A 71,696-nucleotide genomic window follows, 5' to 3' on the forward strand; every position below is an offset into this window, starting at 1 on the left:
GACACATATATACATTATATCATATGCATCCACACACACCTATATATAATTCTTTTGAGACAGAATCTCCCTCTGTAGCCCAGACCGGAGTGCAGTGGTGCGATCATAGCTCATTGCAGCCTTGAACTGGGCTCAAGTGACCCTCCAGCCTCAGTCTCCTGAAGAGGTAGGACTATAGGTGCATACCACCACACTCAAGTAAAATTTTTTTTGAGACAGGGTCTGTATCTGTCATCCAGCTGGAGTGCAGTGGCACGATCACAGCTCACTGCAGCCTTGACCTTCCCAGGCTCGGGTGATCCTCCCAGCTCAGGCCCTGAGTTAGCTAGGACTACAGACATGCACCACCATGACTGGCTACTTTTTTGTAGCGATGGGGTTTTGCTATGCTGCCCAGGCTGATCAGAAACTCCTGGGCTCGAGTGATCTGCCAGCATTAGCCTCCCAAAGTGTTGGGATTACAGGTGTGAGCCTCAACAATTTTTTTAAATTTTTCATACAGGCAGAGTCCTGCCATGTTTCCCAGGCTGGTCTCAAACTCCTGGCCTCAAGTGAATCTCCCGCCTTGGCCTCCCAAAGTGTAAGGATTATAGGCAATAACTACCACGCTCAGCCCCATGTTCACATATATTTTGACAGTACTCATCAGTTTTATTTAATTTCAGAAAAGAAGACCACATTCTAGAGATGCTCTTCATATTCTTCCCATACATATTCTCTGCCAGAAGGCAGTGCCTTCTTTCTTCCTCAATCCTATTCCCAGTCATAAGTGATTATACAGGAGTAGGAAACATTTGCCCAAGCTAGGCCAATCAGATTCTTTCTAACTTCATGTGCACTGTGGTAAAGAGGAACTAACCATTTGGAGGCAGCCATAGTAGTGCATGTGAAAACAGAGGAAGCCAGTTTACCGAGAGGAGACTGGAGCAGACATGCAGATAAATGCAGAGGCAAGAACTCAGGAGGCCCTGAGAGAGCAATGCGGGGAGCTGCTCCATGATGACTTTCTAGTTCCAGAGCATATCAACTGTATTTCTTTGTCCCTGTGTGGGTCCACTATAAACAACCTTTTATAAAGCTGGCTTGCAAGCATTTCTGCTCTGTTAGAGTCTAAGAGCCAGACTCTAGCTAGAACAGACCCAAAGTGTGAAACTGCTCCTTCAACTTTTTTTTTTAAACTACTATTAATATTGACATGTTAAGTGGACAATTACAAACCCTGAATTAGAAGCTGTTTGGCCATGGAACAGGTCTTCTAAAGTGCTTCTGAATTAGTGTCTGCACTAATTCAGTGTGTCTGCACACTGCATCTACCCTGGGGTTAGATTGCCACTCATTTATTCATTTGAAAAAGTATTCAATAATAATACTTGATAGTAATTACTATGTTCCAGGTACCATACTATGTACTGAACATACAATGGGAGCAATATAGTCTCTGCTTATTTGCAGCTTGCTTTCTATTGGGTTAACCCTAAACACATTTAATTTAAACACATTAATCAAATGATTGAAACACATACATAATTGATATCTCCTAGGAAATATTATACATGCATTCACATATGAACTAACTCATTTAATGATTACATTATCCTATGGGGCAGATACTATTATCTTATCTTTTTTAACATATTAGAAAATTGGAGGAGAGAGAAGTTAAGTAACCTGCCCAAGGTTACACAGTTGTTAAGTGGCAGAGCTGGGATTCGAACCTAGTCTGCTCGGTGCCATCACCCATACTTAACCATCACATCATACTCTCTCTCAGTACGAATGAATAACACTCTGAGGTCAAGGATGAATCTGAACCAATTCCTCTGTTCTCATGTAGGCCCATTTCCCCAGATGAGGGCCAGGAAGCTGAGCATATCTACCCAGTTACTAAGAGTGACTGAAGGGAGCCCCATCAGCTACCTCTGGCGCTAGGACAATGCATGGAACTTGGGCCCAAGCTACTGGAAAGGAGCTCTAGTCAGTGCCCATCCTACCCTGAGCCCTGCATAGCCATCTCAACTCCCCAGACCTGCCAGATTTCTGAGGTCTTCAGAGAGATTCCTGACGAGGGATGCCAGGTCTCATGGCTAGCTGTTTGGCAAATGCCTCCAAACAGAGGGTTGCCCTGCCCAGGGCCTGCATCTCCTGACTGTACTCTGGGTTCTTTCTATTCCAGAGCATCCATCCATAGGCAGCTGCTCTGATTCAGAAGTTTTCTCACATCCACGCCTGCCTCTTCGCCCCATTTCCTGACTGCATCATTGCTCACTGGGATGGTGCTAACAGCCTCTTCATGGGTCTGCTGGGGCCAAGTATCTCCTTTGAATTCTTCTTTTTCACAACTGCTACAATGAACTTTCTAAAACATATGCCTATGTCCTGCTCTTGCTTTAAAAATAATGGGTCCCCTTAAGATATTACCATTAGGGGAAACTGGGTGTGATACTGGAACTGTCAAGACTCCTTTGCAGTTTTTTATAAACCTAAACTTATCCCGAAATAAAAAGTTTGTTTAAAGAAGTAATGACTCACCATATCACTTACCCTGATACTCAGGATGCTGTGTCAAGCCCCCGCCCCCTGCTGCCTTCTCATCATTCCCTGAGGGTGTCGTCCTGTAGGAAACCTCAATACCCATACATTGTTTGGAGTGCTTTTCATACCCTTAACCTGGTAGCCTGATGAGCCCCTAAACAGTTGTATTTATTTATCAGACATGAATAGAATTTTTTTTTTTTTTTGAGACGGAGTCTCGCTCTGTGGCCCAGGCTGGAGTGCAGTGGCCGCATCTCAGCTCACTGCAAGCTCCGCCTCCTGGGTTTACACCATTCTCCTGCCTCAGCCTCCCGAGTAGCTGGGACTACAGGCACCCACCACCTCGCCCGGCTAGTTTTTTGTATTTTTAGTAGAGACAGGGTTTCACCGTATTAGCCAGGATGGTCTCGATCTCCTGACCTCGTGATCTGCCCGTCTCAGCCTCCCAAAGTGCTGGGATTACAGGCTTGAGCCACCGATGAATAGAATTTTTAACTCTGTATGAAGCACTTAACAAATAACTCATGTGATCTTTACAACCATCCCATAAGGGAGCTACTATTGCTAACTCATTATGCAGATGGGAGAATTAAGGCATGCACAAAGAAGTTCAGTAACCACACATGCCCCAAACCACACAAAGGTTGTATTCAAACCCAGGTAGTGTAGATCCAGACTCCACACTCTTAACAAGGACATTGTGCTTGCTGCCTTTTCAGCTCTCAGAATTCAGCTTAAGTATCACCTCCCCTGGAAGCCTTCTTTGATTCATTTCCAGCAAAGTTACTGTCTTCTCCACTCTCAGATACCATATCCCTTTGTATATACATTCATTTATTTATTCAGATGCTCATTTAGTCAATATTCATCAAAGCATATATACTGAGCTCTCACTATGTCGTATCATTTTTCTAGGCACTGGGAATCTACCCGTCTGCAATACTCTGTGTAATCCTGTATTGGAATGATGTGTTGATCTCTCTCCCACTCTGGACTATTTCTTCAAGCTATTAATCTTTGTAGCTCCTTTAGAAGCTTGCACAGTACCTACCATGTGGTTTGTCCTCAGTAAATGCTTCGCAGGAATAAATGAATAGTTATCAAGAATTGTGATGACAGTAATGATAATGTCAACCATTCAGATGAGTCTACTGTGTGACTGGGACAGTGTGGGCTGTGAGCCAGGGGCCAGGTACATCATCAGAGTTGAGCCCTACGCCAGGAGGCTCCTGCGGAGATGACAAGTGCCTTCTGCATGTAGCCCAAGCCATCTTTGTCACTGTGATTATATCTGCCATTAGTGTTGGTGTTATGCTGCAGTGTGGCAGGTGCCAGCAGCAGACTGGCTTGTCACACTTCCTCATGGCAAGAGAGGCATCAGGGGGGCAAATGCTCCTAGAAGATGAGCAGCAAGGAGGACCAGACTCAGGCTGAGCTTTCTGCTGTGAGTCTCAGCAATCCGAACATCAGCTCTGGGTGGCTGGGGCCGGGGCACATTTGCATCTTACTCCTGTCTCTGAAGTTCAAAGCCCTGGATATATTAAGCATGGAATATGGAGAACTGGGATGCTATGGAGCAGGAGTCACCAAATTAAAGGACCATGAGCAAGAGGACTCATCAACTTTCATTGGATGAGAGCCTGAGTGCATGATGGGGTAGTTTGGGGTGGGCTCCATGGAAGTTGGGTTGGAGGTGAGAACGGAGGGGAACAGGTAAGGCGGGGCTTAACATGGTCCTGACTGCCTTCATAGTCCCATACCCTGGGAGGAGGCATCCTAGGCTTTCTCATTCTGTATAATCTCTTTGGATATCAGAAGTCAGAAGACACAAATGATACTTCAGATGTTTGTGCAGAATCCTCTTACGTTCTCTATGACTTTTCCTGAAGGATTCCAGAAGTACTGTATTCAATTATTATAGGTTTCCTATGTGACTGGAATTCTCTAAAAGTCAGGTCTATTTCCCTGCCTCTGGGCAAGTGGTTGAAACAATTATAGATGGCAAATAACAGTTGTTTGCCAGTGAGGTGCTTGATGTAGTAAGTTTCAGACCGTACAACCAGTCTCCGATCATGGACCACTTCAGTTTTACTGGGTCTGCATCAGCTCCTGTGAGGCCTACAAGTGTTGTGTTTTTGGTCATCAGCAGATGTGACTGCCCTGATCCCTGGGGATAATGCAAGGATTAGGAAGGTGCCATTTGTCTGAAAGCCCCTGGGATACCGGAGCCTGCTGCTGAAGACATCAGGCAGCCCTGATGCTTGCGTTTTAGGCCAACCACACGCTCCAGGGATGAGGGGAGGCAAAGATGAGATATTCTAGGGAGAGATCTTACTTTCACGTGGAGAAGCTAAAGCCTAGCGTGCAGTGCAAGACCTAGCCGCAAAGTTTATCCAATCTCTAAGCCTCTGATTTTCAGTTAAACTTCTTTCTTAAAATTGGCTCCATTCCAAAGCTTCCAAACTTCTTTTTCCTGGGTCAGTACTGGGGAAGCAGGAGAGAGAGAATTTGAAATTAAAGACGGTTATTTATTTATTTATTTTATTATTATTATTTTTTGAGATGGAGTCTCACTCTGTTGCCCAGGCTGGAATGCAATGGCTCAATCTTGGCTCACTGCAAGCTCCACTTCCCGGGTTCACACCATTCTCCTTCCTCAGCCTCCCGAGTAGCTGGGACTACAGGCGCCGGCCCCAATGCCTGGCTAATTTTTAAACTATTTTTAGTAGAGACAGGGTTTCACCGTGTTAACCGAGATGGTCTCGATTTTCTGACCTTGTGATCTGCCCACCTCAGCCTCCCAAAGTGCTGGGATTACAGGCGTGAGTCACCGCGCCCCGCCTATTTATTTTTTTTTGAAACGGAGTCTCCCTCTGTTGCCCAGGCTGGAGTGCAGTGGCGTGATCTCAGCTCACTGCAACTTTTGCCTCTCCAGGTTTAAGCAATTCTCTGCCTCAGCCTCCGGAGTAGCTGGGATTACAGGTGCATGACACCAAGCCCCGCTAATTTTTTCTATTTTTAGTAGAGACGGGGTTTCACCATCTTGATCTTGACCAGGCTGGTCCTGAACTCCTGACTTTGTGATCCACCCACCTCAGCCTCCCAAAGTGCTGGGATTACAGGTGCGAGCCACCGCACCCGGCCTAAAGGAGGTTATTATCTCTTCTGGTTCTATTTCTCTAAGACTCTGCTTCTGTCACCTTGAGGTACTCTGGACTACAAAGGATATTGCCTTTCAGGGTACTTATTCCAAATCTGCACAATTTACTCATTTGTACTTTACTCTTTCTCCAGCTGCGCCCAAAACACCCTCACCCATCCGTCTCCTTTGCCCTGCCTCTCCAGTTGAGGCTTTGATGGGCTGCCTTCCCCTTTCCAGATGTTGGTTTGCTACTCTTCCTTCCATCTGGTCTGACCTCCCTCTGGCCCAACTTCTTCTGTGATGGACTTCCTTCTAATACAGACCTGGGACCTCCTACACTGATAGGTGGCTCCCATAGACAGTTCTTACCTGCCTTTGCTTGGCCCTTTGAATTGGATGGCTCTGAGGCTTGATCATCTTTGAAGGTGGTGAATAATAATAACATTTATTGAATGCCGACTGTATACCTATAGGAACTAGGCTTAGCACTTTAGTTTATCTCATTTCATCCTTACAACCACTCTGTAAGGTGAAGCTACCATGCTACCATGATCATCTCCCATTTTATATCAAATGAAACTGAGACTCAAAAGTGTTGACTGGCCAGGTTTGGTGGCTCACACTTGTAATCCCTGCACTTTGGGAGCCTGAGGCAGGAGGATGGCTTGAGCCCAGGAGTTCCAGACCAGCCTGAGCAACATAGTGAGACCTTGTCTCTACAAAGAATACAAAAATTAGCCAGGTATAGTGGCACACACTTGCAGTTCCAGCTACTTGGGAGGCTGAGGTGGGAGGATCCCTTGGGCCCTGGAGGTGGGACCTGTAGTGAGCCCTGATTGCACCACTGCACTCCAGCCTAGGCGACAGAGTAAGACCTTGTTTCAAAAAAAAAAAAAAAAAGTTGACCATCTTGGTGAAGGTTTCCCAGCTAGCAAGTGGTAGAGTCAGGACTCAAATTCAGGCTTCTTTTATTTCCAAATACAAGCTTGTAACTACCATGTTGCATTATTTATCCAAGTTGGAGGAACTGAGTTTTCTGGAACTTGACAAATATCACTGGTGAGCATGGACCATTCCATGGACCATCAAGATATATGTGTCTGGAAGAAAGACTCCTGAGCCGATGCAGAAGGTTCTAAATAGAAATGTGATGAGGAAAGATGAATGTCCAGACTAAAGTAAAAGTAGATCCCATGAAGGACACAGAAGTGATAAAGGTGCTTTGTAGGAAAGGAGGAGGCTGGTCATTCATGCAGAAAAATGCCTGTAAAGAGGATTTTAAAATGCTACATATGACTTTAGGTGTCTAATCATCCATAGAATATGGATAATACAAAAATGAACTTATCATATTACCCAATCCGGGTGTACAAACAACCTCAGAGGTACCACGAAGACTTTGTAGAACGGGGCACCTCCCTTTAGCATGCGAGGCAGTGTTTTATGCAAAATGGGCCTAATAAGGCCAAAACCTTGGGAGACGGGGGCTTTTCCAGAGGGGCAGCTAGTGTATGTCAGATGCAAAAGAGGAGGCAAGGGCAGCACTGAGAAGTGAAGCCAAGCACAACTAATGAATATTAGTGGTTCAACATCAAGAGCAGCTTCTGAATCAAAGGTAGGACCAAAGAGTAAAGCTAAAGTCACCAAGGGTCCAGTCAGAAGATGTCAAGTGACCTGGCTATCACTGGCTGAAGAAATGAGGCAGGAGAAATGGAAGCTTGAGGAGGAAGGGGATGGTCATTTAATGAACCATAATTCTGGCAAGTGATGTCCTGCTAGCATGAGACTGCTTCCTGTCAAGCCGTGGACTGCTTTAAAAGTGCTGACTTACACCTAGCAATGGAAAGATATACCTTGTTCCAAATAAATGTATTTACTGGAAGGGATGGTGTATAAACCATATGACAAGAAAATATACCTTAGTAGTGGGTGTGAACTTTACACAACACTCATGTGTAAGAAGTGGCACATTTTTCTACATTGTATAAATATAATTTAAGCCCTCACCTGTGCTGATTAACAGGACATTAAATTTCAGAAATATTTCTGAGGGCTGTCCTTCTCCCTAGGATTGATTATACAACAATTCTGAACAAAGAACACTGGCTTGGATTGGGTTCCCTAGAAGCAGAGTTTGAGACAGGGATTCTTGTTCAAGTGATTTACTAGGGGAGTAATTTCTGGAGAAGGGTGTGGGAGATGCAGGGTGGGACACAGAGTAAAAGGTTTGCAAGAATGTGATCTCAGCTGATTCTACAAGAAATATCTGGAATGCAAGTTGGACCATAAAATTAGTTCCCCAATGAGGCAACAGAGCCCGTCTTTTCTGTCCCTGTGTCAATTAGTTATTGGTCAAGGTGGGGTACAGCCTCCCAGGTGAGGGGAATGACAATTTTCCAGAAGAAAGGGCAGTAGTGAGTGGTTGTCAATCAACACAGCTGAAGGGTGGTGCACTGATAGATCCACTACAGTCCACACCCTGCACCTAACAGCTTCACTTGCTTCTCACATTAAATTCACTTTGTCTAGGCATAGCTTCTCCTGCATCCTGGTTGCTCACAATTTCTGAGAAAACTTACAAGAGGAGGGTTTATGGAATGAAATATAGCCCAGGCTGTTGCACTTGGTCCTGAGCTGTAACTGATAGTCATCATCTCCCTATTCTGCCATTTAGACTTTCCTGATGACTTGGCTCACACTCTCATTCTCATGTTGTCCCGGTCACCAGACCCTTGTCAGGCTATGGTTGCTAAAATTGCCCATTTGTAGTTCAACTGGGCATGAGAATACCAAGAGATGTTCCAGCGGATCACCTGAGTGCCAGACAGATTCCCTTCTGCCCTCATTAGGCAACAGCAGTCCTATCTCCTCATGATGATTAGGGTTAATTACTCCTGCCAAATTGCTCATGCACTTTTTTTTTTTAGTATTTAATAAGTTGATTTATTTAATGTAATTTCAAACAATTATGAATAATGCAATGTACAGTAGAATCACATCCTGATTTTATTTAGTAATACTCACCAAGTTTAACTCCATATGAAGTGTAAAGCTTGATATCATTTATGATGTCTATCAACTGTACCAAAAGTAAAACGTTTAAAAACAACCATCTGAATGTCAAGATTTTTCTCCATAAAGGACTTGCCACCTTAAGGGACCCACGTCTGCCTGAAACATGAGCCACATCAATGCCGGTAAAGGCCTGTATAACCTAGTCTGCATCCTGGAAACCTCTTCTGTCTGGGGCCCCCCACACTAGCTGGTCTCCTGGGAGAGGGAGCAGGCAGGTTCTGGGAGTCAAGCACACGTTTGAGCAAGCAGCACAATAATCCATCTTAAGAATCCTCATTCTGGGATGACTCCACAATTCCTAAACAGCAGTCTGCAAACTCCACAAACAAGGGCTCTTGCATGTAGACTCTCATGAGCTTTGCTTTGTCTTCCCCCTGATCGAGGTTGACCATCAACTGCCTGAGGTGTGGATTGAGCAATACGCTTCTTAATGTTGCAGATTCCCCTAAATTCTTTAAATTCTGCAAAGAAACTCTGTCTTCTTCCTCATCACTATTGAGAAAATCAGCTATAGAGTCATCATCATCTTTGTTTTCCACAGGCTTTATGGTTTTGGTAGGAAGAGCTGATCTTATTTTTTTCTCAACAGGACGAGCTTCAGGATTGCACTGTTCTTTGTGCTTCCGGAAGCAGGCTACAGAGCAGTAGGGCACGCGGCAGGCCGGACAGCGGTATTTGGGCTTCTCCAAGCAGATCACGCAGACGACAGTGCTACATCTGAGCGACGCCATGGTCACGGGGAAGGAGACTGCTTCCCGCGCCACGCGCGCGTCTGCTCATGCACTTTTACCTGTGCTCTCTGGATTTGCTTAAGCTTCATCCAAGATATATCACATCCATTTTATGATTGATTACAGCTGGGCCCACTTGTCATTTATAACTTGGTGGGTTTGTCAGAATCCAACTCAATATGGAAAGAAGCAGCTACATGGCCTTTTAATGTGCTACGGTCAGACACTCAGTTTCTACGGGATGATATGCCTTTGAAGTTTGAGGTACAATTCTTCCATTGTAAACTAATAGAACTTTCGTCCGGCATTTTCCTCTACCAAAGATACTTCTAGTAACATGTGATCAGCTAAGTCAAATGACCCAAGTGGCAAGGCTATTTATATTGCAGTCTGCTGCTGCTGCACAGCTCTTTCTTGCTCTGGGCACACTCAAAGCTGGCAGTCTTCCACATGTCAATAGATGAGACTACCACTCAATATCCAAAACAAAAAACACAAAGCCTAATTTATTGCTCACATAAGTATATGCTGGTCAGGCACAGTTTCCTCTAAGAAGAGCAGATTGCTAATCTTAGAGTTTGGGGAAAGCATGGAATTTCAAGGACTAGTTGATTTTCAGAGGCATGAGTGGGTTGATATAATCTTTAGAAGTGTGGTTACTCAGGTGAGACAGTTCATTGGTTGATATTCAGAAGTATGTTCACTGGAATGAGTTATATCCTGACTGGTTTTTAGAAACAAGGAGTTGTCACCAAGTGGTTTGCTTGCAAAAAAAAGTATGGTCACTGATGTTTGTTGTTGATTGATTAAAAGGTTTTAAAACCAGTTCTGGTAATTACTTGTTATTAAGGGCATGGAATTCTCATTTATTGATTAGATGGGTTTAAAACAGATTCTGACTTGATACCACGGCCTCAGAAAACAGTCAGTCTTTTCATAAGAGTATAGGAATGTTTAACTTCTCGATTTTCCCTTTTGGTCTTCACTCAGCCAAGGCTTTCGGAGAGACCAACAAAAATTATCTAGATATTTACCATTATTGTTGATTTTCTTTGAAGATGAAGGTTCATTTGGAAAGGGCTAACTTTTAGTTCAAGTGTCAATCAACATGGTTTTTTCCTGTTTTTGTCTTTGAGTCATATACTGAATCATCTGTCAGGGCAGCGGCTGTGTAGACACAGATGACTCTAGACAACAGATACCAAACAACTGTGAGAAAATGACTGGAAGTATAAGAAGAATCTGAAAGGCACTCTGGACACATGGCACAAGATTTTTCAGGCCTAAGAAAACATGTTTAAACAACTCCTTGAGTCTACCTTAGATAGCTAGGTTGTGTTTTCTTTTAGCTTATATGTAAATTGTTCCCTTTAACCTGGGCTGTTAATCTAAGTACAATATGAAATCAGGGACTAGATTTTGTGCATCTGTGATGTAATCTCTGAACCTTTTCATGAATTTGTTTTTCTACTCTGTAAGAGGTTCTTGCTTAATGAATTTAGATATAGCAGCCTGTTAGCTGAGGATACGCTAAAGCATTTCCTTTCACTTCTACTATCTCCTTTGCAGTAGGTCTCTACCTTTACCAATGGTTCTTTCTTTTTTTTTTTTGAGACGGAGTCTCCCTCTGTGGCCCAGGCTGGAGTGCAGTGGCCGGATCTCAGCTCACTGCAAGCTCCGCCTCCCGGGTTTACGCCATTCTCCTGCCTCAGCCTCCCGAGTAGCTGGGACTACAGGCGCCCGCCACCTCGCCCGGCTAATTTTTTGTATTTTTTAGTAGAGACGGGGTTTCACCGTGTTAGCCAGGATGGTCTTGATCTCCCGACCTCGTGATCCGCCCGTCTCGGCCTTCCAAAGTGCTGGGATTACAGGCTTGAGCCACCGCGCCCGGCCCAATGGTTATTTCTTTGGGTAGCATCAAGACATTAAACATACCAGCTCCCAGTTCGTATATTTACTCTCTTATTTTTAGCAATTTGACACGCCTAGAGAAGGTCACATTTCAGTAAGTTGAGTTAATTTGACTTTCGGTCTAGGAATTGAATTCCACAAGAGCATGGACTACTGTACTGTAAGAGAATTAATATAGCCTAGAGGAAATATTATAAATGTATACTGTTTATTCCATGTGAATGCAAACTACTTCCGATTCTCCTTCTTGAATGACTCAGAAATAATGCATTATCAGATCAATAGCTGCAAACCATGTACCCAAGATTGTATTATTCTGCTCTAGTAATACCAAATCCAACACAGCAGATGTAATGGGGGGGCTGTTGTTATTATTATTATTATTATTTGAGATGGAGTATCACTGTCGCCCAGGCTGGAGTGCAGTGGCGCAATCTCAGCTGACCGCAACCCCTGCCTCCCGGGTTCAAGCGATTCTCCTGCCTCAGCCTCCCAAGTAGCTGGGATTTACTGGCATGCACTACCAGACTCAGCCAATTTTTGTATTTTAAATAGAGACGAGGTTTCATCGTGTTGGCCTGGCTGGTCTCAAACTCCTGATCTCAGGTGATCTGCCCGCCTTGGCCTCCCAAAGTGCTGGGATTACAGGCATGAGCCACCATGCCCAGCATGGGGCGGTATTATTTGTAATAATTCATCTAGTCTTTACATGCGGCAGATTGGTCAGTTAAATGGAGTTACAATGGGACAACCACCACTGAATCCTGCACATATTTGAGGGTGGCATCAATTTCTGTTAATGCCCTACTACAGTATTATTTTCTCTTTTTTTGTTGTTGTTTTTTAGTATTATTTTCAAAATAGCTTTATTGAGATATAATTAACATACAATAATATGCACATACAATATTTTGACATATGTATACACCTATGAAACCATAACCATAATCAAGATAATGAACATATCCATCACCATCCAAAAGTTCTTCATGTCTATTGCAAACCCTCTCTTCCTCTTCCATCCCCTGGCAACCAAAGATCTTCTTTCAGATTATTTTGCATTTCTAGAATTTTATATAAATGAAATCATACAGTGATTTTTGTCTCTTTTCTTCACTCAGCATAAGTGAGGCTTATCCATATTGCTGTGTGCAATAGTTCATTCATTTTTATTGCTGAGTGGTATTCCATTGTATGGATACCACAATGTGTTATTCCATTGATAGGCAAGACTCTCTTTCTCCATCTTTTCCAGTTTTTTACCATTACAAATAAAGCTGTTATGAACATTTATGTACAAGTCTTTGTGTGTCTGTAAGTTTAAAGTGGGTATCTAGTAGACAACATATAGTTGGGTCTTCCTTTTTCATCTTATCTGAAAATTTCTGCCTTTCAATTGAGGTGTTTGGACCATTTATATTTATGTGATCACTGGTATCACTGGATTTAAATCTACCATCTTGCTATTTGTTTTCTATTTTTTTTTTTTTTTTTTTGGAGATGGCGTCTCACTCTGTCGCCCAGGTTGGAGTGCAGTGGCATGATCTCAGCTCACTGCAACCTCCACCTCCCAGGTTCACGCCATTCTCCTGCCTCAGTCTCCTGAGTAGCTGGGATTACAGGCCCCTGCCACCACACCTGGCTAATTTTTTGTATTTTTAGTAGAGATGGGGTTTCACTCTATTAACCAGAATGGTCTTGATCTCCTGATCTCGTGATCTGCCCACCTTGGCCTCCCAAAGTGCTGGGATTACAGGTGTGAGCCACCACGCCCAGCCACTATTTGTTTTCTATTTGTCTCTTATGCTTTTTCTTTTCTTCCTTTTTTGTCTTCTTTCAGATTGAGTATATTATTCCATTTTGTTTTCTGTCACCACATGAGCTATAACCCTTTGTAGTATTATTTTAGTATGTTTGGGGTTTATTTACTGACTACTTTGAAGTAATGTTCTACTACTTTATGTACTGTATGAGAACTTTACAGCAGTTGTATTCCAATTCCTCCCCTCCTGGCCTTTGTGCTTTTGCTATTCTACATTTCACTTTGAAATACATTATAAATCCTATAATACATTTCTTTTGTTTTGTTTTTTTGAGACGGAGGCTCACTCTGTTGCCCAGGCTGGAGTGCAGTGGCCTAATCTGGGCTCACTGCAAGCTCTGCCTCCCAGGTTCACACCATTCTCCTTCCTCAGCCTCCCGAGTAGCTGGGACTACAGGTGCCTGCCACCAAGCCCGGCTAATTTATTTTTGTATTAATGGTAGAGACTGGGTTTCACCATGTTAGCCAGATGGTCTCGATCTCCTGACCTCGTGATCCGCCTGCCTCAGCCTCCCAAAGTGCTGGGATTACAGGTGTGAGCCACCGCGCCTGGCCTACTTTTTCTTTTAAACAATTCTCTTAAAGACATCTAAATCTCTCTCTCCCCCTCCCTCTCTCCCTATTCCCCTTTCATTGGAAACAGAGTCTTGCTCTGTCACCAAGGCTAGAGTACAGTAGCACAATCCTAGCTCACTGTAACCTCAAACCTCCTGCCTCAGGCTCCCAAGTAGTAGTAGCTAAGGCATGCACCACACCAGGTTAATTTTTTTTTTTTTTTTTTTTTAGAAGTGTGATCTTGCTATGTTTCCAGGCTGGTCTTGAACTCCTGGCCTCAAACAATCCTTCTGCCTTGGCCTCCCCAAGTGGTGGGATTACAGTTTGAGCCACTGTGCCCAGTCTTTGCTTTCTTTTTTTGAGATGGAGTCTCGCTTTGTCGCCCAGGCTGGAGTGCAGTGGCGCAATCTCGGCTCACTGCAAGCTCCGCCTCCCGGGTTCACGCCATTCTCCCGCCTCAGCCTCCTGTGTAGCTGGGACTACAGGCGTGCACCACCACGCCTGGCTAATTTTTTGTATTTTTTAGTAGAGACGGGGTTTCACTGTGTTAGCCAGGATGGTCTCGATCTCCTGACCTCGTGATCCACCCGCCTTGGCCTCCCAAAGTGCTGGGATTACAGGCGTGAGCCACCACGCCCGGCCTGCTTTCTTTCTTTAATGAATTGATAGCACTCAGCAATAGCCACCCAATTCTTTGGTCCAGACAATTACTGTTTTTCTCATATTTCTCAAGTGTCCAAGAGTTTTTTTAGCTACTGTATCCCTTTCCACCATAACCTATCCCAGTTAAACACAGGTGAAAGTCTGAGCTTTCACCTGCTGTAGCACTGTTACAGGAGGTCAGGAACTGTCAATATTCTTTCTACTGCCAGCATTGGTGTCCTCGTCATCCTCCAGCTGGTGAGTGATCTCACTCCAGAATCCCTTGGAGACTGCTTTCTATGATCACTTCTGGTGCCAAATGTTTTTTTAGTTTGAGTTCCCTAGAAATGAACCAGAATGAGGGTGCTAGTTCAAGTCATTAATTGGGGAAGAGCTCTCAGGAGAAGCAGAATTAGGAAGCAAGATAGAGTAGGGGGAAAAAGCTAAGCAAGAACTTGGTCTTGGCTGGAGACCAGCTTTAGACTGATTCCACAGGGAGACTCTTGAGGACAAACTGTATCCCACTTAAATTCAGGGAACTTATCTTTTATCCCTGTGTCAGTCGATCAGTCAATCACTGGCAAGGAGTGGGTATTGGCGAACAGCCTCCTATGCAAGGGGGATTCCTATTTGACTGAGGGAAATTCCCTGAAGAAAAGGGTAGTTGTAAGTTGTTATCAACCAACATTTATAACATCAACAGTATGCAGTACAGTAACTGTCCTGAATGTTTAGGGATGCGCCTCTGATCTCCAGTCTACCCTTGTCCCAATCCTATTGTCTAAGCTCACATGGTCTTTTGAGGGTGAGCTACACTGATGCTCTTATCTCAGGCTTGGGCTTGGGAGTCTTGGCAAGGTTGGTAGCTTCCACATTATGGCCATGTTCCCCAACACTGCAGTCATTCTTCATCAGGTTTCTCCCAAACTCTCACAGAATGTGGTTCCTTATACTCATGGTACCAAACAGACCTGCATCTTTGTCCCATCTCAAGGGAAACACAAAGCAAACCTCTCTTCTGAATGCCTCTTTTATAAATAAGAAAATTGAGGCTCAAGGAGGCTAAATGAATTTTGCAACAAGGCTGAAAAAGGTAGAGCCAGGACCACACTTAGGTGTTGACTTACAGGCCTTTCACTATATCAGGGAGGCAAACTATGGTCCATGAGCCAAGCCCATCTTCCCCCTTCCCCTACCTGTATTTTAAGCAAAGTTTTATTGGAACACAGCCATGCTCTCATGTCTGTGTATTGTCTATGGCTGCTTTCACATTATAATGGCAGTTGTTACTTGTTAGTAGTTGTTACAGAGAGAGTATGACCTGCAAAGTCAAAAATATTTACTATCTGTAAATATTTTGGCTACATTATGCTGCTTCTGGGAACCTCCACAGACTTCTTCTAAGACTCAGTTATTCTAAGACTTTAGTTGGAGGAGGGATTCTCCCTGATAGTGACACAGCATAAGGTAGGTCTTGAAAACCTACTTTCTTCTACACTAACAAGAAATTAGGGCAGCTCTAGTGCTACTTAGCTAAAAGAGATTTCAAAAAGTCCTGGGGAGAGCTGGATGTGGTGTCATGTGACTGTAGTATCAGCTACTTGGGAGGCTGAGGCAGGAGGATCACTTGAACTCATGATTTTGTCTCAGAAAAAATAAAAATAAAAAAGCTTAGAAAGAAAGAGGGATGAATCAGCTTAAAAGATAGTCCTTAAAAATAATAATAAAAATACTGTGGATCAGGCCGGGCGCGGTGGCTCAAGCCTGTAATCCCAGCACTTTGGGAGGCCGAGACGGGTGGATCATGAGGTCAGGAGATCAAGACCATCCTGGCTAACCCGGTGAAACCCCGTCTCTACTGAAAAATACAAAAAATTAGCAGGGCGAGGTGGTGGCGCCTGTAGTCCCCGCTACTCGTGAGGCTGAGGCAGGAGAATGAGCCGAGATCCGGCCACTGCACTCCAGCCTGGGCGACAGAGCGAGACTCCGTCTCAAAAAAAATAAATAAATAAAAAATACTGTGAATCTTCCAATTCAGAAATCTGCAGCGTTTGTGAATGAATAAATATTGGTATGTACAAAGGAAAGCTCTGGAAGGATACAGACATTTGGTGGGTGGTTACCTTTGATGGAAGGAAAGGTATTTAACTCTTTATTTCTTCTATATTGTGTATGTGTATATATATAGTATAACTACGTACTTTTTGCAATTAAAAAAACACACAAACACACACAATGAGAAAGAGAGAGAGAGAGACCTACCCCCTCCAAGTGGTATTTAAGAAAAGAATCTTTCTAGAATGATGGATGCAGCTGTGTTCATAGTGGATGGTTGACTTAATGACCTCACTTGCCCCTGGCATTCATCCCATGATTAATAGGCTGCCTCAAACTCCTCAGGCTCTGTGTTCTTTTATGAGCAGGGAGCTGGAAGAATCATTCAGAATAAAGTAAGTATTACAATTTCTGCAGAGGCAAATGAATTGCATAGTTGTGTTTGGAGATACAATTGCAACTCTTTTCCCATTTCTCAGTAAGCTAATATGAAGACTCAGTTGTGGATGTCAGAAACCCAATCAAGAAATATTTCACCTTTTTTTCAGAATTGCTTCAAGATATAAAGGGATGGCTGGCTTTTTTTTTTTATTAGAAAAAATACAAATAATACATGAGCATTGTAAAACATTCAAACAATACTCATGTGTATAAATAAAAAGTGAAAGTTCTCCCTTCAAATTACACTCATCAGGGTAATAACTGCATATAATTTGACACTAGAATACCTGTAAATAAGTATTTACAGGTATTTCCATTCATTTTCAAATATTCATCATTAAACAAAATGGCATCAGGCTACAGATAAAAAATCATTTTTATTTTCACTTAATTTATCTTGGGCCATGGAATATATAGGTATATTTAGATTCATCTCATTCTTTTTATGGGTGAACAATATTCCAATGTGACTGTACTACCTTTTTTTTTGAGACAGAGTTTTGCCCTTGTTGCCCAGGCTGGAGTGCAGTGGCGTGATCCCAGCTCACTGTAACCTCTGCCACCTGGGTTCAAGCGATTCTCTTGCCTCAGCCTCCTGAGTACAGGCGCCTCCTTCATGCCCAGCTAATTTTTTGTGTTTAGTAGAGACCGGGTTTCACCATGTTGGTCAGGTTGGTCTCAGGTGATCCACCCATCTCGGCCTCCCAAAGTGATGGGATTACAGGCATGAGCCACCGCACCCAGCCCAACAATGTCTCCACTTTTAGACATGTAAGTTGGTCCTCTTTTGTGTTGTGTTGTAGTGCTGCAACACTAAATATCTTTTTTTTTTTGAGATGGAGTCTTGCTCTGTTGCCCAGGCTGGAGTGTAATGGTGTGATCTCGGTTCACTGCAACCTCTGCCTCCTGGGTTCAAACGATTCTCCTGCCTCAGTCTCCCCAGTAGCTGGGATTACAGGCGCATATCACCATGCCTGGCTAATTTTTGTATTTTTAGTACAGACGGGGTTTCACCATGTCAGCCAGGCTGGTCTTGAACTCCTGACCTTGTGATCCGCCTGCCTTGGCCTCCCAAAGTGCTAGGATTACAGGCATGAGCCACTGTGCCTGGCAATACTGAATATCTCTGTACACAAATATTAGGACAGTGTGTACAAACATTTCTTCTGGACATATTCAAAAGGTTATGTACATTTAATTTTAACAGATATTAAAATTGTTCTCTATAAAAAGGTTGTACAACTTAGAACCTTATCCCTAATTTATACTTTCTCATTGTTTATTTCACATTTTCCTAATTACCATCTAGGTTGAGGATCTTTTCATATTTATTGGCCATTCATGTTGCTTCTTTTGTGAATTGTTTTTCTTAAGTCTTTGGTCTTTTTTTTTGTTTTGTTTTTTGAGATGGAGTCTCTCTCTGTTGCCCAGGCTGGAGTGCAGTGACACAATCTTGGCTTACTGCAACCTCCGCCTCCTGGGTTCCAGCAATTCTTCTGCCTGGGCCTCCCGAGTAGTACAGGCGCCTGCCACCACGCCCAGCTAATTTTTTGTATTTTTAGTAGAGACGGGGTTTCGCCATATTCGCCTGGCTGGTCTCGAACTCCTGACCTCTTGATCTGCCCGCCTCCGCCTCCCAAAGTGTTGGGACTACAGGCGTGAACCCCCGCGCCCTGCCGGGTCTTTTAAAAATGATACTGTCTCTCCCCGCCCCCCTCCCATTGGTTTGTAGGAATATCTTTTAAGTTATAGATATTAACTTTTTCCTTTTTTCTGTCTATAAGGTCCAAAATAGTAACTATTTCTTCAATTGAAATATCCTCAACTTACATTTATTGTGGAGCATGAGAATGACTTTCACCACATAGAGACTTGTAATCTTATGTAGTCAAATCTGTCACGTCTTTTCTTGTACTGCTTCTGGGTTGCCTGTCACACTTAGAAACACATCTCTTCCAAAAATTACAAAAATATGTTTTAACTTTTTCTTCCATGTTTATATCTTTTTTCTTTTTTTGAGACGGAGGTTTGCTTTTGTTGCCCAGGCTGGAGTGCAATGGCGCGATCTCGGCTCACGGCAACCTCCGCCTCCCGGGTTCAAGCGATTCTCCTGCCTCAGCCTCCAGAGTAGCTGGGATTACAGGCGCCCGCCACAACGCCCCGCTAATTTTGCATTTTTAGTAGAGACGGAGGTTTCCCCATGTTGGTCAGGCTGGTCTCGAACTCCCGAGCTCAGGTCATCCTCCCGCCTTGGCTTCCCAAAGTGCTGAGATTACAGGCGTGAGCCACTGCGCCCAGCCGATTCTTACATCTTTAACCCAACCATATACTACTTTTGTGAAGGATGGAAGTAAGGCTCCCCTCAAGTTAATTTTTCTCCAATCTGGCTTGCAGGAAAGGGGTTTCTGAGGAGATTTTACCGAGCAACGTAGGGAAACGGCTGCCTGCCGACCTACCCCTTTTTGACACCCACACGTGCTCGGCACCTTACATACACTGCATGATTTTATCCTAAAGCGAGTTTTAAAATCCCAGTGTGTAGACAGAGAAACTGGGCGTCACATAACGTAAGTGACCTCCACAGCCCGCATCGGAACAGAGCTGGACGATCCCAGAGACAAGCCCTGGGCGCAAGGAACCCGGCGCCCCGCCCGCTTTCCACCTCTCGCGACAGTTGTACGTCATCCGAGAGCGCCGTGGAAGTCGCGCAGCCGGCGTCGCGCCAATCTTCGCTGGTAGGTGCTGTCTCACCGGTGAGACCTGGAAGCCGGCGAGTCTCCCGCTTTGTCGGACCTGTAGCCCCTGGCCTCCTGCCACCATGGAGTACCTAATCGGTATCCAAGGCCCCGACTATGTCCTTGTCGCCTCCGACCGGGTGGCTGCCAGCAATATTGTCCAGATGAAGGACGGTGAGAGGAAGCCCGGGAGGCCCCGCGAGGCCTGGAGTGTCGGGGCGGCCAGAGGGAGTTTGTCGGGGGTTGAATGTGTACCACGGAGGATCCAAGAGGTGGAAGCCGGCCTGCCCTGCCCATACTTACTTACTTACTTAATTTATTTTTTTCGAGATAGGAGTTTCGCTCTTGCTGCCCAGGCTCTAGTGCAATGGCGCTATCTCGGCTCACCACAATCTCAGTCTCCCAGGTTCAAGCGATTCTCGTGCCGCAGCCTCCCGAGTAGCTGGTACTATAGGCATGCGCCACCACACCCGGCTAATTTTTATATTATTAGTAGAGATGGGGTTTTCTCCATATTGGTCGGGCTGCTCTCGAACTTCCGACCTCAGGTGATCCGCCGTCTCGGCCTCCCAAAGTGCTGGGATAACAGGCGTGAGCCGCCCTGCTCGGCGTTTTTTTTTTTTTTTTTTTTTTTTTTTTTTTTTTTTTTAATAACGGAAGAAACAGGCAGACAAGTCTGGGACCTTGGCATTTGCTCCTCCCGGGTTCCTAGGTCAGTGCTCTGCTCTGGCCTTCGCTAAATGCTTCTTGCTTGGTGAGAGTTGCCTAAAGGGAATCTGTTTATAAATGTTTAAGCGTCTGCCCAGAACCTGGCTCTCTAGATCCCCGAATCTCTTATAAAAAGTTTCCTGTTGTCGCTAGTAATGAGGTTAGTTTGTTGGCGACATAAGGTGGGATCCTGGGGACAGTCAGACTGGTAACAGAAGCTTGTCATTTTCCTTCCGCTGCCCGTATCTCCCCGTGGCTCCCGATTCTTCTTTTTCAGCTTTCCAGGGCAATGGCTGCCAGGTTTTCCTTATATTTAAGTAGTTAGTTAATGGAGTTAGGAGATTGGAGCCCTGTCATTTATTTGCCTTATGACTTTGATTAAGTTATTTCGCAGTGCTCAGATTTCCTTATCTTTAAGTTTAACAATACCAAACTCACAGACTTGTCGGGAGGATTGAGTAAACGAGTTATGCGCAAATCCTTCTCACTAGACAGGTACTTAATAATACTAAGCATACACAGGTGCCCAAACATTTGTCAAATGAACATTAAGTCATCTGAACCAAAGCTTAATACTTTTTCAACAGTAGCACGTCTTTGATCAGTTAAGGAAAACAAACTTAGATTCTGCAGGAAAAACAACCAAAATCTTCTTAAAATTATGTATTGAGTAATTTACTATAGAGAGACGGTATAGTATAGTAGTTAGGGGCAAAATATCTGGACTCACTGCATAGGTTGAACCCAGGCCTGTGCGTGTGACCTGAAGCAAATTTCTCCAACTCCGTGCCCTAAAGCTAGCATCCATAAGGTGGTAATGTAATAGCACCTATCTTAAAAGGTTAATGAATTGATGTAAATCGCTTAACACAGCACCTGATACTTTATGAAATATGATGATTAGTTTGTAGAAGTTTTGTTTGTAAGCTTGTCCTCCCAAAGGAGTGAATTTGTTTTGAGAGTAAATTTGTCCATTATTTTGAATACTGAGGTCTTTGACAAGCAAGTGATTTTAGCATTAAGTCGTGTCTAGGTAGAACAATAATCATTACCTTTACAGGTCTTTTGTTTCATCCCAAAAATGTATGTGAAATCACATTGAAAAGAAGAATGTGCTTTAAGCCTACTTGTACACAGTACTTTTAGTCATTATAGGGGATGCAGTATATTACTTATAACCCATAGATGAGTCCAAGACATTAAGAAAACAAGGAAATGAATACTGCAAGTTGATTTTATATGATAAAAGAAGTATTACTAGTTAGTATTAGGTTGGTTTTTAAATTAATGAGTTCAAGAGCAAATCCTAAGTAATAAAAGAAAGATCACTATGGTATGGGAGAAAGATGAATTTAAGTTAGTTCTTGAAAAATAGTTGGAAATAATTGCACTCCACACATTCTGATTTTCCCTATAGTCTTTCCTGGTATAAAAACATTTATAATATAAATTTTACTATTGTATGGTGACTTATTTATTTATTTTTGAGATGGAGGCTCGCTCTGTCACCCAGGCTGGAGTGCAATGGTGCGATCTTGGCTCACTGCGACCCCCGCCTCCTGGGTTCAAGCTATTCTGCCTCAGCTTCACCAGTAGTTGGGATTACAGGCCCCCGCCACCACGTCCAGCTAATTTTTGTGTTTTTAGTAGAGACGGGGTTTCACCAGGTTGGCCAGGCTGGTCTCAAACTCCTGACCTCAGGTGATCCACCTGCCTTGACTTCCCAAAGTGCTGAGATTATAGGCATGAGCCACTGTGCCCGGCTGTATGATGACTTTTTTCTAATCATTCATTTCATGATGGAGTTTGTTTAGAGTAGGCAAAAATGCTGAAAAAATAATAACCTTCTGGGACTCCTTTCTCCAAGTTGAAATGATAATACAACTTCTAATCAATTGTCCAGTATATCACTTTGTATAAACATTTTGATACTATAGAGTAGACATTTGCTGAGGACTGCCACCTTATTAAGCGGTAACAACTTGTGGTTTGCTTATGTGCTGCATTTCATGTCTCTTCTCTCGGCCTATGTAGAATTGCTTTTAAGTTACTCGGAGTACTCCAGCCCACACAGAATTCTCTCTTTTCTGAATTCCTATAGCATGTATGATCTGAACTACATTATCTAACACTGAGTATCATAATATTGGACATGTATAGAATTCATTAGTTTTTCTCACTTGTGAGTTAGACAGGGGTAAGTGACGTTATTAACATTTCACACATCTGGAAACTGGGGCTTAGAGAGGACAAGTAATTTGCCGAAGTTCAGAGTGCCAAGTCCACGTCATAACCAAGGTCTCTTGGATTCTAGTCCAGTTGGTTTTCCACAGTATGACATGCTAATGTTGTTCATTTTGTTGTCCATTTGTTGCATGTATGTGGATCTTGTAAGTTCCTTGTCAAGAATCAGAAATTCCCCAGAGCTACACAGGCAGTTTCCTGTACAACTCAGGGGTCTCTTAGTATCTATCTCTTGTGTTTTTATTAAATATGTTGCCTTCTGCTACTCATTGGACATAGTGTTTAAAAAACATTTTTGGCCTTGTATTAAGCTAATTTTAAAACTGAACAGGTTACTGCCTAGATTTTTAGCCTTTCTTCTAAGTGTGACATAAGTTCTTTGTAAACAAGCTCCCCCCTCAAATAAAAATAGCTTTTTTCTTATTATAATAATATTGCCAACTTACTGAATAATGTTTTCTTACAAAAGTGAGGCATGTTAAGTATAGAAGTTTTAGAGATACCAATAAGCAAAAAGAAGGGAACAAAAACTGCCCATACTCTTACCACTGGCAAGCACTTAGAATATACCCTTCTGCTCCTTTTTTTTGCATAGATAATATAAGCGAATGTTTTTCTCTTATTAACAAGTTTGCAAACTAACAGTCTTTAATGTAGCCTGTATAATAAATAAAAGTGTGTTTGTTCAGGAGTTTTGAGGCAATTTGGTACTATCTACAGGTGCATTTTGTGTGTTTTTTCCCTCCAAGTCTAAGAAGCCATATTACTGGTACCTACAACTCTGAAACACTTGTGAAGTATTTGACAGTAGCATTTTGTTCTTTAAATCCTATTAAAGGATTTTGACATTTCAGAAGCTTTCAAACAGGAAACATGTCTCCCAGGGAAGATTATTCAGCACTATTTGAAAAATGAAAAGTGAAAGTGAGAGTGAGATAGGAAGATTTAGGCCTTTTCTGAAGCTGCAGACTGAATGTGGAGTTTTCTACCTTAGGCAATAACTGTAACCTGAATATTTATCTATCTAATCTGAATGAGTCTGGTTCAGCTAGATAAGATTAGAGTATTAGGATTTTTGTGAGGTATTTTAAGTAGCTTACTGTCAAAATATTCACTAGAATTTTTGCTTTGGCAATCGTTTTAATTTTCTCTTTTTCTTTGGAAATGGAATTTATTTACTTTTTAAAGTGATTAATATTCTCAGTTGATTTTCTATTCTTTCTTGAGATGGTTCCTTAATTTTAATTGTAGCATCAGTCCCTTTCATATATACTTTTGTGTGTGTATAAGTATAATAACTAACATTTGTAGTTGTGGAAACATTTTAGGGCTTTGTTATCATGAGCCTAAAGATAATTGCCATTGGCTGGATTCCTTCAGTTTCTTCTGTTCTGTTCCTTGCATTTCAAATGCTTTTAAATGCTTTAAGTTGTATTTTTAATTGGTAGCTTTCATGTATATTCTTCAACTGAAATTGACACTACACAATATGCTGATGGTTTAACATGAAGAATGAAAGATAAATCGATACCATTACCTATTAAAATCTTCTAAAAGCAATGATTAGTGAAATTATTCAATATACAGTCGTCCCTTGGTATCTGTAGGGATTGTTTCCAGAACCCCTGCAGATACCCAAATCTATAGAAGCTTAAAGTTCCCTATATACATGGTATAGTATTTGCATATTACCTATGCAGATACTCCTGTGTATTTCAAATCATCTCTAGATTATTTATAATACTTAATATGACATAAATGCTATGTAAATAGTTGTTATACTGTATTGTTTAGGGAATAGTGACCAGAGAAAAAGTCAGTACATGTTCAGGATAGATGCAAGCATCCATTTTTTTTTTTCTGAATAATTTTGATCCATAGGTGGTTGAATTGTGGATTCGGAATCTACAGATATGGAAGGCCAACTGTAGTAATTAATAAACCTGTTTATGGTTGCATAAATAATGACAGTCAATTTCTGTTAAGGCAGTTTCTAACACAGTTTTTTTTTTTTTGAGCAGATCATGACAAGATGTTCAAGATGAGTGAAAAGATATTACTGCTGTGTGTTGGAGAAGCTGGAGACACTGTACAGTTTGCAGAATATATTCAGAAAAACGTGCAACTTTATAAGATGCGAAATGGTGGGTAAGACTTACGAGTTTTGGTTGGCATATTACTAGTTTACTAGGGCTGCCATTACAAAAGTCACAGACTGGGTGGCTTAAACAACAGAAATGTGTTTCTCACAGTTGTGGACGTTAGAAGTCAAAGATTAAGGTGTTGGCAGGGTTGATTTCTGAGGCCTGTCTCCTTGGCTTGCAGATGGCCATCTTCTCCCTGTGTCTTCACCTGATTTTTCCCTCTGTACTGTGTCCAGATTTCCTCTTCTAAGAATACCAGTCATATTGGATTAGGAATTCATTTTAATTTAATAACCTCTTAAGGATCCCTTCTCCAAATACAGTTATATTCTAAAGTACTAGGGATTAAGACTTCAACATGTGAATTTTTGGAGGACAAAATTCAGCCTATCACAATTGGTTTGTCTTTAAATTTGAACTGAAAAATAATAGTCTTTGAGACTTATGTGGTCATATTTTCATTTGAGTTTTCTGTGTTTAAGAAGTTGTCCAGACCCTAAAGATTCTAATCCTTCATAAAAGATTTTCTACAAAAATCCTAGAGCAGAGAACTATTGTAACGCTGATAGTTGGCAGATATAACACCATCGGGCTGGCGTGATGACTCACACCTGCAATCCCAGCAACTGGGGAGGCCAAGGTGGGAGGATCACTTGAGACCAGGAGTTTAAGACTAGCCTGAGCAATGTAGTGACACCTCATCTCTACAAAAAAAAATTTTTTTTTTGAAATGGAGTTTTGCTCTCATTGTCCAGGCTGGAGTGCAATGGCACGATCTCAGCTCACCGCAACCTCCGCCTTCCAGGTTCAAGCAATCCTCCTGCCTCAGCCTCCCAGGTAGCTGGGATTACAGACGTATGCCACCATGCCTGGCTAATTTTGTATTTTTATTAGAGACAGGATTTCTCCATGTTGGTCAGGCTAGTCTCAAACTCCCAACCTCAGGTGATCCACTCACCTTGGCCTCCCCAAGTTCTGGGATTACAGGTGTGAGCCACCACGCCCAGCCTGCTACAAAAAATTTTTTAAAAATTAGCTGAGTGTGGTGGCATGCACCTGTAGTCCTAGCTACTCAGGAGGGTGAGGCAGGAAGATCGTTTGAGCCCAGGAGGGCGAGGCTGCAGTGAGTTATGATTTTGCCACTGTACTCTGGGAGGCAGGAAGACTCTGTCTCTCAAAAAATTTTTTTAAACCAACCAACCAAAAAAAAAAAAAAAACCTAACACCCTCTTGGAGGTAGGGATGGTAACATCAGACTTCTTAAGTGTTAGATATTTCAGAGGATGTGGTTTGAGTTTAAAAGTATCTGAATCCAGCCAGGCACTGTGGCTAACAGCTGTAATCCCAGCACTTTGAGAGGCTGATATGGGAGGATCATTGAGGTCAGGAGTTTGAGACCAGCCTAGGCAACAAAGCAAGACCCTGGCTCTATAAAAAATAAAAAAATTAGCCGGGTGCAGTGGTGCACACCCATAGTCTCGGCTACTCAGGAAGCTGAAGTGGGAAGATGGCTTGAGCCCAGGAGTTCAAGGTCTCAGTGAGCCATGATAGTGCCATTGCACTCCAGCCTGTGCGACAGTGAGACCCTGTCTCAAAACAAGCGAACAAAACAATCTGAATCTCAGCATTAAAAAACCTAAGTAAACCTTGGCTTTACTATTTTTTATGTATAAGTCATTTATTTTCTCTTGGCCTTTATTTTCCTTATCTCTAAAATGAATTATAATACTAATGAATAATACATATGTAAATGTTCTGTAAACTTAAAGTATTGTGTAACTAACTGTAAGTATTTACTGTGTCTTCAAAGGGTTCTACCTTACTCTCTGGTAGGTTTCCTTCTAGAGAGATAATTAGGACTTTTGTGAAGTATTTTGTGAGCGCTCTCTGGGGCTAATGAACTGTTATCCACTGGGAAAGCCTCCCTAGCAAACAATACTAGCCACTAGGCCTCTGATCCAGGAACGTTTGTAGTGGTGGTCTGGCAGAGAAAACCTTATTTCCACTTACTTCACAGTTCAGTAACAATGTTATACACTGCACTGGTATAATATGGAGCTATGAAGGAACTTAATTTGAATATACTTGCATGTGTAAAATGACCAAAGATCTATTCACATAGTTTTTTGGGCAGTGGATTTATCGTTTGTATTCAATTGCATAAATATTTTTGAGGGCCTCTTCTATGTTAAACATTCTGCTTAATACTTCAGAGAATTCAAAGATGAATAAGGCTTAGTTCCGACATTCAGGAACATAAAACACATGGCACTTAGGTTTATGCAAGTTTAGAATATTTCAAGAATTCTGCTTTTTCCCCCAGTGGTTCCACTTTTTGCCTGCATAACAAATGAGGCATGTCAGTAATGCATCTGAAGTCCAGTAGGTACTGTATTACTTCAGTGGCTGTCCTGAGAGAGGGAGAAGAGTGATCAAGAGGAGCAAGAGTTGTTTGTTACTTGGGTTCTAGGGTCTAAAGTCAGTGCACAGAACAAAAACTATTTGGTTAAAATTGCCAAGTACAGTTTTGTGTATGTAACTCTATATAGTAATTCTTATGTAAGTTAAAGGACTGAGCTAAAATAAGGGAAAGAAAGAGAAAATCTATATGTAGATAATCAGGCTTGACTTTTCTGCCTTTAGGATGGATAATGGTCAGATCGTTAGAGATGTTTAAGGAGTTAGGTAAAGAATTGAATAGTATTTCCACTTGTCCAGGTTCCTTCTTTGTTTGGTTTTTTTTTTTATTCTTTTTTGAGCCAGGGTCTCGTTCTGTTGCTCAGATTGGAATGCAGTGGCGCAGTCTCAGCCTACTGCAATTTCCAACTCCTGGGCTCAAGTGATTCTCGTGCCTCAGCCTTCTGAGTAGCTGGGATTACAGGCATGCACCACCATGCCTGGCTAATTTTTTGTATTTTAAGTAGAGATGGAGTTTCGCTATGGTGGCCAGGCCGGTCTTAAACTCCTGTCCTCAAGTGATCCACCCACCTGGGCCTCCCAAAGTGCTTTGGGATTACAGGTGTGAACCACTGTGCCTGGCCTCTTTTTTAAATTTTTTTTGTTATTATTTTTGTTGTTGTTGTTGTTGTTGAGACAGGGTCTCACTCCTTTCGCCTAGGCTGGAGTGCAGTGGCACAATCATGGCTCATTGCAGCCTCAACTTCCCAGACTCAGGTGATCCTTCCACCTCAGCCTCCCAACTACCTGGGAAAACAGGTGTGCACCACCACCCCTGGCTAATTTTTATATTTTTAATAGAGACGAGGTTTCACCATGTTGCCCAGAATGGTCTTAAACTACTGGGCTCAAGTGATCTGCCTGCCTCAGCTTCCCCAAGTGCTGTGATTACAGGCATAAGCCACTGTGCCTGGCCAAGGGTTGTGTTCATTATGATTTAATACACACTAATAGACCTGTGAGGATAAAGTACAATAATACATGTGAAAACACTCAGCATAGACCCTACAACATAGTTGCTGCTCAATAAGTATTTGTTAGGATTTTAATCTGAATCTCTCCTAATTTGACAGTGGTATTTAAAATGTCGTAAGCAATTACTTAACCACACTGCTGTGTGTCTTTCCGTACTGACATTTTCTGTGTGGGCCCACTGAGTTATGGATCATTCTTGTGCCTTTTGGCACTGGTCCCATTCTACAGCGGGATTAAGCTCCAAAGTGAATGCATTATTACATGCACATCTGATGCTAGTCTTCTGGATTGTAGCTTTGTTGGTATGACAACTTTTATTTTTTATTTTTGAAGTTTTAACACTTGAGATACTCTGTTTTTAAAAATATTGCAGAATGATGGAAATGTTCTTTTCCTGTGGCTTGTACTTTTGAAAGTCATATTATACTTCTTAATAAAGTTACATTACAATTTTTTTTTAAAAACTATGACTCAGAGGTAGTCCTAACTTCTAGCCTCTCTTTTCCCAATGTCCTTTTTGTTCCTATTTTCCTTTTTTTAGAGACAGGGTCTTGCTCTGTCACCCATGCTGGAGTGCAGTGGCACAATTATAACTCACTGCAGCATTGAATTCCTGGGCTCAATTGATCCTCCCCACTCAGCCTCCTGAGTAGCTGGGACTACAGACAGATACCACCATGCCTAAAAATTAAAACAATTTTTTTAGAGATGGGGTCTCACTACGTTGCCCAGGCTAGTCTCAAACTCCTGGGCTCAAGCGATCCTCCTGCCTTAGCTTTCCAAAGCTCTAGGATTACAGGCATGAGCCACTGTGCCTGGCCCCCAGTATCCTTTTTAAAATAAACTTTTAAAAAATTGGCATCTAAGACATCTTTCTTTTTTTTCACTTCCTGTGTATTTGTGTCCCTTCTACAGTGGAAAACACAGTGTGTTGATGAATGAATAGTTTAAGAAAGACTGCTACAAGTTTCATTCCACTATAGAACTGGGTCTGTTTGTGGCCAAGAATTGCTGTCAGTACTAACCAGCTATTTCATAGCTGTTGCATGAGGAAGGGGACTAGAGTAGGATTGTATCCCTCAGTCTATATGCTTTGTTTACTCTGAGTGTACAAAAGATGGTGGGCTTTAGGAACAAGGGTAGTGAATAATTTGGGGCACTATTATTCCTTCTGCTTTATTTTAAGTATGACTGTTTATCTCTTCTACCAGGATATGAATTGTCTCCCACAGCAGCAGCTAACTTCACACGTCGAAACCTGGCTGACTGTCTTCGGAGTCGAGTAAGTAATATATCAGACATTGTTAGATAAGAGCAGAAGAATCCTTTGTGCTTCTTTTATATTCTCGTTATATATGAATAGTATTTTTGCCCTTTTTTGGCCTTCCAGAACCCTTCCCATTGCTACTTGTTCATTCTTCAGTTCAACGTCTTTGTACACAGTTCTTATTAATAGTTACAGCTCGAAGGGCAAATATTCATTCCCAGAGAATTGGTTGGGACACACCAATATGAAGGCCTGTGACAACCTAACCTTTTTTTTTTTTCCCCCGAAACTATTTTTTAGAGCAATGTTAGGTTCACAGCAAAATTGAGAAGAAGTATAAAGATTTCCCACATTCCTCCTCACCCACATGTATAGCATTCCCCATTATCAGCGTCTTCCACCAGGGTGGTACACTGTCACAAAGGATGAGCCTACATTGACGGTAATCACCCAGGTCCATAGTTTACATTAGGGTTTACTCTTGCTATTGTGCATATTATGGGTCTGGACAAATGTATAATGACATGTATCTTGAGATTACTTATCTGTGTTTCTCTTTTTGTCTTTTATTTCTTTCTTTTTTTTTTTGTTTTTGAGACAGGGTCTCACTCCAGTTGCCCAGGCTGGAGTGTAGTGGTGTGATCTCAGCTTACTGCAGCCTCAACTTCCCAGGCTCAGGTGATTCTCCCACCTCAGCCTCCCAAGTAGCTGGGACTACAGGTGTGCACCACCACACCTGGCTAATGTTTTGTATTTTTAATGGAGACAGGATTTCACCATGTTGCCTAGGCTGGTCTTGAACTCCTGGACTCAAGCAGTCTGCAGCCCTTGGCCTTTTTTAGTACTGGGATTATAGGAATGAGCTGCTGTATCTGGCATACTTACCTGTGTTTTTCTATGACTTTTTCCCAAAGCATAAAGCATTGTTCCTCCTTGCTTATTCTAGCCTTGTTGCCATTCTAGAGCTGTCTCAATTTCATCAACAGCACGTTAAAAGATGCAACACTAAGTTAAGGATTGAATGCATTAAAGATTGTGTCGGGGCCGGGCGTGGTGGCTCAAGTCTGTAATCCCAGCACTTTGGGAGGCCGAGACAGGCGGATCACGAGGTCAGGAGATCGAGACCATCCTGGCTAACACGGTGAAACCCCGTCTCTACTAAAAAATACAAAAAACTAGCCGGGCGAGGTGGCAGGCGCCTGTAGTCCCAGCTACTCGGGAGGCTGAGGCAGGAGAATGGCATAAACCCGGGAGGTGGAGCTTGCAGTGAGCTGAGATCCGGCTACTGCACTCCAGCCTGGGCGACAGAGCGAGACTCCCTCTCAAAAAAAAAAAAAAAAAAAGATTGTGTCGGATGTGCTAGGAAAGTTCATATGGTTGCTAAAGGTGTGCATTATTCTCTTCCCACAGGGACTAAATAAATAGAGCCTTAACATGTGACCTCACCCCCTGTGCCTGTTTACTCATCTATGAAATGGAGATAACTTCCTAACCCCACAGGACTGCCAGGAAAATGAACGCTTGTAAATCATAATATTTAACATTCATATGACTTTTGCCCAAAGCATTTTGCTTAATAATTTAATCTACTCACTATTCCACTGAGAAAGATAGTAGTTAATTCTCTATCACTGAGATGAAGTGAAAGGCATAAAGTGGCAAAGGGACTAGCTCCAGGTCACACAGCAGGTCAGACAAAGCTAAAATAATGGCGCCATAATTATTTGACTGTTCTGCCTTTAGTTCTTCAGTAGTATTTCTAGAACACTGGTGCTATTCATGTTTTTATTGTGGTTTGAGTTTTCACCTGTACTTGCTTAAAATAACAAGTTACTTTTTTAAAAGTTACTTACTACAGATCTATAAAGCAGTTTATTTTCTAGTGCCTAATAATCTTGGACTGATAATTTCTCAATAAATAGTACCTCTCAGTGCTAGCTTTGACCAAGAGCTTGTACGATCTGAGAGATCATGAAGTTTGAAGAGAAACTAGAGACATGCAGGATTGAGAGAAGGCAAATTTACATACATTGTTTTGACCTGGATGAAAGATCAGTAGTCTTTTCTTAAAAAAAAAATAATAATAATAGTATTTATTTATTTATTTTTCTCTTCCAAGAAAATCATTGTCACCAAGTGGTCTTTTCTTCACTCCTCCTTGAGAAAAGAAAATGGGTCAGATATTAGCTTTTCTGTCACCAGAAGTTCCTGTGGTGTTCAGCATTCTATGGTTTGCCATGTACAGTGTTCCTCTGACTTATCAGGCAGAACTAGAATAAGAATTCCAGCTTTGGGCACAATAAATACTGTGTCATAAATATTGCAGACATTAAGTGAATTAAGCTCCCTTTTTGGAATTGAGATAAGAATGGCGGTGTGCTTCATGCAAATGCAGTGAATCCGGTTTAATCTTCTCCTAGCAGAAATGTTTGATGTCTTAACAAATATCCCTTGTAGACAGTGACATGGGGCTCTGGTAAATATTGACTACCTCTGCCTGAGCTTCTCCATTAGGTTCAATCTCTGCTCCCCCATCTCCTTATCAAAATAGATTCTTAGTTCTAAAATATGAATTTATATTTTAGTCATTTTATTCTGGGAAGAGAGATGATAATTTGTCAGTGTTCCTAATAAGTGCAAAGTCACCAAATTTAGTATATTTACGTGGTCACACCAGTTGGCAGATGTGACTCATTTTGGGTTAGCCAGTTACCATGTATAACTTTTGTGTCTGTAGCTCAAATTGTTTGATTTCTAATTTGCTCTGTGTGTGTGTGGTTGTTTGGTTGGGTGGACTTTTACTACCACCGAGTATATAATGAATCTCGCATAAACTGGTTCATTAAAATGTAGGCAATTTAGCATTATGGTTAAGAGCATAATCTCTGGAATTGGACTACCTGGGTTTGAATATTTGCTTACTGATTTACTAGCTGGATGCCTTTGGACAGATTCTAAGCTTAATTTCCCTGCTTACCAACTTCAAAAAGTTATTATGAAGATTAAATGAGGTAATAATGCAAAACTCTTACTTAGCACATGTATGTCACATATAACTGATTAATCACTTTTTTTTTGAGACAGGATCTCACTCTGTCGTCTAGGCTGGAGTGCAGTGGTATGATCACAGCTCACTACAGCCTCTTGACCTTGCAGGCCCAGATGATCCTCCCACCTCAGCCTCCCTGGCAGCTGGGACTATAGGTGCATGCTACTATGCCTGGCTAATTTTTTGTAGAGATGGGGTTTCTCCATGTTGCCAGGCTGGTCCCGAACTCCTGGGCTCAAGCAGTCCTCCCACTTCGGCTTCCCAAAGTGCTGGGATTACAGGTATGAGCCACCATGCCCAGCCACTTTTGTTTTTATGCTGCGATTGCTGTTTGGTGAATAAGTTAGTTTTTCCTGAGGTATAATTTGTTGTGCTTTTCTTATGTTTTTGTTTGTTTTTGTTTTTGTTTTGGAGATAGGTTCTCAGTTTGTCACCTAAGAGGTGGCACAATCACAGCTCACTGTAGCCTCAACCTTCTGGGCTCAAACAGTACTCCCACTTCAGCCTCCCAAGTAGCTGGAACTACAGGCACAAAGCCACCATGCTGGTATTAATAGGGAAAATAGAAGTAAAATAACATTGAACATATATTATGTGCTAGGATTTTTCTAGATCTACACAGTCCAGTATAGTAACCAACTAGCCATATGGGACTATTTAAATTTAAGTTAATTAAAAGTAAATAAAATTTAAAATTCAGTTTCTGGAGGAAAATCTCCTGGTGGACTTTACCTGAATGCTATTTATTTTTTTTATTTCTTAAAAAAAAAATTCTGTTCCTCAGTCACAGCCAAATTTCAGGTACCCAGTAGCCACAGCTACGGTATTGAACATCACAGATACGGAACATATCCATCATCACAGAAGTTCTCTTGGACAGTGCTATTCTAAATACTTACATATGTATCTGTTATTAAGTATCCTTATTATGACACCATAAGATGTGTGTTATCCCCATTTTACTTACAAGGATGTTAAGTATTTTTCTTATATATGTTTCCAAAGCACATATATAGTATGTTAAAGGGTAAGTTAAGATTCCATCTTCAAATATCAAACTATTTCATGCTATCTTCTTTATTAATTAGTGGACTAATGTACCAATATGTTTGTGCATTTAGGGGAACATGAAATGTTCAGTTTTGTTAAAATGTCAAAATTGCACATAGTATTATATAGATAACTTATGAATATATGTCCATTGTATGTTTTCAATAAGTGTTTGCTGAATAAGTGTCATCCAGCTAGGTCTACATATTCTGCTGAGAATGTTAATTATGCATTTATACACTGGAAGGGAATTCTTAATGGAATACCAGAAGAAGTATTCTTAATAAATGGATATTAATTCGTATAAGAATTAAAGGCATGAAATCATCAGAAGACGAAAAAAGACAGATGGGGGAAAAACTCAGAAGCCTTCATTTTAGTTGTTTATTTAAATGCATATGTGCATTTAAGATGGTTTCTTCTTGTTGGTTAGACCCTGAAGAGCAGAAAAAGGGCTTATACTATGCTCAAGGCTTGCTTGCTTAGGCCAGGCACAGTGGCTCATGCCTGTAATCCCAGCACTTTGGGAGGTTGAGATGGACAGATCACTTGAACCCAGGAGTTCAAGACCAGCCTGGCCAACGTGGTGAAACCCCTGTCTACTAAAAATACAAAAAAATTAGCCAGACGTGATGGCACACACCTGTAATCCCAGTTACTCAGGAGGCTGAGGCAGGAGAATAGTTTGAACCCAGAAGGTGGAGGTTGCAGTGAGCCAAGATCATGCCACTGCACTCCAGCCTGGGTGACAGAGCAATACTCTGTCTCAGAAAAAAAAAAAAAAGAAGGCTTGCCTTGCTCAAATTCTCCTTACAGTTTGACTAATGTCAGAGGATGATGAGTTACGGAGCTATTTCTTACTTAAAATGAATTATGAGTGGCATATTTGGTGTAGCCCATCTGAATGCCCAAAATTATCTCCATTTAACAGATAGAGAGACGGGTATAAACCAGGCAAATCTGGTGTCCTTGGGAACGTGAAATTTTGTGGCAAGGCTTAGAGTAGGATGCTGGCCTCCATGATGTGTAATCTTCGGATTTCACTGCCACACTGGCCAAAGAGTTTTCATATAACTTTTTCTGAAGTGTTTCATAAGCCTTTGGTAATTTATCTTTTTATCTATTTACTTGTAAATGCTTAGCAAGTAAACAGTAGAAATAATGAGTTGAAAAGATACCCAGCCTGGTGTAGTGGTTTTCAAACTTTATTCTGTGAAGCTGCTTCAGGATACTCACCAAAGAAGACCAGTGTGCAACGCTTCTTTTTTTTTTTTTTTTTTTTTTTTATTGAGATGGAGTCTGACTCTGTTGCCCAGGCTGGAGTACAGTGGCATGATCTCAGCACACTGCAACCTCCATCTCCCGAATTTAAGTGATTCTTCTGCCTCATCCTCCCAAATAGCTGGGACTACAGGCGTGCGCCATCATGCCTGGCTAATTTGTGTATTTTTAGTAAAGACGGGGTTTCAACATATTGGCAAGGTTGGTCTTGAACTCCTGACCTCGTGATCCACCTGCCTCAGTCTCCCCAACTGCTGGGATTACAGGCATGAGCCACAGCTTTTTTGAGACAGAGCCTTGCTCTCTCACCCAGTCTGGAATGCAGTGGTGCAATCTCAGCTTACTACAACCTCCACCTCCTGGGTTCGAGCAATTCTCCTGCGTCAGCCTCCTGAGTAGCTGGGATTACAGGAACGCATCACCATGCCTGGCTAATTTTTGTATTTTTAGTAGAGATGGGATTTCACCATGTTGACCAGGCTGGTCTCAAACTCCTGACCTCAAGTGATCTGCCCACCTCAGCTTCCCAAAGTGCTGGGATTACAGGCGTGAGCCACTGCATCCGGCCAAGTGTGCAGCACTTTAGCTCTGCTTCATATAGCTCAACTCAACTTTTATCTATTTGATAGGTAGAAATTCTAGGTAAAGTTTTATTTGAAAAGGTGCTACCACTGTTCCCTTACCACCAAAGAGCCCTGCAACAGGAGGTTTAATACTAACTCTGCTGTGAGTTAATTGAAAACCTTGGGAGAAAGCAAGCATTTGATTGGATGGTTTTTAGGCTTTCTTCCAGCCCCCAAATAGCATGATTTAAAAATCTCATGTCAAGGCCATAACCAGACTTGAATTATTATTATTATTACTATTATTATTATTATTATTATTATTATTATGATTATTATTATTTTTAGTGAAAGGGAAAGAATATGTAGGAAAGGATTTCAGGTCTTAGTCATTTCCAGCAGTGACTGAAGCTTATCCCCACACGCTGGCCTTAATTCAAGGTTGTTTGATCTGATTAGTACTAGGCATGTATAGTGTGCTCCTGTCCTAGAAGAATCCTGTTGCTTTGAGCCTTCTATTCTGACCATGAGAATTATTCTTCTCATGCCTTAGGTGGCTGGCACAGAGACATCATCTGTTTATTGGTATCAGTGAGGTTGTGTGAACAGATGGCCCAGGTGAAACCCTGACTTTGCAAGTCTTGTCCCCTTTACACTACCAACCATTTGTTACATGTGATTGAAATATCACTAACAAGAGTAATTTCACATGGTTTTTGGCAAATGTGGTTAGCAGGATGTGACATGACACAGCACTGCCTTCTCCCTGCATGTGCCGTCTCCCTTGAGGCCTCATCTTCTCTACTTGCCTCGGTCTCACCCATGCCGAGGCTTGCCTTCAGCTCACCTGCTCCAGATGGGCGGCACAGTGGGAGGACACTGGCAAAGGCAGATGTGTTTATTTTCCGGAGACAAAATGTTGTGCTGCTGCAGATGGCAGTGCCTTGGAGCAAGTGGCAGCCTTTGACACCGCTGCCACACAGCCTGGGCATCCTGACAGACAGAGCCGGCTTACTTTTGGTGATGGGGAAATTCAAAAATACAAAACAAAAACGAAAACCAAGATGTTCATTATGCAGCTCCTGGACTTTCAGTGCAAGCAGCAGACCTTTTAGCAAACCTTAGTCAGCTAGTGAGCTAACTGTGAATTTTCACTGTAGGCCAAGAGTTATATGTCTGTTCATTACTTTTGTCTGCCAGCCTTAACAGGACATAAAGTTAAAAACTGGAAACAAACGATTACATTTAGATGGATATTCAGTTTGGTTCTGCAAAACATATGTGTATCCCAGGTCACATCTCACAGAAGTCTCTTAGGATTGGGGGTGGCTCATGTTGGCCCCGTTGGAGATACTGCTGTTCTATTTTTAGTGGTCATTTTGATTATCCAAAGGCCCAGAGACAGATGTGCCTTGAAGTTGAGGTGTCTCAATTAATATGACAACACTTTGTGCTTATAGTGTTTTTCTACTAGGAGGAGTAAGCATTCTGACAGCTGCCCTTTTAAACAGTATGCTTAGGCCGGGCCTGGTGGCTCAAGCCTGTAATCCCAGCACTTTGGGAGGCCGAGATGGGCGGATCACAAGGTCAGGAGATCGAGACCATCCTGGCTAACACTGTGAAACCCTGTCTCTACTAAAAAATACAAAAAACTAGCTGGGCGAGGTGGCGGGCGCCTGTAGTCCCAGCTACTCGGGAGGCTGAGGCAGGAGAATGGCGTGAACCCAGGAGGCGGAGCTTGCAGTGAGCTGAGATCCGGCCACTGCACTCCAGCCCAGGCGACAGAGTGAGACTCCGTCTCAAAAAAAAAAAAACAACAAAAAACAGTATGCTTATGCATTTGTTAGGGCTTGACTAAGTCCGTTAGGAAGACAAAAGACTGGCTGTTGAATCGTTACACTTACCGGGCTCCTAAAAAAAAATAACTTGGGAAGATTCTTTGAAAGTTACTGGCTTTATCAGGAATTTTTTTTTCTTTTTTTTTTCTTTTTTCTTTTTTAATGTGCTGTTTTTCCCAGCCCTAGCTGATAGAGTTAGGAGTTTGCAGGTGTAAAGTCCTCCCCCTCCCCTTCCCTGTCTCTCTCCAGGGGGTTGTATGTGAGAAGGTGTTGCTTTCTCACTCAGAACATATATGTGCTACCCTGTTGGATGCCTGCTGCAAGCACAGAGAACCCCTGTTCTCATTGAATGGAATAAGTCTGTTGGATGGCTGGAATTTTGCAGCCCCGTAATGCCAACTTTTCACTTAAAGCATCTATCCACAATGGGAATGAAGCAGTTTATGTGCTTGGTCTAGATTTGTATTGTTTTAAAACTCGTGTCTTAAAAATTTTGTGGTTTCCTATTAAGGTTTGGTTTAAGCCTAAAGCAGGAGAGTCCTGTGTCTGCTTAGTAAGAATGTGCTTTTGCTTTTCAAATGTTTACTATTAGAAGTGCGGATTTACCCCCAACTTTTAAGATTGCTTTAAATAACTTTTATGGCCGGGCATGGTGACTCAAGCCTGTAATCCCACCACTTTGGGAGGCCGAGACGGGTGGATCACGAGGTCAGGAGATTGAGACCATCCTGGCTAACATGGTGAAACCCCATCTCTACTAAAAAACACAAAAAAACTAGCCGGGCGAGGTGGCAGGGGCCTGTAGTCCTAGCTACTCAGGAGGCTGAGGCAGGAGAATGGCGTAAACCCGGGAGGCGGAGCTTGCAGTGAGCTGAGATCCGGCCACTGCACTCCAGCCTGGGCGACAAAGCAAGACTCCGTCTCAAAAAAAAAAAAAAAAATTACTTTTATGTGAGCATGCCCTCACACATACTCACAGATACAAACACATACAATATCCTGGCATCTTGGTGCCTCTTTTTACCTGCCCTGGCCCAAGATCATGTAGGAATATGAATTTAGGGGCTGATCCCAACAACCTCATGAGGTTTTCTTGACTCTCTCCCAAAAAACAGTTATCTAAAATGAAGGGCAGTGGGAAGGCTTTCCACAAGGGGAAAGGTTGATTTTTCTGTTTTTTGACCTGAGAGGTCATTACATGTATATTTACTATGTTCATTAACTATACCATGTATATTTTATGTTATTTTTTCCTTCTTTTTGAGACATAGTCTTGCTTTGTTGCCCAGGCTGGAGTGCAGTGGTGCTGTCTAGGCTCACTGCATCCTCCGCCTCCTGGGTTCAAACAGTTCTCCCGCCTCAGCCTCCTGAGTAGCTGGGACTACAGGCACGTGCCACCACACCTGGCTAATTTTTGTATTTTTAGTAGAGATGGGATTTCATCATGTTGGCCAGGCTCCTGACCTTGTGATCCACTTGCCTCGGCCTCCCAAAGTGCTCGGATCACAGGCATGAGCCACTGCGCTTGACCTATTTTATGCACTTTTATGTGTATGTGTTGTTTCATAAAAAGGTATAAGAAAATGAAAAGGAAGACTAAAAGGGCAGGAAAGCATATTACTTTTTAACCTAAAAATAAAAAAAAGGGGGGTCAGCTTTACCATTACTTTTGAATGTAGACAACAGAGTAATTAGGATTAACTAGATTGGAAAGAAGAAAGGAGATAATAGTCTCTGAGTCTTTGTAAACTGAAATGATCCAGCAGAATTCTATACTTCCTTTTCTGACGCTTCCTGCTGGATGTGGTTTCTTACAGCCAGAGTGTTCCATACCTGCTGATTTTCATTCAGCCAGTCTCCAGCCTGCCTTGTCCTTGGGGCTGAGGAAACAAAGGTGCACACCTCAATGTGGGCCTTCGGATGGGGAAATGGAGAAGTAAACTGTCAGTTGCACTGCAGAGTGACAAGTGCTAAGATAGCCATATACATGGGATACTCTGGGAGCACAGAGCCTAACCTGAGCCTCAAAGGGCTTGCTGTCATGAAGGCAAATATGAAACAAAAGGGCAAACTGAAAGCACAGACCAAGGTGTTTGAGAGTATTTTAGGTTAGGTTAACAGTGATTTGTTAACAATAGTCAGGGCAGGGATAAATACTTCTCTGGGCCTCCTCATAAGTTTATCTGTCATGGGATTCTGTGTACAAAACAGGGCTCTACTGATTAAAAACAAACATAAATATATTTATTTATTTATTTATTTTATACTACATACATAAAATTGATAATCTAAAGTCAGCCGGGCACGGTGGCTCACACCGGTAATCCCAGCACTTTGGGAGGCTGAGGCAGGTGGATCACCTGAGGCCAGGAGTTCGAGACCAGCCTGGCCAACATGGTGAAATCCCGTATCTACTAAAAATACAAAAATTAGCTGGGTATGGTGACAGGTGTCTGTAGTCCCAGGTACTCAGAAGGCCAAGCCAGGAGAATCGCTTGAACCCAGGAGGCAGAGGTTTTAATGAGCCAAGATTGTGCCACTGCACTCCAACCTGGGTGACAGAGCGAGACTCTGTCTCTAAATAAATAAATAAATAAATACAAGCAGTGGGTCTTTCTGGAAGCCTGTTGGCTAAGAGGGGGTTAGCATGATCAGATGAGATTGGTAAGATCATTAGCTCGTTGGCTGTGCTTTGATGGAGCATTCGGGGAAAGAATGAAGGAAGTGGGGAGACCAATGAGGGGCCTCCATGTCAGTTAAAGCTGTAGCAGTAACTTTGGTTGGACCTGAGGTGCTAGTGGGGAACACTGTTCTAATAGAAGGGCTCCTAAATAGTCTTTTCCTCAGTACTGTGTGGACATCTGAAAACATACACCATCATGTATAGTCCTAAATACTCTTTTCCAGAAGACCATGTTAGTTATTAGCTCAGAGAGGTGAATCAGCTTTGATGTTCAGAATTCATAGATTAGATATTTGTGGACGTGCCTAGCATGTACAGCTTAATATATGCCTTATAGTGTGCAAGCCTGTAGCAAAGCATGGCTTCTGCATTTGAGGTTTTTAAAAACTGACTTAACGGTATATGGAATCTTAAATTTTCCTAGAAACTGCCAGCTCATTAAAAAAAGGAATTCAAGTGGCCTTGTTGCAAACATGGTGTTGGTTTTATCATTGCACAATCAGCAATTTTATTTTGATGTTATTTGGGGGGAAGCAGTATTTTTGATTAGCAAGTAAAATTAATGTAAAAAACAAATACTGTGTTAACTATTTGGTATAATAAGGCATCTGTGCCATGTTGCATTTCAACTCATTAAATTTCTAAACTTCTAATTACGATAAGTTACAACTGTAATAGGAAAACCAATCAAACTTGGAGTCATTGATAGCTTTAGAGAAGTAAAATTTACAGTAACTTTGGAATTACCGAGGAGACCTTTAAAATCTAATTTAGTTAAAAATTGAAATATACACAATATTTAAATATTTTGGTTGTAAAATTCACATTTATTGGGCACCTACTACTTAGCAAGTCTTCTTCCAGGAACTTTAACACAAATGAGTACCTTAATTCCTCACAGCTCTGTCAAGCAAGCAGTACTGTCCTCCACATTACAAATGGGGCACTCAAGGCTCCAAGTGGCCTATCTCAAGTAACACAACTGTAAGGTGATAAAGCCACATTTGATTTTCATTGCTTTGTCACAAAAGTACATGCCTATCTTATATGACTTATAGCATTTAAAAGCAGAGTTTATCCAAGTAGTAATTTAAAAGATGTTTTTCTTTTAAAGTTTAAAATATTGGGTTGTAAATACAGTAACATTCCTGAGCTTAAGTTCAAGAACTCAACCATTATATGAGTTTTTACCAGTGTATTAAGCAAAAACATTTGAACATGAGCTAATTGTTATTAAAGGAAAACAAAGACAATTTTTATGTTTTTATTTTGGATCTGCCAGCATCAAACAGATATATCAAATATACTTTCGGAGAATGACCTAAGGCAAGGAAAAAAAAAAGGAAAAGATTGGTTAGACAGTCTCATTTTCAGAACAGTGTTTCTTTTATTTCATCTTGGTCCTCTGAAAATGAAAGGTTTGCTTTGTTTGAGGCACACTTGCCTCCTTATTTCCCAATTTAGTATGAGAATTTATTAACATGGGCCAGTTTGTTTTTTAGTGCTACAAAAAATAAATGCATTTGGAACAGGAGAGAACAAGAAAGTCAGGCGTTTAACTTTTTGTTTGTGAAGCTCACTATAGTATTCTGATTTTGATCAGTTTACATTTGTACTTTGTTTCCGTCACAAGATTAAGAGAAAATTGTTTTCAACTTCCAATTCCATACCTTCTCCACCCGGAGTGGCCACTGTAGATAACAGCACTCTAACCGGCCCTGGGTTCTCTCTTGCATCTCTGCTTTTGCCACTCCAGCACTTTGCTAGTCTTCTCCCTTGAATGTACCAACATCCCCCACATGGCTAGCTCTTCAGTGCCAGTTAAACTCAGCATTTATCAGGGAAGTTTTTTCTGTATTTGCTCCCCACCCTGCTCCCCAACCCCCCACCACATATGTCACCCTCAATTTCTTATGGCAACGTAGGTATACCTTTGCCATAGTGTCCTGTTGTAATCATTTTCTTTCTTTTTTTTTTTTTTTTTTTAATTCTTCAGCTAAAAGAGCAGAAGAGGTGATTTATTTTAGGGTTGTTACACTCGGCCACAAATAAACACAGAAATAGTCCAGAATGTCACAAGTCCAGGGCAGAGGGCCAACATGGGCAGTTTTGTTTATGAGCAAGGTGGGTCTCAGAGGTGATTGGCGATCAGAGGGCGATGAAGTTCTAGATCCATTGAAACAAGCTCTAGACAGTAGCATGCAGTCCCACAACTTGTACCAGCATCCCCAGCGCCTGGCAGTCCATGTTTCTGCTCCTGTGGCCTCCACGATGCAACAAGCTAGCGGTTTACTTGGACCTCTGCCTCATCTTTCTTCTTTTGCGCTTCAGCCTGCGCATTCGCTTCTTCCTCCACTTGGCTCTCATGACGCAGAGGTTTCCAGAAAAATGGCGCTCGTAATCATTTTCTTTACTGTCTTCCATGTGCGATTGTGAGAGTGTATGTGTTCATATGAATGAAACCTCTTCACTGGCTGGCTCTTCATTCGATCTCATGACCCGGGTTATACACTGTTTTCTCTTCCCATCTGTCTTTGGACAGCTCTGCTTAAGCTCATTAGGTCCAATTTGAGCTCTTTTCATTTGCACTGCCGCTGTCCCCCTTATCGAGAGTCCTAACTCTTCTTTCTCCCTCACCTCTTCTACTAGTTGTGAAGTTCCATCATTTCTACCTTCTAAATATGTCTCATATTTCATTCCTCTCTCTCTGCCCCCTCTACTTTTTACTTAGTTTGATCCTCATCGTCTGTCTAGAGAAGACTGTTCTAGATCCTCTAACCATCCCCCCTTCCTCTCAGTCTTAATCCCAGTCTGTCTTCCATATAACTGTCAGTTACCATCCTAAAATGGCAATCTGTTTGTATTTCCTTTCTAAAAGTCTTCTGTTAAAGAGAAGCGGGGAAAGTGGCTGGGACCAGTGGAATATCAATTTGAGACATCAGGGTTCCTTGACACCAATTAACCAATGTGCTATGTCATGAAAAAAGGCTTGGATCAGCAGAGGGATGGAAGTGGCAAATTTTCACTGGCTGCTCTATGGTTTACATACTAATGTAAATATTCTTTAGTCTAGGAGGCCAATAACAGTATCATCACAGTTTCTCTCTCTCCTTCCTGCTGAAGTCACCCAATTCTCCAGGTGTATGTGTCCCATGTTCACCAGTATCCAGACATTCCATATTCCTCTCTGTTTCTTTGTCTTCACATATACTGTTTCCTCTGTCTGGAGTCCTTCCTACCCACATCTACCTTGTGAGTGCCTTTCAGATCCAGACTCCCATCTTCATCATGTGGCACGATGCTTCTCATGTAATAAATGCTAAGTAAACATTTATTGAACTTATTCACATTCCAAATGTGGAAATGATGTTAGTTGGGGCGTCTGCCCATTTCATAATTATTCTATGTTGTGGTCCCAGGGAACTCATGGAATTTGGTTGAAGCCTTTTATAAACTGCGTATTTTTTACTTAAGGCTAAAAGAGATTGAATCTACACATGGGTTTCCTTAAAAAGGAATATAGCCAAGAGGATTAAAGTGAGGGTACAAGGCCGGGCGTGGTGGGTCACACCTGTAATCCCAGCACTTTGGGAGGCCAAGGTGAATGGATCACTTGAGGTCAGGAGTTTGAGACCAGCCAGGCCATCATGGTGAAACCCCATCTCTACCAAAAATACAAAATTAGCTGGGTGTGGTGGCGTGTACCTGTTATCCCATCTACTCCAGAGGCTGAGGCAGGAGAATCACTTGAACCCGGGAGGCGGAGGTTGCAGTGAGCTGAGATCGTGCCACTGTACTCTAGCCTGGGCAACAGAACAAAACTGTCTCAAAACAACAACAACAAAAAAGGTATAAATGATTCCATATTGCTTAGGCATTAAGGATAGGTCGTTCTCCACCCGATTCCCCATCCATAGAACCATAGTCTTTTAGAGCTAGGAAAGGTACTAGGTCACAATAATTGGAAGTTGCTGAAATCTTTGAGATTTTTTTAAGTGTTTGAAATAGGGGATTCCAATTCACATATGAAGTCCTTCTTTAATTAAAATGGCAAAATTGAAATTGAGGTTTTAAAATTACACCACCAAACACACCCAAAAAAGATAGCTAGTGAATTTTGTTGGTTATTGCAAACAAAGTCTAGAGTTCAGAACATTGGTGTAAGAAATAACAATTGATTCATTTTATTTATTAGTGAAATTGAAAAATTGGGGATTGGCAAAGCAGTTAAGGTGTTGATAGTCTATCATCATGGGTATTTATTGAACCACTACATAGTTTTAGACCCTGTAGAGGAGTCATAATTGTATGATATTAAATTTGCCCTTTTAAAATTTAAAATATTAGGCAGACATGGAGGCACCCACCTATAGTCCCAGCTACTTGGGAAGCTAAGGTAGAAGGATTCCCTTGAGCCTGGGAGTTTGAGGCTGTGGTGTGCTATGATTGCACCTGTGGATAGCCACTGCACTCACTTGGGCAAAATAGCAAGACCTTGTCTCCCAAAATAAACAAACAAAATCCTTAAGATGTTATTGGTCATATAAAGATGTGATAAGTGAAATAGAGAGCAATAGATGCTAGTATGCAAAATAGTGCATTTTGAAATATTTGAGTGTGTAACTGGCATTTACATACCAAATCATATTTTTACACTAATTTCCATTTTGTGGAGGCAGCATGATTTCCTGGAAAAGCATATAGGACTTGCAGTTGGGAGGCCTGAATTCTGGACCTGACTCTTGATGCTAATTACCTGTGTGGTTTAGGGCAAGTTACTGTTTCCTCTTTGAAGTTTAATCCCCACATTTGTAAAAGGAATACTGGGTAAACTAGTTGAGGTTTTCTATCCCATCCAAGTCTGTAAACTGCATTTTCATGAAATCCTCTCAGTACTAAAGATGGAATTTTAGGCAGTTTTGACAATCCACTGGACTAAAAGAAATAGCAGATGTACTGTTCCTTTCAAAGTCCAGTCTCTGTTTAATATATTTAGAAGTCTGTTTATGAAAACACTCATCGCTAGACAAACTCATTTGTCTCATTGGCGGTTCTGCATCTTCTTCCAGATTACTGACCTGCTAGGAATGGAGGTACGTCTCACTCACTGCTTAGCATTCCAAGGTGCAACACATCAAAAAAGAAATTGCACCATTCTCCAAAGCACCTCACTCATAGCAGTGTCGTCCCATTCAATTAGAGGTGGCAAAGGCTGGCCTGGCTCCAAAGGAAGACTGTCAATTCCTCTCTTTTTCTGTGTCCACGCTTGGCAGGATGCTTCCTCACGCCCACCTCTCTCCCCCTTGCTGTGACTTTAGCTTCCGCCAGATGTCACACCGCTGCTTGTCACCGCCCAGACTCTTGTCGCTGATTTTGTTGTTTCAGTGTATTTATCACAACTGTTCTCTTTAGCTGTAAAATTTATGGAATTTCACACTCTTAATTTTACTACAGTGTTTCTTTTTCATAATAGAGAGAATATACAAGGAGTCATATGCACAAGAGTTGGAGGGAAGGAAACACTTCATCTAACTCAAGTAAAGTTTGCATGTGTGCAGTGCGCACCCCCACCCCCAAATATACAAGAGTCTAAAGTGGCACTGAGCTCAGTTCTGCAGGGCTCTGATGCTCAGAGGTACTGAAGAAGTCTATTTCAGTCTCAGAAGGAAGTACATAAGAGATGTGCTTTTTGGCCATTTCCCCTCTCTTCTTAAATTTGATCTTTTAGTAACCAACAAAAGTTGGACAATTTTATTGGCTCTCCGTAGCCCACTTCTTGATCTTACTATCTAGTCAAATCTGTTGATAATGCAGTCAAATCCTAAAAGTGGTGGTGGTAGTGTTGTGGTAATAGTCAATCTGCATTATTACAATTTATCAGGCATTGCACTGAGCACTTTACATGTATTTATCTAAACCTTACCACAACCTTATAAAGATGGGTACTTTTATTATCCTTATTGTATAGATGAAGAAATCTCAAAATGATCTAAATGCACTTCACTGTGAAAAAATAAACTCATATCACATACTCATTAAAGGAGGAAAAGATACATTTGTCTAGTTTTGTCCTCACCCTACCCTCACTGCCTTCTATTAAGAGGCAAAATTCTGGTGGTACCTCATGCTAGAAGCTAAAATTCATTTTGAGTTCCCAGGATGGTTCACTTAAAATATTTTCTTTGTATATCAATTAGACACAACTTTAAACATGTTGGTGTTTGCATTGCAGACCATTGATGGTGATTGCCAAGGCCTTTGGGTAGAGAGTATCTTAGCTAAATGTTTGGGTTCACTTGGATGAATGTTTGGATGTTTAGGTTTATTCAGTACTATATATAATGTTCAGTCTTAGCTTATGCTGTGGAAGAAGCCTAGTCTTGTATGTTACAGTTCTTCCGCTTGGGGACCTCATAACTTTGTCTTACTACTTAGACTTACTATCTAAACAATTAGAATAGTGGAGACAACCAAAGGCTAGATTATATCATGTACAGAATAGAGATTTCATTTTAAAAGATTCTTGGTAATCTTTGCAAAGGATTACTTTATAAGAGATTCTTTCTAAAGAGGATCCCTGGCAGTGCTCTCATTATTGATTAATGTTTCCATTTCCCCAGAATAATTAGGCAAATTCTTAAGTATGTAGTATTGATCATGGGGAACAAAGGGAACTGATGAAAAAGTGTCTAGAAAGTAGCTTTACCCCTCAGGATAGACATATTTGCAAGGGAAGAAATGACATGGTTAGGGAGGGTTGACCATGAAGTAGGGATGCTCTAAGTGTCTAGTACAAATGCTTGTGACACTGAACAGCATTACCTTAGGGCCTCTGGAAAGAGTCCCAGGAATGAGAGAGGAGGAAACTCATTTACTGCTTTTCTATCATGTGTCAGGCACTGTGCTGGGCACTAACATCCCTCCATATCCCTTTATGAAGACACAGGAATTTCCCTCATATGTCAGTGCCAGAAGTAGTTGGGCTTCTCCTGATACTTACATTGTTTATAGAGTCTTTACTGTTTTGGGCATTATACTTATTATCCACATGCATTATCTTTTGGAATCCTCACTGTAGCAGCCCTTTGGTAGGAGGGATCATCCTGTGTTTTAAATGAGAAATTAAAATTCAGAGAGATTAAATGACTAACTTTTCTAAAGTCACAGCCCAACTCTTTCTTATTTATTTATGCTATTGGTCCCTTCTTTGTTCAGTTCTGAATGCCTGGCCTGTATCCTAAGCTTTTCTTTACTTAGCACCCTGTGTCTAGAGGGAGGTAGAAAGAGAAGAACCCAAGCCTAGCAAAAAGCAACAATAAATGTACATTTATGGAGATGCTGGCAGTTGACTTAAACTTGAACCACTTCTCAGAAGTAGCACTTATTGCTTTCTCACGTTTGTTTAGTGACTTTTCTTTTTATTTGGTAGAAATAGGGTCTTCCTCTGTTGCCAGTCAGACTGGAGTGCAGTGGAGGCATCATAGTTCACTGTATGCCGGGGCTTAAGGATCCTCCTGCCTCAGCCTCCCAAATAGCCACCTCACCTAGGTTTTTTTTTCCCCCATCGAGACAGGGTCTTGCCATCTTGCCTACGCTGGTCTTGAACTCCTAGGCTCAAGCAGTCTTCCTACCTTGGCCTCCCAAAGTGCTGGGATTACAGGCGTGGGCCACTGTGCCCAGCCAAGCCAGAGATCTTTGGTGGAGCATTGTCAGAAGAATTTCACAAACTGCAAGTTGTTGCACAGATGTATTGATTTAATTAGTCTGGATAACACCATTTATTTATGCTTAAGCATCTCACACATGCAAAAGTTGGTAATTCAAAGTCACACAATAATTTGTGAGTTATCTTCAATACCAGGAGTTGTAGCTTCTGAATACCAGCTTTGGTAAGTGTATGTGTGCGTCAGATGCCTAAGCATGAGTAAATGATACTATATAGACCAATTAAGTGATGCAGTTTGCTTCTGGAATTCTGTTGACATCCTTTTTCATCTAAAATTTTCTGGTAGTGGATTTTAAATAACACTTATTGTTCTAAACAATTGAATCTCATAGTGTGGACAAGATCTTCATTGAAGACAAAACATCTGGGTTCTGCTTGTTAAGGCCTCTGGGTATCTGGGGGAATACTTAATATACCATTGCAACTTGATGAAATTGTCTTGGCTAACTATACAGCGAGTGTTCTGGCTAGTTAGTAGAGAAGAGTAGAGTTTATCCTCTTAGCAAAAAGATTTAACTTACTTTGTGATAGGTAAAAGACTGTATTATTAATTCTCTTGGGGAGGGAAACCAGTTTCTCTTTGCTATTCTGCCTCTCTTCCTCCCTCTTTCTGTCTTCTAATTTAAACTGTAAGAACACCAAGGTATTCTATGTCTGCCAGATTTTGCAGTACTGTTTTCACACTTATATATAACTAATAACATTGTTAAAATCTGGAGCTAATTTAAGCAGGTTTGTTGTTGTTTAAAGTGATAAGCTTTCAAAAAGAGACTGAGATGTAGTTAATATAGTAGGACTTTTGGTAGCATCTTTTCTTCCAGAGTTTGGGATGCTTTACCATTATTATTTTTTCTCATTATATTCCCTAGAAGATAGAAAGGAGAAAGATTAATTAACCCAGTTTTACATGTTAAAAAAAACCCAGAAGCTCATAGGAATTAAGTTTTTTGCCTAAGGTCAGATTTACTAAGAAGGTACTCAGAATGCACAGAAAATTCCAGAGCTTGGCAGAGTGCAGCACACTACTCATTGGGAAATACGATAGGTAGATAATGATATTCTCAGAAGTCTTGACTGCTGGTCGACTTATTTCTCTCTGGGACTACCCACTGTCTTATCACTAAAACAGAAACTTATTTGGAGGTGAGGACTACTCTGTAATCTCCAGGTGATGTTAGGAACCCTTCCTACTTAGCACAGCTGGCTTAGAATTCCAATTAAGTATATAACATGAGTTTCGTGCTAGGCACGGTGGCTCAAGACTGTCATCCCAGCACTTTGGGAGGCCGAGGTGGAAGGATTGCTTGAGCCTAGAAGTCGAAGACCAGCCTGGGCAACATAGTGAGACCCCATCTCTCTTTTTATTTCTTTTTTTTTTTTTATTTTGGAAATAGAGTCTTGCTCTATTGCCCAGGCTAGAGTGGTACAATGGCACCATCTCGGCTCACTGCAGCCTCTGCCTCCCAGGTTCAAGTGATTCTCATGCCTCAGCCTCCCAAGTAGCTGGGATTACAGACTCGTGCCACCACGCCTGGCTAATTTTTGTATTTTTAGTAGAGATAAGGTTTCACTGTGTTGGCCAGGCGGGTCTCAAACTCCTAACCTCAAGTAAGCTGCCCACCTCGGCCTCCCAAAATGCTGGGATTACAGGTGTGAGCCACCGTGCCCAGCCAAGACCTCATCTCTTAAAAAAATATAATAAATTAGCAGGGCGTGGTGGTAGGTGCCTATAGTCCTAGCTGCTCAGGAGGCTGAGGTGGGAAATTCACCTGAGCCTAGGAGTTTGAGGCTGCAGTGAGCTATGATTGCACCACTGCACTCCAGCCTGGGAGACAGAACAAAATCCTGTTACTCCCCTCCCAACTCCTCCCCCCCAAAAAAGCAAAAACCATGAGTTTTTTAAGGCTGCCAAGTGGCCGTGTTAATCAGTGTTCAAAGAATGTTAAATGCCACTTTTAGGACCATTAGCTATTACACTTCATGCTTCATAATGAGTTTAATTAAATACATACACAAATTTAGGGATGAGGACATATCCATGGGCATTTACTGAAGTAAATGCAAGAGGAGAAACACATCCTGCAGAGAAAAAGAAAACCATTTAAAATGGAAGTCCCACTCCTGATGCCTGGGGTCATAGACAGACTGAATTTAACATGGTAAATGGCGCAGCTGGTGTAGAAAAAAATAATCATCCATTTGGAGATGAAGAGCAACACAGACTCGGTCATGGTTCTCTATAAAACTCATGTTTTTAGATTTGCAGGTAATACAAAGAAAGGATACCTATAAATCCAAGTTATAATTATTTTTTATTGCTTTTTATTTGTCTCAAAATTACTTTTCAGTTAAGTCTGGTGATTTGACTTAAATATTTGAGACTTACTATCCCTCCCCACCCCATGAGTTGTTTCTTTTCTCTCTCTTTCTCTTGTTTTTTGAGCCCAGGCTGGAGTTCAGTGGCACAATCATGGCTCACGGTAGCCTTGACCTCCTTGGCTCAAGTGATCCTCCCACCTTAGCCTCCTGAGTAGCTGGGACCACAGGTGTGCGCCATCATGCCCAGCTAATTTTTTAGTGTTTTGGTAGAAACAAAGTCCCACTATGTTACCTAGGCTGGTCTCAAACTCCTAGGCTCAAGCAAGCTTCCGAAAGTGCTGGGATTATACCTCTGAGCTACTGCACCCAGCTATAAGTTGTTTTTTTAGTAGTGGGCATACAGTTTACCATTTAGGATTGGTCCGGATGCCCAGACTGAGTTTGTGTATTTCATTTGATGTGGTTGGAGCATCTGCTTTTTTCAGTCCGTGGCCTGGCACTCTTAGAATTGTTTATTGGTTTCAACAATTAGGAATGACAAAAGAGCACCTATGCTTGCCTTTGCAGTGCTTAAAAAAATATTTTTTTGTTTTAAATTTTTGTGCGTTCATAGTAGGTATATATATTTATTGGGTATATGGGATATTTTGATACAGGCATAAAATGTGTCATAATCACATCAGGGTAAATGGGGTATCTCTCACCTCAATCATTCCTCCTTTGTGTGACAAACAATCCAATTATACTCTTTTAGTTATTTTAAAATATACAATTAAGCTATTATTAACTATAGTCACTCTGTTTTGCTATCAAATACTTTTGAAGAAGTGCTTTTATACAGGTTCTCATCCGTGGACTTTAAGAAGATGGCAGCTTTTTCATATACCTAAAGTGCTCCAAATGCCCTTCTGTTTGAAGAGAACAAGCCGATATCCCTTGACCTGTTACCATACTCCAGGTCCTCTAGATTTCCCTACATTTTTACTTCATTGTGATTTACTCAGTTGCTGCTAACATTTTCTTTCTCATCAAGAGTCAGAATATTCTCATTTGCCTTGGGAAGAGATGTTGGTGTTCTGCTTTAGTTATCACTTTACCATATCTTTTCTTTGCAGACCCCATATCATGTGAACCTCCTCCTGGCTGGCTATGATGAGCATGAAGGGCCAGCGCTCTATTACATGGACTACCTTGCAGCCTTGGCCAAGGCCCCTTTTGCAGCCCATGGCTATGGTGCCTTCCTGACTCTCAGTATCCTGGACCGATACTACACACCGAGTAAGTATTAACACTCTAGGGAGGGAGCAGTGGCAGAGCCCTGCCCTCAGCTGCTTCCCAGGTTTGTCCACCCTTGGAGTTGGGTGGCCAGGGCTTGAATAGGATGGATCCTAAGAAGCACAAGCAGGTCCCCCTCTGGAAACTGCACTCTTCTGTCGGTCAGTAGGTTCTTGCAAAAGCTGATGTAAGTCCCATTTTTTGCCAGGCAACATGAGATAGTACGTACCTCTAGAGCTGGGTTTTGTTTTGAAGGAGGTTTGGAATAGATGTCATAGTGAATAAAACATTTTTATTGGGTTCTAAAGTTCTTCAGTTCTAAGAGTTCAAGTTTTTTCACTTATTTTGCTTTGCGTAGATGCTTATTGGCATCTCAGTAAAGAATGAGTGGGTAAAGCAAGTAGCTGTATATTTGTTTTGAACTTGCGAGGATGAACAGGTCCCCAGCATGTCAGCTGAAGGTTTCTTTGCTCAAACATCAAAGCTTTCTAAGGCTACAAATCTGAACCTTCCCTTGGTTGTCACCCAATGGCTGCCCCCTCTTGAAAGAAATAAATTTTCCCTCTACTTGTCCATAAAGCGTCAGCTTGGCAAAACTTCAGATACAGGGATGCTTTTTAGAAATGTTTATTTTGTAATTGACAAATAATAATTGTACATATATTCATAGAGTACATGATGGTGTTTCAATACATGTAAACAGATCAGGGTAGTTGATATATCGATCATCTCAAACATTTATCATTTTGTGTTGAGAACATTTAGTATCCTCCTTGTAGCTATTTGAAACTATATATTGTGAGCCATAGTCATTTTACAGTGTTATAGAACAGTACAGTACAGCTTATTTCTCTGTCTAGCTATAATTTTGTATCTTTTTTTTTTTTTTTTGGTTTGAGACAGAGTCTCCCTCTGTCGCCCAGGCTGGAGTACAGTGGAGTGATCTCGGCTCACAGCAGCCTCCGCCTCCCAGGTTCAAGTGATTCTCGTGCCTCAGCCTCCCAAGTAGCTGGGATTATAGGCGTGTGCCACCACGCCTGGCTAGTTTTTGTATTTTTTGTAGAGACAAGGTTTCACCGTGTTGGTTTGGCTGGTCTAGAACTCCTGACTTCAAGTGATCCACCTTCCTTGCCCTCCCAAAGTGTTGGGATTACAAGAGTGAGCCACCGTGCCCGGCCAATTTTGTATCTTTTAACAAATGTCCCCCATCCCTTACAGAGGATTTCTCAGCCTCTAGTATCCTCTGTTCTACTTTTTACTTCTATGAGATCAGCTTTTTTACCTTCCACATATGAGTGAGAACGTGCAGTGTTTTAACTTTGTTTCTGGCTTATTTCATTTAACAGAATATCCTCCAGTTCCATTCATATTGAATGACAGGATTTCCTTTTTTATGGATGAATAGTATTTCATGGTGTATATGTACCACATTTTCTGTATCCATTGATCAGACACCTAGGTTAATTCCATATCTTGGCTATTGTGAATAGTGTTGCAGTAAACACTGGGGTGCAGTATTTCCCCTGTGATACAATGATTTCATCCAATATAATGGTTTCCTTTCTTTTGGATAAATTCCCAGTCGTGGGATTGCCAGATCATATGGTAGTTCTATTTGTAGTTTTTTGAGGGACCGCCATACTGTTCTTCCTAGTGGCTATACTAGTTTGCATTCCCACCAACAGTGTGTAAAGAATTTCTTTTTCTCTACATCCTTGCCAGCATTTGTTATTTTTTGTCTTTTTGATAATAGCTATTCCTAACTGGGATGAGATGTTACCTCATTGTAGTTTTGATTTGCATTTCTGTGATGATTAGTGATGTTGAGCATTTTTTTTCCCATATATTTGTAGGCCATTTGTATGTCTTGTGAAATGTCTTTTGAGATCATATGCCCATTTTTTAATTGAATTTTTGTTCTCTATTGAGCTCTTTCAGTTCCTTATATTTTCTGGATGTTAACTCCCTGTTGAATGAGTAGTTTGCATGTATTTTCTCCCATTCTGTAGTTGCCTTTTCACTCAGTTGTTTCCTTTGCTAGGCAGAAGCATTTTTTAGTTTGATATAATCCCATTTGTTTATTTTTGCTTTTGTTGCCTGTGTTCATGAGATTATTCATAAAATCTTTTTCCAGATCAATGTCTTGAGGCTTTTCCCCTGTGTTTTCTTCTAGTTTCGGGTCTTAAATTGAGGTCTTTGATCCATTTTGAGTTGAATTTTGTGTAGGGTAAGAGGTGAGGGTCTGGTTTTATTCTTCTGTGTATGGATATCCAGTTTTCCTAGCACCATTTATTGAAGAGACTGTCCTTTCCCCCAATGAGTGTTCTTAGTACCTTCATCAAAAGTCAAATGTAGATATGTGGCTAAATTTCTTAATTTCTCTATTCTGTTTAATTGGTCTATGTGTCTATTTTTATGCCAGTAGCATGCTGTTTTGGTTACTACAACTTTGTGGTATATTTTGAAGTGTGGTAGTGGTATCAACTACTAGATTGGTTCTTTTTGCTCAGGATTGCTTTAGCTATTCAGGGTCTTTTGTGGTTCCATACAAATCTTAGGATTTTTTCCCTAATTCTGTGAGGCATGTCATTGATGTTTTGATAGGGATTGCATTGAATATATAAATTTCTTTGGGTAGTGTTGTCATCTTAATAATATTAATTCTTCTGATCCATGAGCATGAGGTATATTTCCATTCATTTGTATCCTCTTAAACTTACTTCATCAGTGTTTTATAGTTTTCGTTATAGAGGTCTTTCACCTCCTTAGTTAAATTTCTTCCTAGGTATTTTATTTTCTTTGATTTTTGTATCAAAATATGGGATTTTGATACAAAAGATATGGGATTGCCTTCTTGATTTTTTTTTTTTGAGACAGAATCTCGCTCCGTCACCCAGGCTGGAGTGCAGTGGCCAGATCTCGCGCACTGCAAGCTCCGCCTCCTGGATTTACGCCATTCTCCTGCCTCAGCCTCCCGAGTAGCTGGGACTACAGGTGCCCACCACCTTGCCCAGCTAGTTTTTTGTATTTTTTTAGTAGAGATGGGGTTTCACCGTGTTAGCCAGGATGGCCTCGATCTCCTGACCTCGTGATCCGCCCGTCTCGGCCTCCCAAAGTGCTGGGATTACAGGCTTGAGCCACCGCGCCCGGCCCTTGATTTCTTTTTCAGCTAGTTTGTGTATAGAAACACTGGTTTTTGTATATTACTTTTGTATCCTGCAACTTTATGGAATTCATTTATCAGATGTAAGAGTTTTCTGGTGGGGTCTTTAGGTTTTTCTGTATAGAAGATCATGTCACCTACAAATGGGGACATTTGACTTCCTGCTTTCCAGTTTGGGTACTCTTTATTTCCTCCTCTTGCCTAAGTGCTCTGGTTAGGACTTCCCAGACACAGGGATGTTTTGTGCTAAGTTCCATCTTCTGACCCCAGTCCTAACCTCAACTTTAGCCTCTGTGGGCAATGGGTACTTTGGAATTCTTAGCTTTTACAGACTATAGATGAAGCACAGATAACCACTTCTCTCCTTACATTCCATTCTTCACTGTCAGTATCGTAAGAATCTGGCATGTTCATTCTTTTTTGGTGCTGCCCTCTTGCTCAACCTTAGCCACACTAGAGCTCCAGGCCACATCCTGAAAAGAATTAGCCTGGCCTCCGAGTGACTTTCTTGATTTGGCATCTGTCAGTAATTCAGCTGATTTGCCCACCAAAATAACCACTAGCCACCCCTGAAACCCGAGTGCATAACATGTCATCCCAGTTTGCCATGCCCACAGACAGTTCCTTTGGCTCCTGTTTTGGGAAAGTCTTAGCTCCATCCTATGAATTCTCTTCCCATTGTTAAACAGAGACCCAGCTGGGAAAACAAGGCTGAAATTCTGACCCTGTCCTCTCTTTCCCTGATTTGCAGCTGACTAGGGCAGATGGAATTGATTTAAACCCTGGACTAAGGGGGAGTGAAAGGGGTGGGTTATGATAAAGAGAGACAGGCTGCTGGACTTCTTCAGAGGCAGGCCCTGGCCAGGGGAGGCAGAATTCCTTCATGCTTACCCTCAGTGTAGCAAATCAATTTGCAATGGCTTGTAGCTGCTGGAGCACTGGGTCTGGGGCACCCCCAGCTGCATGTGGAGTAAGTTGGTTGCAGACCAGAAGGCAAAGCATTTTTTGCCTTTGCCGTTTGTATGGCACTCAGGCCTGAAGAAGTCAGCTTTGATTAAGATTTGAAACTTAATCAAAAGCTGCTGAGAGTTGGATTTAATGACAGCACCGGAATGCTTGTGTTCTCTTCCAGCTATCTCACGTGAGAGGGCAGTGGAGCTTCTTAGGAAATGTCTGGAGGAGGTGAGTAGTTCCCATGGGATCCTGAAAGGAATGTTTGTGTCTCTGTTTGCCAGTATTGTTCCTGTTCCTCGGTTATATTTTTTCTGATTTTTGCCAGAAGGTGTAATACATACCCACTAACCAGATGTGAAGTTGCTACCAGGGATAGAGTTTGGTGTGGGTAGCAAGCTCATTTTTCTGTCACAGATTACCCCCTCAATGTCAGCTTTATAATTTAATTCTTTCTGGTTTATCCAATCCAGTGTTTCTCAAATTGTAGTGTGTATAAGTATCACCTGGGAAACTTGTTAAAACAGATTGCCATCTCTGCCCAACCCTCAATTCTGATTCCACTGTTCTGAGGTACAAACTGGGAAGCTCTGCTTTAACTGGCAGTCGCAGGTGATTTTGCTGCAGGTGGCAACTGAGGCTGTACTTGAAGAACTTCTGCCCTAAACTTTATTTTTTTAATTTGAGACGGAGTTTCACTCTTGTTGCCCAGGCTGGAGTGCAGTGGCATGATTTCAGCTCACTGTAACCTCCGCCTCTGGGTTCAAGGAATTCTCCTGCCTTAGCCTTCTGAGTAGCTGGGATTACAGGTGCCCACCACCATGCCCAGCTAATTTTTTGTATTTTTAGTAGTGACAGAGTTTCACCACGTTGGCCACTCCTGACCTCAGGTGATCCGCCTGCCTCAGCCTCCCAAAGCGCTGGAATTACAGATGTGAGCCACCACGCCCGGCCCTGCCCTAGACTTTATACCTGCTCTGTTCTTGTGCCACCTGGAATTGCCATACTGCCTGCTCCCTTAATAGTGCACAAGTCTTTGTAATCTGGAGAGAAAGCCTTCCCTAAGAATTCAGGAAGACCATAGAAAGCAACTAGGAAGCTTTGGGCAGAAGGCGAGAGTAGACTTTGGTTTGTGAGGCCAAGATTACACAGAACACACCCTTTCTAATATTTATCCTTAGAGTCTAAGGCTTTGGGTATGGATGGAGGATGGGGAGGTCAAAAGCCAGCCACATTAGTTTGTTCATTCTTTTACTGTTCTTGTGGCTTAAGGATGAACTTGAACTCATGGTTTAGTAAGAGAGTAGGAAGATAAGAGCAGAAGCATTGGGAATAATGTCAGTTTGCCTCTTACACAAGCCTTTTGTTTTCAGTCCACAGTGCCTACTCCATTCCCCTGCTCCCCCCCATTTTTTTTTTTTTTTTTTAAATGTGGTCGGCCGGGCGCGGTGGCTCACACCTGTAATCCCAGCACTTCGGGAGGCCGAGATGGGCGGAGGTCAGGAGATCTAGATCATCCTGGCTAACACGGTGAAACCCCGTCTCTACTAAAAAATACAAAAAAACTAGCTGGGCGAGGTGGCGGGCATCTGTAGTCCCAGCTACTCAGGAGGCTGAGGCAGGAGAATGGCGTAAACCTGGGAGGCGGAGCTTGCAGTGAGCTGAGATCTGGCCACTGCACTCCAGCCTGGGTGACAGAGTGAGACTCCGTCTCAAAAAAAAAAAAAAAAAAAGGCGGGGGGGGTCTCGCTTTGTCACCAAGGCTGGAGTGGAGTGCAGTGGCATCATCATAGTTCACTGCAGCCTGGACTTCTGGAACTCAAGCGATCCTCCCAAGTAGCTGAGACTACAGACAGGCACCACCACACCCACCTCATTATTTTGTTTTTAAGATATGGGGTCTTGCTATGTTGCCTAGGCTGGTCTTGAACTCCTGGGCTCAAGATATTCTCCCACCTCAACCTCCCAATTACAGGCCTGAGCCACTGCTCCTGGCCTCTGCTTTGTTCTGAGGGCAATCACGCTTTGTTAGCTTATTATCTTGAGACATTTTAAGAGAGACGTCTGTGTTTACTAGACTGATGGGTAACAGACTATGGGGAACAGAACACTGAATTGTCTCATTCTTTCATCACCTGACTGACCAGAGACAGGCTTTTAGCTGCATCTCCCATTTCAGCCTCCCTGCCTCCCAGTGATCCTCCAGCTGCCGTTTGGGTACCCTCTATCACTAGAGTACTAGTGCCCTACTGCCAGCTGCCTCCAATAGAATTTCAGTTCCACAAAAGCAGGGAGTTTTGTTTGCTTGTATCTGCAGTGTCTAGAACAGAGCCTGGCACATAGTACTTAGTAATTATTTGTTGACTGATTTCCTCCATGTCTCTCTGCAGCTCCAGAAACGCTTCATCCTGAACCTGCCAACCTTCAGTGTTCGAATCATTGACAAAAATGGCATCCATGACCTGGACAACATTTCCTTCCCCAAACAGGGCTCCTAACGTCATGCTCTCCCTCCCATTTGCCAGGGAACTTTTTTTGATGGGCTCCTTTATTTTTTTCTACTCTTTTCAGGTGCACTCTTGATAAATGGTTAATTCAGAATAAAGATGACTATGGATATAATTGAGCCCTCTAGTCCAGGTCTCAGTTTACCTAATATTACCTCAGAAAAGATATAGAGGCAAAATGATCTTTTTGCCAGGTCTGACTTTTCTTCCTGCTCCGCCCTCCGTTAACACCCAGCACTCTTTAGCAGCTGATGGCCGCACGTTCTACTCCACTCTTGGTTCCTTTCCAACTAGCTTTTCATACATTTTACTTGCTAATGTCTCCATTCTCTCTAAAGTACTGGTTATGTTTGCCCTTAAACTTAAATTTTTTTAAATTAATCTGAATGAATAATATATGCACTTAATAAAACATGCAAACAGTACAAAAACATGTAGTGAAAAATATTTCTTCCATAGCCGGGCACGGTGGCTCACGCCTGTAATCCCAGCACTTTGGGAGGCCGAGGCGGGCAGATCACGAGGTCAAGAGAGCAAGACCATCCTGACCAACATGGTAAAACCCTGTCTCTACTAAAAATACAAAAATTAGCTGGGTGTGGTGACGCACGCCCCTAGTCTCAGCTACTGGGGAGGCTGAGGCAGGAGAATCGCTTGAACTCGGGAGGCAGAGATTGTAGTAAGCCTAGATCGTGCCACTGTACTCCAGCCTGGCAACAGAACGAGACTCCGTCTCAAAAAAAAAAAAAAAGAAAAGAAAAATGTTTCTCCCATCCCTATAATCCAATCACCTGCTTCCGGCTTCCCTTCCGGGAGGAAACTTCAGCTACTAATTTCTTATGTTTTTTAAGAGATACTCTTTTACTGTGTAATGTATACATACATACAGACACATGCCCCCTTTAAATTTTTTAGATTTATTTATTTATTTAGAGACAGGGTCTTACTCTAGCCCAGGCTGGAGTGCTGTGGCATAATCTTGGCTCACTGCAACCTCCACCTCCTGGGGCCAAGTGATCCTCCCATCTCAGCCTCCTGAGTAGCTGGGATTACAGGCGTACACCACCAATGCCCAGCTAGTTTTTGTGTTTTTCATGGAGACGGGGTCTTACCATGTCATTCAGGTTGGTCTTGAACTCCTGGGCTCAAGCAGTCTGCCTGCCTTAGCTTCCCAGTGCTGGGATTACAGGCGTGAGCCACCGTGCCTGGCTAAAAAGTATTTTTAATGTTCTACATATTGCTTATTTCACTTAACACTATATTAGAAATTGTTTTATATCAATACACATAAATATGCTTATTCTTGTTGAGAATTGCATAATTTTCCATTAAATTGATGTATCATGGGCAGTTAACCAGATACCCGTTTTTCTCTTAGCCTACCTTTAGGGAACAATGTAGATGTTTTGTGGTTAAAGCCACTAAAACAGTGGTTCTTAACCAGATGTGTGTTTCAGAATGTTCACCTCACATTTCCAGTTGCTACTGATGCTGCCGGTCTAGGAACCACATGCCAAAACCATTTGGTCTCAGACTAGGATAAACCCTACTTTATCCAATTCTGTGCTCCTCTTAATACCATATACAGATAGGTTTTTGGTTTGTCTGTGATGAAATGTGTCATCTAAGATACTACCTACTGATCCTAACGTTCATGTTAAAATATTGGGTTAACATTAGATTTGGGTGTCTTATACACTGTTTAATACACCGATGATAAATGCCTTATACCATAGGAAGAAAGCTAATCATTGAGTAAATGGGAGAAAAGAGATGATTCATATCACTACAGTTGAGTCAACCTCCAGCACCACCATGAATATGCATAGGTTTGAGCTTTTAGCTAGATTCCTAGGTGTAAGGCATCTATTTTAAAAGGGCCACAGGTGGCCGGGTGTGGTGGCTGAATCCTGTAATCCCAGCACTTTGGGAGGCCGAGGCGGGCGGATCACGAGGTCAGGAGATTGAGACTATCCTGGCTAACACGGTGAAACCCCGTCTCTACTAAAAAAATACAAAAAACTAGCCGGGCGAGGTGGCGGGCGCCTGTAGTCCCAGCTACTCGGGAGGCTGAGGCAGGAGAATGGCGTAAACCTGGGAGGCGGAGCTTGCAGTGAGTGGAGATTGCGCCACTGCACTCCAGCCTGGGCGACAGAGCGAGACTCCGTCTCAAAAAAAAAAAAAAAAAATAGTGCCACAGGTGATTCTGATGCCCTACCCAGTGGAGTTCTGCTCTCCTGCTACATGATTTTCCCATCTGTACAATGATTGAAATAGCACCTATTCCATGTGGTAGATAGGAGAATTCCATGAGATAATATAGGTAAACATTTAGTTCAGGGCCTGGCATGTGGTAAGTGCTCAGTAAGTGTATGATGATTGGTAAACTTGTTTTTCTGCATTCAGGCTTCACCAGGGATGACATACGGTTCTCTGCCTTTGAATATAAGTGTCCCCAGGGCAATCTCAGGCAAGCCTGCAAACCCATCCTGACTCTCAGTGTTTTTTTGCCAACCCGGATCTCTTTCCTGAGCTCCAAATCAACTCATTCCTAGATAGCTCACCCTCCAGATTTAGGGACATCGAACTCAGTACGTCTAAAACTGAGCCTTACCATCTGCCCCTCTCCAAACCTCCTCTATGACGTTCTGTCTTAGAGAATTAGAGCCACCTGGTTTCCCAAGTGCCCAAGTCAGAAACCCAGGCATCATTTTTTTTAATAAATGTTTTATTTTGGAATAAATTTGGTTTTACAGAAAAGTCGCAAAGATAATACAGGGTCCTTATACCCCTTATTCAGTTTCTATAATGTTAACAAGTTCTATATACCATGGTGTATTTGTCAAAACTGAGAAACCAACATTGTTTGGTGTATTAGTATTACTAAGCTCCAGGCTTTATTCAGATTTTACCAGTTTTTCCACTAATTTTCTTCTGTTCTAGGATATAATCCAAGATGCAACATTGCATTTAGCTGGGCATCATTTTTATGCCATTCTTTATCTCCTGTCTCTACATGGCCACCAAGTTCTGGCATTTCTACATCCTAAACTTTTTAATTTTATTACAACTTTTTATTGTTGTTTTTCAGAGACAGAGTCTTGCTCCATCACCCAGGCTGGAGTACAGTGGCACAATCATAGCTTACTGCAGCCTTGAACTCCTGGACTCAAGTGAACCTCTTAACCCCAACCTCCCAACAGCTGGGACTAGAGGTGTGCACCACCACACCCAGCTAATTTTGTAAACATTTTTTGTAGAGACAGGGTCTCACTATGTTGCCTAGGCTGGTCTCGAACTCTTGGCCTCAAGTGATCCTCCCACCTTGGTCTGCCAAAGCACCGGGATTACAGGTGTGAGCCACTGCACTCAGCCTAAATCTTTATAAATCTCCATCCCCATTACTCTGGTTCACCCCCTATCGTATCTTAGACTATTTAACAGCCTCCTAACTTCACTCTACTTTTAATCTCTTCCCTCTCCAGGTCTGTCTCCATACTTTAAAAAACTGATTTCACCATCCATTCCTCTCTGCCCTTAAAACTTTCTGGTGGTTTTCCATGACTTAAGAGACTAAAGCCCAATTCTTTGGTTTGACATGCTAGGCATTCCATAATCCTCTCCTAATCTAACTGCCCACTTTCCTTTCCCTCTTTTACACTTCATAAAGCCTGTATTCCAACTAAATTTACATGGCCTTGGTCGTTCACTCATGACTTCACACCTATATATACCTATAAGAAGGGTAAGCACTGCTTTGTGGAACTTTTCTTACAGAGGGGTGTGTGTGTGTGTGTGTGTAGTCATGATGTAGTGTGGTCTGGTAACTTCTGTTTTCTTCTGCTGGATTTTAGTTTTTAAAATGCCAGCTGTGTCCTAAATCAATTTGTCCTAAATCAATTTCCTGAAGTTTAAAAAACACTGGGAATATACTCATTCTTTAACACTCCTGGCCAAACACTGTTCAGAATGGAGTTCTGATTAGCTCCCATCTGCTTTCAGGTGATTAATACACAGAAAAACAAATTATTCCTTCCCAGGCTTGGGGTGGGAGGGGGGATAGGTTGGAGAAGAGAGCAGCTGTTTTGCCTCAGGGTAGGGAAGCTCAGCCCTACTAGAGAGGGGATGGGAAGGCAGGAACCTTTGAGAGATGGAAGAGGCCACTGAAATGGCCCAAGAGCTTGGTGTTGGTAGCTGAGCAACCACGCTAGGTCTGCCCTGCCTGGAGCCCAGAGTCCTTTCACTTCTGCTCCTCTCAGCCTTTTGACAAAAGCAGCAGCAGTGCCCAAGCAAGAGAAAGACGTGCATTCTTGGGTTCTCTCTAAATGTCTGCTGCTTGATTACTCCAGTGTGTGAATTATGAGTTAGTGTGTTTGGGAGGAGAAACCTGCAACTTGCCTTCACTTACCTTCCTTCATGGGATGGAATGTTTTCAAAGACTGAACTTTTCATATTTATTCTGGAGTACTATGATCCTTTAAGAGAAAGTAGGAAAGTCTTTAAACTCCAAATTGGAATGCTTACCCAGTCTAAACACTCTCCATTTAATTCACAACTACTTGTTTGCAAAAAAAGAAGACATATAAACAATCTGTGTATATTTTATTGTTTAGTTTTTAATTTTCTTCTTCTTATTTTTTTGAGACAGAATCTCGCTTTGTCACCCAGGCTAGAGTGCAATGGCACGATCTTGGCTCACTGCAGACTCTGCCTCCTGGGTTCAAGAAATTCTCCTGCCTCAGCCTCCCGAGTAGCTGGGATTACAGGCGTGCGACACAACACCCAGCTAATTTTTGTATTTTTGTAGAGACAGGGTTTCACCATGTTGGCCAGGATGGTCTTGGAACTCCTGACCTCAAATGATCTGTCTGCCTCGGCCTCCCAAAGTGCTGAGATTACAGGCGTGAGCCACTGCACTGAGCCCCTGTGTAAACTTTAATGGTCATCTACTTTTCCTTAGGGCTAAAGCCAGTTAGAAGCTAAAACGTGATTTATTTTGCTGTGGGGAAAAGAAAAACAACTTAATGGGAAGAATCAAATGCTGAGACCTCATTAGAAGCTTCTAAGGCCACTTAGTGTCCGTACAGTACTGCTTCCTCTGCACTGTTAACTACCCTGACCATATGCTGGCTTAGCAGAGCCTGGGGGCACAAGGGCCTGGGAGGACCTGCTTCCCCTTGCCTGTGAACCCTTCTGTAGATGGCCATGTGATGCAGTGGAAACGAAGGGAGGGTCGGATCACACACATGCGTGATCACTTGCTTAGCGACTTTAGGCAAGTTGCTTTGATCTACAACTTGCTTGTTTCTAAAATAGGACTTATTGAGGACTACAAGGTCCTTTCCTTAGGGAAAATTGTCTAGCCCATGAAAAGTTTTTGATAAACTAATTTCTTCTGGGTATTTATAACCTTTTATTGATGTGTTACTATATTCCAGGCATTATATAGAAGTGCTGTATGTCTTATCCCCTCAACTTCCCATAGTCTAAGATATTTTAGAGGCAGGATGTCTCTTGCCAGGCCCCTAGGCTTCAGTTAAAGCAGAGCATACTTCAGCCTTCCCCCACATTCCTTTTCTTTTTTTTTTTTTTTTTTTTTTTGAGACGGAGTCTCGCTCTGTCGCCCAGGCTGGAGTGCAGTGGCCGGATCTCAGCTCACTGCAAGCTCCGCCTCCCGGGTTTACGCCATTCTCCTGCCTCAGCCTCCCGAGTAGCTGGGACTACAGGTGCCCGCCACCTCGCCTGGCTAGTTTTTTGTTTTTTTAGTAGAGACGGGGTTTCACTGTGTTCACCAGGATGGTCTTGATCTCCTGACCTTGTGATCCTCCCGTCTCAGCCTCCCAAAGTGCTGGGATTACAGGCTTGAGCCACCGCGCCCGGCCCACATTCCTTTTCTCTTCCTTTCTGCAGAAAGGAATGCATAACCCAGACAGGGATACTCGGGGAAGGCGGGGAAGGCGCTGAGCCTCTTTGTTAAAATAAGGAAAAGCAAATATTAGGTGTTAAAGTCATGCCAGCCCCAAATGGAGACCTTCTTCTTGATGTATTCAGAAGGACTGATTGAAAGGGACTGGAGAAAGGCAGAACTTCTTCCCTCATGATTCAGAATTCTTCAGTGCCACATCTGGATACTGCCTCGAGGTATCAACACCACGTAACATCCTGCTGGGGGGGTACATACCAGGGGACCCAAAGCTCAGGGTGGCACACCGAGTGAGTGGCAGGGCCAGGGTTAAAACGTGTCAAGGGTCTCCATGCATTTGGCATGAGGGACAGGCCCCCAGAGGAGGCCCTACTGTGTCCAGCTTTCACTGGACACTTACAGGTGCATTGAGGCACTGCAGCTTCTTGGGAAAAGAAGTCACATCTTTGGACCCTTATCCTGAGAGATGATGCCTAGACCCTATGTTTCTAGCACAATCTTCACTCGCAAAGCACCCCAACATCTCCCTGACAGCACACTTGAAAAGACAAGGGGACAGCAATCCAGGCAAACAATGTGAATGCAATGGCCCTGGGGCATAAAACAAAGTGGTAGTTTGAGGAACAGAGAGGAAACCAATGTGGCTGGAGCAAAGTGAGTGATGAAGAGAGTAGTTTAAGATGAGGCTGGAGAATGAGGCAAAGTCAGATCATTGCTGGACCTGACTTTGAAGATGTACCAGAGAAAATAGACCAGTTGGGAGACTACTGTAGTAGTCCAGAGAACTAGGGTGTTGGCAGAGAAGAAAGAAGATGGACTCAGAATCCATAGGTCTTTCTGAAGGATTGAGTATAGAGAAAGAACCAAATAGGACTCCCCAGTTTCTGGCTTGAGCAGCTGGGTAAGAAGATGGTACCACCTACTGTGATGGGACGTTCTGGAAGAGGTCACGATTTGAGTACTTGAGTCGTGCTGCATTTTGGACATGAGTTTGAGATGCCTATTAGCCAAACTGGCAGACATGAGGCAGACAGTTGTACCTCCAAGTCTGGAGTTCAGGCAGCAGCCTGGGCTGAAGATAAACATTCAGGAACTGGCAGTATTTAGATATTGAAAGACATGGGATTGAATGAGACCAATCGAAGGAGACAGTATAGAGAGGGACCTGAGGAAAGCCAACATTTAGAGGTCAAGTAGAGAAGTAGCCAGCTAAGAAGACAGAATTGGGACCAGTGAGGTCATAGGAAACCAGAAGTTAGGAGCCACAGAGGAAACAGTTGCAGAAAAGAGCAAGTGGTCAGCCGTATCCACTGACTGCTGCTGTTAAATCCAGAAAAAAAGGCCTTGAGATTTGACGTTGTGATGACCATGCTGAGTGGACGTCAGCAGACTGGTCGGGAAAAAAACAGATCGAAGAGGAAATTGGAGGTGAAGAAATGGAGGTAGAGGTGTAGCAATCTTTCAAGAACTTTAACTGCAAAGGAAATAGAGAAATGGAGAAAGGATTTATGTTTTGTAAGCTAAGAGATCCTAGAACATTTGTACTCTGGGGGATGATCCGGTAATGATTCCGTAGAGAGGGAGACACTGACAATACAGGACAGAAAAGATGATTGAAGAGTGAAATCCTCAAGACGAGAGTTGGATGAGCGTTGGCCTGACAGACACACACAGTCACCAGCATTCCCACTGACACATACACATCACCACCAACGGGCATGGTAACAAATCTGTACACCCAATAACCAAACTGACAGATGCACCCACCAGCCCACCAAGTCACAGGAATACACATACAGTATTCACTTGACACACACACACAGACACAGCAACAGCCACACTGACATGTCGGACCAACATCTGTACCTCCTCTCACACAGAGGGGCCCCCAGTCCCCTCCATCCCCTTAGGGGCCCCTTCCCGCCCTACCCTCTGCCCAATTCCCAGGCCCTGCCTCTCCCCAGTGACATTGCCCTCTTTGGAGGCAAATCCAGGCCTGGGCTAAAGAAGGACAGGGAGGGCTTCATATCCAATGAAAGGTTTTATTAAGAGAATGAGAGATGGGGAGATGGGGAGGTACATTAACTGCAGGGGCAAAAGAACCACAAATACAAGGTCCCAGCGACAACCACAGGGCACCTGACACACCTTTCTTCCCTCCCAACCCACCCACAGCCCTCTGTGAGCAAAAACACCCTCTCCCTTCTGGTCCAGCTGGCCGTATCAGTGCATGGCCAGAAAACAGTGAAATGAACCCCAACTCACTGGGATAAATAAGTTGCACTGGACATTTTAAAATTGCAAATTTAATTACAACATAAATAAATAGGACAGACAGCAGCAGGACTGTGATGAGCAGCCTGGATTCAAGTTCTGCAATTTGTGCTTTATCTTCTTTGTTCCTTGAGGACCCCTCCTGCCCACTTCTTTCCAAGAGTAGGAAGGGTACAAAGAGTCCACTGGGGCCTCCTCCTTCCAATACCCCTTTTCTGGGGGTAGGAGGTTCTGGAATGAGGGGCACCAACTCCTCAGTAGCACCTCTGATTTATCAATTTCCCTCCTGCCACCAGTGAAAAAAACAAAGGCTTCGGCCTCTAGAAGCACCCACGGCCACCCAGGCACCCTAATGGAAAGGGCTCTGCCCCATGAGCCAGACCTTTTCATGTCATTTTCTGTTCAAACCCTTCTCAGCCATCAAAGGTCAGAAAATTGCACACATGAGACAAATACCTGAGCCCTTAACTTAGCAACACACCACCACAGAGAGGCCACCCTCCCTTACTCCAAGCCAGATCCCCAACTCTGGGATCTCTGGATGAATGTTCTCTTTCTGGCCTGACTCTAATCCCACCTTTCAGTCCTTTCAGGCCCACCCCCAGGAGCTAAGTGCCTGTTTCAGGGCCTCGGAGCCCCTTCGGGTTGGGGTGGGAGAAGCAGTTATTTCCGATGCTTGGCATCTTTCTCCGAAGCCTTGGTTTCACCGTGCCCACTGCCCACGCTGCTTAGAAACATCTTGTCCAGCCCCTTGAGTGACTCCAACAAGTAGTTCTGGAAGGCAGTGAGGGCAGCACAGATGGCAGGCCCACCGAAGCCATGGGTGATGAGGCTAAAGTGTGTCAAGCAGCTCTGCACTCCGGGCTCCAGGATGAGAGCCGGGCGGCTGTTGCCCAGCGGTGAGCGGTCCTGAGCCATCAAGTCTGCAAACTCCTTGCAGATCTGCCTGGTGGGAGAAGGAGGGCCAGAGGTTGGAGGACAAAAGTCTGAGCCCAGAGAAGGACCTACTACATGCTAGGCATTTTATAGACATTAGCTACACTATTGCTGACCCTCCCAACAGTCTGCAAAATGATGAACATACTGTTTTTCACAGAAAAGGTAACTAAGGTTCAGAGAAGTCATGTGACTAGTCCAGTATCACACAGCTAATAAACAACACATGTCGATTACCCTATAATCTTTCTTTTTTGGATGTCCGGCCCATATTCAAAGTGCAGCTCAGCTACTTACTACCTTATATAGGAAACTTTCCTTGATTCCCTCTCCCACCCCAAACACCCAATGCTTCACAGAACTTTGTCTTTGAAGCTATTAGGAAACAATCCAGAATCTGCCGGAAATAATAACTAGCAGTGAATATAATTGAAGCCTGGATGCCGTGCCAAGCACACTGTCTGTATCATCTTAATCCTCACAAACAAGTCTATACTGTTATTATCCCCATCATATGGACAAGAAAACTGGTTTCAGACAGGTTGGATGACCTGTCAAGGTGACCAAGCTGGGATTTGAACCTAGCTCTAGTTGGTAGCCATTCATGATTCATTCCTTTGTGCATCCTGTGTATGGCTCGGGCAAGAGGATCACTCATCATTTTTGTGTCACCATGAAAGCCAGCCAGTATCTTAGACAGGACTGAGGCCCACGAAGTGCTTGATGAGTGAGCTGATTAGTGAGCACGTGAGCCCCACCCTAGGTATGTTTCTCCAGTCACAGTATGAGCAGCCTCAGAGATGTCTCCATTTGGCAGTCCCAGGAGTCTGTGCTTCCTCTTCTGCCTTGGGGACTTGAGGAAAGCCTCAAAGCCAGGCCAGTGGACTTGTCAGTTTGAAGGACTGCGTTAGGTGGGAGGACTGGATGTTCTAAGCTGGAAACAGGCAAACCCAAGGATGTGAGGACAGGGTTGCCAGGAGTGGGTGGAGTTTGTGTGGGCCAGACTGTGGGGCCCTCAAAAGAGTTTGAACTTTAGCCTACCAATTGATAGTTCTCAGATTTCTCTCTCTCTTTTCTTTGTATTTTTTTAATTTTTTTGAGACAAGGTCTTGCTCTGTCACCCAGGCTGGCGTGCAGTGGCACGATCCCAGCTCACTGCAGTCTCAACCTCAGCCTCCCGGGTAGCTGGAACTACAGGTACGCACAATCACTCCTGGCTACTTTTTTTTAGTACAGATGGGGTTTCGCCAAGTTGCCCAGGCTGGCCTGGAACTTCTGGGCTCAAGCAATCTGATCACCTCAGCTTCCCAAAGTGCTGGGATTGCAGGTATAAACCACTGCACCCAGCCTCTCTCTCTTTCTTTCTCTCTTTATCCCCCGCCTCTCTCTGTCTTTTCTTGCAGTGGGACTGCCAAGGTGTGAATGCTTACGTTCCCCAGAATTCATGTTGAACTCCTACCCCCCTAGGTGATAGTATAAGGAGGTGAGGCCTTTGGGAGATGATTAGGTCATGGAGGTAGAGCCATCGTGAATGGGATTAATGCCCTTATTATAAAAGAAGTCAGAGAGAATCCCATTCTCCCTTCTACAATGTGAGGCCACACAGCAAGGTGCTGTCTATGAGCCAGAAAGCAGGCCCTCACCCGACACGGAATCTGCCTTGACCTTGAATTTCCCGGCCTCCAGCATTACGAAAAATAAATTTCTCTTGCTGGCTGGACGCGGTGGCTCACACCTATAATCCAAGCACTCAGGGAGCCCGAGGAAAGTGGATCACCTGAGGTCAGGAGTTCGAGACCAGTCTGGCCAACATGGTGAAACCTCTACTAAAAATACAAAAATTAACCAGATGTGGCGGTAGGCACCTGTAATCCCAGCTACCCAGGAGGCTGAGGCAGGAGAATTGCTTGAACCCAGGAGCCGGAAGTTGCAGTGGGCCGAGATTGCACCACTGCACTCCAGTCTGGGCAACAGAACAAGATTCTGTCTCAATAAATAAATAAATAAATAAATAAAAATTTCTGTTGTTTATAAGCACCCAGTTTATGGTATTTTATTATAGCAGTCCAAATAGACTAAGATAAGAACTCTTTTGGAAGAACTAAATCTTTCCCCCTTTTTTTTTTGAGACGTGTCTCACTCTGTCACCCAGGCTAGAGTGCATCGATGCAATCATGGCTTACTGCAGTCTTGACCTCCCAGGCTCGGATGATCCTCCCATCTCAGCCTCCCAAGGAGCTGGGACTACAGGAGTGCACCACCACACCTGGCTAATTGTTGTATTCTTAGTAGAGACCAGGTTTCAACATGTTGCCCAGGCTAGTCTCCAATTCCTGGGCTCAAGCGATCCGCCAGCTTCAGCCTCTCAAAGTGCTGGGATTACAGACGTGAGCCACCTTGCCTAGCCCGAAAAACTAAATCTTGGGGCCGGACGTGGTGGTTCACGCCTATAATTCCAGAACTTTGGGAGGCCAAGGCAGGTGGATCACCTTAGGCCAGGAGTTCGAAACCAGCCTGGCCAATATGGTGAAACCCCGTCTCTACTTAAAATACAAAAAATTAGCTGGTCCTGGTGGCAGGCACCGGTGATCCCAGCTACTGAGGAGGCTAAGGCAGGAGAATTGCTTGAACCCAGGAGGTGAAGGTTGCAGTGAGCTGATATTGCACCATTGCACTCCAGTCTGGGAAACAAGAGCGAAACTCCATCTCAAAAAACAAAAACAGGCCAGGTGCGGTGGCTCAAGCCTGTAATCCCAGCACTTTGGGAGGCTGAGACGGGCGGATCACGAGGTCAGGAGATCGAGACCATCCTGGCTAACACGGTGAAACCCCGTCTCTACTAAAAAATACAAAAAACTAGCCGGGCGAGGTGGCGGGTGCCTGTAGTCCCAGCTACTCGGGAGGCTGAGGCAGGAGAATGGCATAAACCTGGGAGGCAGAGCTTGCAGTGAGCTGAGATCCAGCTACTGCACTCCAGCCTGGGCGACAGAGCGAGACTCCGTCTAAAAAAAAAACAACAACAAAACTAAATGGAATACTAGTTTGTTAAACAGGCCCTGAGGTGCCCTTGCAGACCTAGTTTGAAAATCAATGCAGCGGGAACCGTTGAAGATTCTTGTGCGGGGGGGCAGATACATGTGCAGGGAGGTTGGGACCAGGGAGACTCTCGGGTGAAGGTCCGGGAGTGAGATGAAGACCTGAGTAGAGGAGGCAGCATGTGAACGGTGGTGAGGGAGGCACAAAGGGAATTGCAGAGCAGTCAGGCATAACTTGGTGGCCTGATGGACATCACTGGAGCAGAGGGTCGATGGGCAAGGCTAGAAGAGGGAGCCTCACACCTGCAATGGGGACTGGGGCTGGTGGTGTCCTGGGAGTGTATGTGACTGCAGGACCCATGCGTGAGCCTGTGTGAGCCAGTATGTGACACCACTGTTCTTGATGCATGGAACCCAGATATGTTCACATGTGGTGTCCATGTGTGCTCCAGGAGCTTGTGAGGAGTGTTCATGTATGCCTGAGTATGATAACCATGATGCACAAATATACCCATATGTGGCGCCCAAGTGTGCCCATGTGGCATGCACACATGTGCCCAGGATAGCCTAAGCAGGGAGCCTAGGTGCCCATGTGTGGTGCCACATGGGCTGCACGTACGTGTGTGTGCTCACTGCTCATGTACACAGCGGCGCGCAGGTACGTGTGTGTGCTCAGTGCTCATGTACACAGCGGCGCGCATGTATGTGTGTGCTCACTGCTGATGTACACAGTGGCGTGCACGTATGTGTGTGTACCCACTGCCCATGTACACAGTGGTGTCCATTGTGCCCATACATGTCTGTCTGTGCATGGCAGCCACGTGTGCCTGTGCGTGGTGCCCTCACTCACTTGGCGGCCAGCAGCATGCTCTTGCGGCTATGCAGCTCCCCTGGGTCAGCATGCTGTCGGCACAGGTACTCGGCGGCTGCCTTGGCTGGGAACTCCGTCTCACAGACGTAACCGAAGTCTCGGGCTAGGTGCACGGCCTCTCCTGGGGGAAGGGGAGCTGTCACTACTGCCAGGTGTACCTCTGCGCCTGGAACACAGCTTTGAACCTCTGACCCCCTGGCCAGGGGGATCCTGCTCCATCCTGCCTCTGTAGATGCCCCCTCGGACTTTCCTTCCCAGCCCAGCTCCAGCCCCGATTCCATTGCCCTCCCTTGGGGACATTAGGGTTGGGCTCTGAGCTCAGAGATGGGATTTGGGCCCACCATGTATTCCAGAGGCACCAACCTCCAGGGGCTGTGACCCCCTTCATCACTTTACCACATCCAAACACTGGCTACTCCCCACTGACACACTCACACCCACACATCCACACCCACGCACACATCCACACCCACTGCAAGATCTCCATTGCACATGCACGCACACATGTACAAAGCTACACACAGAAATCACAAACAAGCCTTCCACATGACAGAGAGCATGCACACAGATACTGCAACACGTACACGGACACACACACCATTCAACACACCCTCCTGCATTAGAGACAGTCACACCAGACAACTCACTGGCCCTCGCAGCCACTCCCGTGCCCACCTTCAGGCCTCACTCACCTTCCACTAGCGAAGTCAGCAGCGTCACATTGGCAGCCTTGCGACGGCCAGCTGGCAGGTTGAGTCCAATCTTCTCTAACCGTTCCCGCAAACACCGGCCCCCATTTTTGGACTTGGCCCTTGA

The 71,696-nt window shown here is 43.0% G+C and overlaps 3 protein-coding genes across 3 annotated transcripts in view; 1 reads left to right on the top strand and 2 right to left on the bottom strand.

Moving 5' to 3' along the window:
- Positions 1 to 8,657: 8,657 nt before the first annotated feature.
- On the bottom strand, positions 8,658 to 9,526 carry LOC111555874 (zinc finger HIT domain-containing protein 3). The gene has a single exon (XM_026457232.1). The coding sequence runs from the start codon at positions 9,478 to 9,480 to the stop codon at positions 9,013 to 9,015; it is 468 nt and encodes a 155-aa protein (XP_026313017.1). The 5' UTR covers positions 9,481 to 9,526; the 3' UTR covers positions 8,658 to 9,012.
- A 10,069-nt stretch (positions 9,527 to 19,595) lies between these two features.
- Positions 19,596 to 59,520, top strand: PSMB2 (proteasome 20S subunit beta 2). The gene is made up of 6 exons (XM_023232264.2): positions 19,596 to 19,815; positions 24,615 to 24,737; positions 29,381 to 29,451; positions 51,061 to 51,223; positions 55,516 to 55,565; positions 57,725 to 59,520. Exons 1-6 carry the CDS (start codon positions 19,725 to 19,727, stop codon positions 57,830 to 57,832), a joined length of 606 nt encoding a protein of 201 aa, XP_023088032.1. The 5' UTR covers positions 19,596 to 19,724; the 3' UTR covers positions 57,833 to 59,520.
- A 6,534-nt stretch (positions 59,521 to 66,054) lies between these two features.
- TFAP2E (transcription factor AP-2 epsilon) overlaps positions 66,055 to 71,696 on the bottom strand; it is a 22,463-nt gene continuing 16,821 nt past the window's right edge. Inside the window, exons 5-7 of the mRNA XM_023232263.2 lie at positions 71,573 to 71,691; positions 70,860 to 71,001; positions 66,055 to 66,984 (exon numbers count right to left, since the gene is read on the bottom strand). Of these exons, the coding sequence (XP_023088031.1) occupies positions 66,702 to 66,984; positions 70,860 to 71,001; positions 71,573 to 71,691 (544 nt within the window). The 3' untranslated portion in view covers positions 66,055 to 66,701. The remainder of the gene's footprint in view (positions 66,985 to 70,859; positions 71,002 to 71,572; positions 71,692 to 71,696) is intronic.

This window comes from Piliocolobus tephrosceles, chromosome 1 (assembly GCF_002776525.5).
Source record: "Piliocolobus tephrosceles isolate RC106 chromosome 1, ASM277652v3, whole genome shotgun sequence".
NCBI classification, from domain to species: Eukaryota; Metazoa; Chordata; class Mammalia; order Primates; family Cercopithecidae; genus Piliocolobus; species Piliocolobus tephrosceles.

Bases quoted from the DNA above. Each gene is read 5' to 3' on its own strand.
- LOC111555874 (XM_026457232.1), bottom strand. From the start codon at position 9,480: ATGGCGTCGCTCAGATGTAGCACTGTCGTCTGCGTGATCTGCTTGGAG.
- PSMB2 (XM_023232264.2), top strand. From the start codon at position 19,725: ATGGAGTACCTAATCGGTATCCAAGGCCCCGACTATGTCCTTGTCGCC. The intron at 29,452-51,060 runs GTAAGTAATATA...TTTTCTTTGCAG, and splicing joins CTGACTGTCTTCGGAGTCGA to ACCCCATATCATGTGAACCT. The intron at 55,566-57,724 runs GTGAGTAGTTCC...GTCTCTCTGCAG, and splicing joins TTAGGAAATGTCTGGAGGAG to CTCCAGAAACGCTTCATCCT.